This window comes from Mus caroli, chromosome 19 (genome assembly GCF_900094665.2).
Source record: "Mus caroli chromosome 19, CAROLI_EIJ_v1.1, whole genome shotgun sequence".
NCBI classification, from domain to species: domain Eukaryota; kingdom Metazoa; phylum Chordata; class Mammalia; order Rodentia; family Muridae; genus Mus; species Mus caroli.
The window spans coordinates 24,265,014-24,326,681 of NC_034588.1; the positions used below are offsets into that span (position 1 = coordinate 24,265,014).

Genomic DNA, 61,668 nt, shown 5'->3' on the forward strand with positions numbered 1-61,668 from the left:
CTCTCTCTCTCTCTCTCTCTCTCTCTCTCTCTCGCCTTGCTTAAAGCAAAGATGTCTGATACGTATCTCTATGTACTAAGACTGATCAATATGGTGAGACAAGCAAAAAGTGATAAAACCTCATAGTTTGACTCTTTAAAATATGAGTTTACTAAGAGGCTTTACTTAGACCACCAATGAGTAGTAGTGACCATTCATAAGTGAGGGCTAGGAGTCAAATCCTTGGAGGACACTTTGGATAAACTCAACATGGGCTCTAATCTAGCTCTATAAGCTCCCAAAGGGGGATTATTTTCCCAAGACTTGAGTGGGTAATGATGTCATGTTTGCTGAGTTCTTTGAACCCACACAGAAGAAAGGCAACACACAAGTCGAAGACATTCTTCTCACACTATACAAGACATAGCTATCATATTTCTGTTCTGCATATGGAAAGCTGTCCCTCTTGCTTAGCCAGCTCTATGGAGTCATTGCATAAAGGAACATAGATCCTTTGTGACTCTCCCAAATTGAGTTCTTTACATACTCTTTCCTCCTCTTCTTCATTTTCCACCCTTCTCTCCTCCCTATTCTCTGCCTTCATCCCTTTCTTTATTTCTGGGTTTTTTGTTTTGTTTTTGTTTTTTGTTTGTTTGTTTGCTTGTTTGTGTTGTGTGTGTAGTTTGTCTTGGCAAAGGGGAAAAAGAGAAAAAAGAAATACAAAGAAAACCAAGCAATAATCCACCCTCCTCATAGACACACTCATTGAAAGGGGCTGTTCTGGAATTCACAGAAAGAACCTGATTGAATGATATCTCCCATACTTTCATTTGCTATTCTACCAAACAAGGGTTTAAACCATAAGTTCTGCTCTTAACATGCACACTTCCTACACAGATAGCAAAGTAGTATGTTTTGATTGCAAGGAAATCTTTTGATGTTGTTAGGACAGTGTGGTGGAAAGAATGAAAGCAAGTGTCAGAAGCAAGGGACAACCCTTGAGAATGCTATGTAGCTCAGTCTTGCCTAGAATTCATGATCCTGCTTCTGCCTCCCAAGGGCTGGCATTGTAAGGTTGCATCACCACACCTAGGTTCTCGTTATGATTTAGCAAAATAACCACATTGCCATAATGTCAACTAAATTCATCATTTCTTTATTCTCCAAGTCATAATTTCTTTTCTATAAAACTAACTTGAAAGATCTTTAAAACTACAATGGAAACCCCAGCTCTTGCAAACAGGGCTTCCCCAGTTGTAATGAAATCCAACCCCTAACTCTTTGATCTGTCTGTCTATTTATTCCAGACTTCTGACTCTAAGAATCCTTAAGTGTTCTTTCCTTTCTCAGATGGCAAACTCTGTCATGCCTCATAATTGAGTGGGCACTCGATAAATGAATGCTATAGTGCTCTGCAAAATAATACACTTCCTATTGGCAGCAAATCCAAGGGAAACTTCCTTAGAAGAAAGGACTGTCAGTTACTACTTAACAAGCCTGAGTTGGCTCCCATAGAAAGAACAAGCAGAATAATAGCAACTTGCTCCCCAACAGCAGCCACATGGCTATATGGTTGCTGCCTCCAGTCACCTGGCACACTGCTGGTCACACAGAAAGAGCTCAACAAGTCCTTGTTGTCAGATCGATTCAGAAAGGCACAGGACTGGTGATATGTAATCCATCACCTGATAGGTGGGCGCCAGCTGGGTTTCTCACAGGCTGGCTGTGCCAGTCTTTGACCTCCTGTGGTCTTTGGCTCTCTTACAGCTGACAAATTTAGCTAGTGTGAGATGCCAGGCTAAGAGCAGGATTCCCAGAGCAGGAACTGGAAGGCTGCTCTGGAACTCTGTTGGGAGATTTGCATTTGCAAGACCCTCATCCTCTCTATGGATGATATCGCCTTCAAACTTTATCCCAAAATGTCCTCTATAAGAATCTAGGCCTGAGCTTCAGACTGGACAGGAGAGATTCAGAATTAGACCATACATCAGACTTAGCTGGGAAGCCTGAAGCTGCTGATGGGCAGACCCTGTTTATAATCACTGCTATTCTTAAGAAGGGCATCTGTGTTGACATTCCCATAAACCAACGGAAAGGGCTAGTGTGCAGCGAGGATCAAAATATCTTGCTTTATATTTTTGTAAGGTCTGTTATTCCTTTCACAACATCAGAACAACAAACATCACACTTATCGCCAATTGGAAGTTTTTAATTGACCACTTGTTATATGCTAGATGCTATTGTAAGAAATAGTTTAAATCCTTGTAGGGAAGGGCTAGTGTGCATCGAGGATCAAAATATCTTGCTTTATATTTTTGTAAGGTCTGTTATTCCTTTCACAACATCAGAACAACAAACATCACACTTATCACCAATTGGAAGTTTTTAATTGACCACTTGTAATATGCTAGATGCTATTGTAAGAAATAGTTTAAATCCTTGTAAGAAATGGGTAGGCTTGATAGCCCACTTTCAGATTTGGGGTGGAGAACTGATATAAAAGAGAGTTTAAATAATGCACTAGTTAGTTAGCATCAGAATCAGACTTAGAATCCCCAAAAGCCTGCATCCACCCTCCTATGGTTTAACAACTGACTTACACTACCTCTCCATATTCATTCAGTGCCAATGATTTTCAGATACCTAGTGGGTGGCCTCCAGATCCTGTGCAAAGAAAATCACCTTCTTGATCATATTTACAAATATGCATATCAGCTCTCATCAACTCATGACGATAAATTTTTAATGGTGTCCTAGACTCTCTGAATAAATAGAGAAGATACCAATCCCTTCCCCATCTGTATTCATCCATTTCTCTGGTCTCTCCTCTCAATTTAAATTAACCTATTTTCCTACCATTCCAAACTATATCTGCTGTTCCTAAATCAAACCAGTTTTCAGATCTTGCCTCTCCTTTAGTCCCTAGATAAGCCACTTATGTTCGTTACATGAATGCCAGTAAATAGACTTTTAAAAACAATAAAGCTGTTTGGATAACACCTTCCCAAAGAGCATGGGAGGAGGCAGGTCTGTTCTTCACAGAGCACTAGCTGTGATGCCACACAAACCATACACATAACCATGTAAAGAAACATCAGGTATGGCATGGATGCCCATGTGCAAATCTTGTAAAAGCTCACAAAATGGAGTTATCATGATCAAACCACATACAGGTTGGCACAATGACAAAAGTGGTTCTAGCCTTTGCCTACTTATCACATTAGTTAGAAGTAAACATCTCTCTAACCAAGAGAGAGCTAGAAACTAAGTTCTTAAGCCTCTGCACAATTCAAGCAGCTTGGGGAATGTGCTTAGGGCTTAAGCCTTGAATGATGCACTGGGAGAATGCTTTGGGCTAACGGGTTGAGACCCTGAACCAGCCATGTAGTTAAGGGAGGATATTCTGCAGGTGGCTTCAGGAGTGATTCTCAAAGCACTTTCCCTGACCAACTCAGGGAAAAAACTCAGAACCTTCAGCAGCACCCTGAACCTGTTGAAGCACAAACTCTCAGGACAGAGCCTGGCATACTATTGAGACTGGCTTTTCAAGTGACTCTGGTAGAAGTTGAAGTGTATAATACATTATTATAAATCATCAGGCCCCATACACACAGCCTAGAGAGAAGATGAAACCTGTGGGGTTTGCTGGCCTCTCACACAATTAAAAAAGGATAGCAGGGGAGGCCTGGGTGTGAGTACCAGAATACATCAGGAAGAGTCAGCTCTGCTCACTTCTGACTTGCTGAGGCTTCAGTGACCAGCAGGACAATTAGCCAATTGGTCAGAAGATGACTCCTGAGCCCTATATGTACCCATCTAGGCCTTTGAAGAGAGGGACATGACAGAAGAACATGAACTTTCAAGTTTTCTGTAGGCCCTGCCCTGATTTCAGAAATTGAGTAAAAAAAATTTACATAATTTTTGAAGGAGGAAAAAAAGAGTCCCACTTCTCAAACAAAATACACTGGAGCCGTTCTCTAAAAAATATTTCTTTTGTATATTTTTAGATGTAGAGTAATTTGGTTTTTTTAGAATCTCATAAGTATACATATTGAAATATGATAATTTCTGCCTCCCCGATCACTGGAATAGGGGTACATATATAGATGTCTTTTAAAGCCCTATTATAACAGGGTTTCTGAGGAAGAAGCTGGAGTCTCTGCACTGAGAACAACTTTTCTTACTGTTCTTTAATATACTCCTTCACCACCAGTGTCTCTAGGGTTTCCTTCTCTGATGTTATTCAAACCTACCTTGCATCACTGGAGAGTCATCTCTGGAAAAGAATCTGGTTGCCAGACCTCTGCTCAAATTCTATCTCCAAGCCTCCCTGTGCTCCATAGTAAACTCCAAAGCTTTAGGGTGAGTCCCTGAGCCACACTAATCCAGTTCCTGCCACTTTCTTTCTTCAGCCCTGTTTCCCACCGCTTCATCCCTGAGCCCATTCTGAATCCCTCACACTGTCTTGGACACACGGGGCTTGTGATGGTTTATATTTGCTTGGTCCAGAGAGTGGCACTATTAGGAGGTGTGGCCTTGTTCGAGTAGATATGTCACTGCAGATGTGGACTTTAAAATCCTCATCCTAGCTGCCCAGAAGCCAGTATTCTCTCAGCAGCCTTCAGATGAAGATGTAAAACTCTCAGTTCCTCCTACACCATGCCTGCCTGGATGCTGCCATGCTCCCACCTTGATGATAACAGACTGAACCTCTGAACCTGTAAGCCAGCGCCAATTAAATGTTGTCCTTATAAGAGTTTCCTTGGTCATGGTGTCTGTTCACAGCAGTAAAACCCTAACTAAGGCAGGGCTCTTATGTCTTGGTTTCCTCAACAATGTAAGCCCTTCCTTCGGTTGTCCCAGTGTAGCAGTTAAGCTAATACCAGGTTGTGTACAAACTCTCGGTAGATTAGGTCAACATGGGTTGTGTCCTTCTTCTGTGTCACTGGCTGGCAAGTCTGTCCCTCACGGGACAAAAGGTAAATACTTTGGGCTTTATGGGTAACATAGTCTCTGATACATGAGTATATGTATCCAAGCCTTTAAACTGTATTTAAAAGCTCTTTTATTCATAGACATTTTCAGGGATGTGTGTATTGCTACTCATGAGGTCGATCAGAAACCTTGGTTAATAGCACAGCCACCTCTTGAATACCTCCTGTTGCCAAGGAGACAAAAAGAGCCTCACACAAACAATGAAAAGTCATGGTCTGTAAGTGATGCCCATGCAACTTCTGTCCCTTAATTAGTAAAAGTTAATATCTTAACCCAGCCCATGATAAAGAGGCTGACGCAGGCTGTGACTTACTGAGTGAAAAATGCTGACTAGATCAGCTCAAGTCAAGCACCTGGGAAAGCCTTTTCTTACATCCTCATCCTGCGACCAAGTCAGCTGGGTTTCCCCTGTAATCCTATTCATTCATTCATTCATTCATTCATTCATTCATCATTGTGATGGTTCAGATGGAATGCACAACCTTTTGCATGCTAGGCAAGAAATCCACCAGTGAGTAACAGCCACAGCCCCATCTCTGTATTCTACAGCATCTGAAACAACTTTGGAACACAGTGCTGCATGTAAAACAGTGCTGTAATTTTCAACATGTCTCTCTTACCTTGACCAGCTCCCATGGCCTCCTCAAGTATTGACCCATGGCCATTGCCTTGCATAGCATAGAACCCAGCACTGCTCAGTGTGTGTGTTGTTTGGACACACTAATTCACTGTTGGTGGCTTGTGGAAGTAAATAGCACTACTCACATAGTTACCTGAAGGCCTCTGTTCGTTTGCCCACGTTATCTACGAGATTAATTTATTCTCTTAGTTATCAGTTACTCTCTATGTTAATCACATGCATTCCTCCTTTGGAACTTCTTTCGGCCTCTAATAGGTTGGTCTGAAAGAGAGCTGGTTCCTGAGGCCACAGATGGCTTTGAGTCTCATGTGGGTTGTTTCTGATTTCAGTTTACAGGTCAGATGGCAGGCACAGAAAAGGGAGTGGTTTGTTTTTATCCTTTGAAGTTGCACAGAGGCAGAGGCAGTCGAATGATAGACCAAAAAAAGCCACCAGGTTGCGTGTAGAGCCATAACTTGGCTTACCAACAGTTTATTTATGCTAGAAAGCATAATACATGTTTGTCAAAGTTAAGTCTTATTGTGCCATATCAATGTTTCCCTTGTGTACATTTCTCTCTCAAGTAAAACATTAAAAACAAGCTTGTGATGTCTCAGTTAACTATTGAGCCTGTTCATGTTGACTATTGGCTTCACCTATGTCCCCCACCCATTTCATCAGGTGTAAAGTGACTGTGAGCTTTTCAAGCCCCAGGGATGCGAAAGTTAGACCATCCCCCTCAAACTTGGTCTGTGGACTGGTACTGGCTGTGATCACGTGTTCACCATGCAGTTTCCGCCCATCTCCTACCCTCTGATTATACACAACCGTATCCACAGTGAGCAGCTTTGAAAGACCCCATCTGCACGTGAGATTATCCATCACAATGAGGCTAAATTACACGGATCACAATGTATCCTGGCTGAGAATTACCCCCAGGGTCTCCTGGGTACAGGAGAACATCTCTCCTAGTAGACTGCCCCCAGAGAACTACACAAGAGAACCAAGGTGACATTGCAATGCCAGAAGGAAGCTAGGACATGGAATCTGACTTCTGTCAACTTTGATTCATTCGAGGTACAGCAACTTATAAAACAGAAGCATATACACACATATTAACAGGTGAAATAATTTGGAAAAAAATCTGTGGCCTCCTCTGCTTAGACCATACCACAGAAAGCATCTCAACCAAGGCGATGTGTTCAAGAAAACTGAAGTACACTAAGAACAAACCATAGACTTAGGTCCTGTCTGGCACCCACCTCCCTCCAATCTGTCCTCTCTGGGAGGGTTCACTTTACTTCCTTCTTTCCCTCCACAATGCTTATAATTGAACGTTACAAACTATACCAAGAATAAATCTACCGGGGTCCCCTTCCTCCAACCAGAAAAAGGTTAAGCTTTTAATTACAGGCCCTCAAACTATCATTTTGTGCAATTAGCAATTAACTCTAATCGTTGATGAGAGAATGCAGAGCTGCGCTGGCAATTTCCCTCCTCCCCATCCCAGACTCGGTTATTTTAGTCTTGTTCTATTACAGAGGACAAGCCACAACCGCGGGAGCGCTCTTGTTCTTTCTCTCTCTCTCTCTTTCACACACTCTTACTTAAAGCCACATTTAATTTTTAACAAAATGGCATCTCAGCTTGCCATTGAGATGGGACTCCGAACCCCACAGCAGAACAGCGGAGCTTTCGCACCCCGCCTCTTCATCACTTTCAGGTTGGAAAGAAGAGTCCCCCGGAAGATGCTACCTACCGACCTCACAACATCAGCCCTTCTAGGGGCTCAGGAGAGGGAGGAAAAGGGTTCCTTGCTGCCCCCCAGACCCCTCAACTGCCAGCCCCATCAAGCCTGGATGCGGTGGCAAGAGCAGCAATAGTTGCATCAGCGCTCCTAGCCACGGCGCCAGGAGGGTACAGTAGCGACTGTAGGGAGCTAGGGAGCGCACAGCTGCTGCGGCCGCAGGTTCCCTGGATCAGGAAATTAGGACAGGCACCCGGGATTGGAGGTGAGGACGGTGCGCGAGCCAACCAGCGGCCGCCCCGGGTCCCCCGTGAGCCCCGGGCCAACGCGCGGATCAGTCGAGCCCCAGGAGCCATCCGGATGGCGGCGGCGACAGCCCCAGCCCCAGCCACTCACGCACGCACGCTGCCACTTGCCCCCGCACCCTCCTCACTGCGCGCGGGAGAGCGGTGCGTGCCTGAGCTGCTGGGCTGAGCTCCCCCGCTGGGGTCCCCGCGCCGCTCGGCCGCGCTCCTGCAGCCGCCCGGGTGGTTGCCCCCAAAGCGCTCACTTGAGCTGTCCTCGGTGGCGAACGGGCTCCCCGCCCCCTCCTCCCGCGCCGCTCCCTCCCCTCTCCCTCCCCTTCTCTGCAACGCCTGCATTATTTTCCGCCCGCAGGGTCCGCGCGCACACCGCGGCCGCGGCGGGGGAGGTGACCGGGTGGGTGGTTGGGTGGGTGGCTGGCGGGGAGTAGAGTGTGCAAGTTGCAGGGAAAGGGTGCCCGCTCCTTGCGTGCTCTCCGTGCTCCCGGCTCTTCACTCCTTCCCCCTCCTCCTCGCCTCCTCCCTCCCCGCCCCCACCTCCTTCCTCCTCTCCGAAGGGCTGGTAACTTGTTGTGCGGAGCGAACGGCGACAACGACGGCGCGACGGAGGCACCATCCGGGCGGGCAGCATGGGCACGTCCGCGCGCTGGGCGCTGTGGCTGCTGCTCGCGCTGTGCTGGGCGCCCCGGGACAGCGGCGCCACTGCAAGCGGTGAGTGGGGACGCGCCCCTCCGCACTCGGCCCGTAACAAGCCGAGGCGTCCGCGATCGCTGCGTTCTGGGGGACCCCGGGGCTCCTCTTGCCCATCCCCTCCTAGCAGGCGCCTCTCCACGCTCCTCTCCTGCCTCCCCTCCCCACCCGGGTGGCGCCTCTGAGCTGTCAGAGCCGAGGTTACTGGGAGCCAGGCCCGGGGGACGGTGGGGTTTAGGGTGTCCTAAAGCGTCCCTTGAACTTGTTGTCATTCTTCTGTGTCCCCCTTCTTTCCAGAACCTCTGTTTTACATGGTTTTCACCCCCCATTGACAAGGGCTAGGGGATGTGGGCTTTGGAGCCACTGAACAATGGTTCTGCCTCCTCTGCCAGGCGGGCTGTTAGGACCGTGGCAGAGCACGGGGCCTGGAAGCCCGGGTGCGCCCCTCAGACTTAAGCAGGGTTGAGAGTGCACAGTGGGTGAAGGTGGGCGTCTCCGAGGACACCGGGCGCCAGGTGCGGGCCGAGCCGGGAGTCCTCGCGCTGCCGTGAGCAAGCGCACGTTCGGTGGGCGGCAGCCTGGAGGCCGAGCCATGACAAGTACGCAGCCTGCGCCCGGGACTGCGACTCCCCAGGCGCCCGGCCGTCTCTCAGGCTCCAAGAGTGGCTTTCAACTGGACTGTCCTCCGAGTGCTTTTCTTTCTCCCATCCCCGGGGATTCCGCAGCTACTGCGGCTTTTAAAAACCTCTGGGGTCTCTGAGATAACTGAACGGGGGAGGGGAGTGGGATCAAGACTTAATCAGGTTACTTTGCCGAGCCTCATTCTGGGCAACACTTTCCCCCAGAGAAACTGAGTCCCAGTGTAGTGACTGTAATTAGCCTTTATTCTGCACAATACGACCCGAAGGTGTGGAGCTGGAGCGTGTGGCTGGAGCTTGGGGAGGGCGGGGGTGACTACTGTCGAGTCCCCGGGGGTCGGCACACTGGCTTTGGAGCCCTGTGTGTTTCCAGCACCCCATCTTGGGTCACACAACTTTCCAGAGCAGGTGATAAGATGCCTTCCTAACAAGGTCCGGTCTGATCCTTGGCGGGCCACTGAAGAGGTCTTAGAGGTCTTAAGAGGTGACACCAAAGTGCTTGCTTGCCAACCAGCTCTAGGTAATTAGGGCAGAACGCTGTCCCAGCTCTAAATAGTTCACAATCCACATCTCCTGTCGCCGGTTAGCTTAGAAGGCCCGCCTGCGTGCGGTCACGTGTGTCCTGGAGTGAGAGCGAACTTTCAAGTGTGTGGTCAAGCTGTCTGTCGAGCTATGCTGGGGTGTTTAAGTCTCCCAACGCCCCTGGGCCTTTGGTTCCGCTGTCCCGAGCGTGAGAAGCTGGGCAGGGCTTTTCTGCCCCATGCGATTGGCTGGTAGCTGGATTGCGTTTAGCTTGGTCACGTGTCTACGCGGAGTTAATTGAGCTGCCCCAGCTGGGTTACCTTTAAGATCAGCCAGGCTCAGAGGGGCCTTTCCCTCTGGCACTTTCTCCAGCTGCACTCTGAAAAGGGCCCAGGTATAGTGACGCTAGAATCCTTCCTGTGACAAACCTATGTGCCCAGAGAAGCCCTGCTTAACAGAACATTTCAGACGCGGACATTAATCATTAATGGATGAGTAATGTTAACTTATTAAACCATCTCTCAGAAGAGTGACTTGACTCGCGCTATATATTTTGTAGTATTTCAAAACACGAATGCATAAAATCCATTACTGACTGTGATCCAGGGAGTTGGGAGAAAGGAGTCTCTTTAGCTGCAGAACCTTTTGGATTCTTGGAATGTTTAAAGTGCTAACTTTCCATCAGGCGCTGTTTTTTACGGAGTGGTAGGAAAGCATCCAGTCTGCTTCAAAGAGCTAGTCAAACACCAGAAGTTGTTGAGCTGGGATCAGGAAAGTGGGGATAACCTTTGTTTCTCCTTTACTACAAGTGGGATATGGTGGTGCTGTAAAAAGTGGAAGAGAGAAGCAGGCACAAACCTAGGTAGTCAGAGTGGGAGAAGCAGTTCTTTCTGAACTGCAGCTGACTTGGAGTTGGTTGAAGCAGGTATTGACCATAAGTGAACCCAGACAGTAGTGTCCTAAGTTCAAAGTCCCAAAACATGCAGACTGATTTTTCTGCCCCAGACCTTCTGTGATTACTCTTTCTCTCCAACCCTTCCCTCGGCCCCCCCCCCAAACACACACACACACACACACACACACACACACACACACACACACACTAAACTACCTGACACAGGGGAGGCATGTGTGCATAGAGTTTCTGCAAGGAACTGAAGTGCAGGAACATTAACAAACGAGAGATCGCAAGGACTGATGGCAGAACACATGGGGGTTCTAGGACTCTTGCCTCCAGCCTGGGTAGAGATTAAGATACGATGTGTTGTACAGTCTTCAAAGCCAGAGTTCTGCAAGAGTTCTGACCAGTGACTATCACTTCTCTTCCCCTGGGACTGAGAAATACCAGAGTCCCTGCAGGTAGGAATCTGAAAGACCAGGAGAGAGAATTCCAGATAATTACCAGAGCACCAAGAAAAGGCAGAGGCCGTAGCAATCCATGCAGATGAAGGCTTTCTTTTTAAAAAAGAGAGTCACAACCCACGCTTCACGGGCAGCGCCATTTCCCAAAGCCCGAAGCAGCTTCTTGCCCAGGTTCATTCTCTTACCAGTAACTCTAGTGCTGTGTCATCTCGACACAATTCTGCTTTTAATGCTTGAGTCTCTAGAGACCTACACTGTGTATATAAAGTTCATGTTCATTAGAGCTGACATAGGTGAAGACTTCAGGCTGACCAACTGCACTTGCAAACACTACGCCATACTTGTAAAGGTGGCTCTCTCCATCTTCTAAACAGTGGCAAACCTGATCATCCCATTCCTGCTTCCTAAAATATGAGTAACCTCAGAGAGGACTTCACGGTAGAGTTTCTTGTGAAGGTTCTAGAAGAGCTAAAGAGCTGTTGTGACCCCTTTCTGTTCCCTGAACAGTGTCAGAGCCATAAAAGGTGTGCCTTAAGATGAAGAGCACAGACAGGGCCCCAGGCATATGGCTTCAGGTTTAGATCCCCAAACTCTGACAGTTACCAAATGGCATAGAAAGAGAAAACGTGTAGTAACTATTTTCTAGTCTCTCACAGAGTGTCAAGTGGTTCTCAGTGGAGGTAAGATGGAGATGGGGCTGTTCTCATTTCAGGTCCTGGTCTTGATTGGCTTAACTTGACCTTGTTTTGGAAAGCCACTGGCAGGTGCCAGCCTATGAGACATGAAGGACATCACAGAGCCCAAACAGGCCTGAAGTGGTGCTTGTCACATAAAGACCTGGCTTACAACAGAGAGTCTCACTGACTAAGACAGCTGCCCTTTTCAAGGCAGGTGATAGAGTCATCTAACTTGAGATAATCTCAAGAGATGATCACCCAGGACGATCCCCAGACCACAGCCAGCAGATGGCTTTCAAGAAAAACAGAAGCTCTTCTTGGGAGGTTATGACTGAAATGTACTTATTAAAAAGGAAGAATGTAAGACTCTATCCCCTTCTAGCTGAGGAGGGGATAATCTGAGGACTGGTAGCTTTTTCTGAGGTCTCCAAGGCATACTCTAACCCAGTTCTTGGAGAACCTACTTGTAAGTAAAACTGGCTCAATTTTACTCTATTTGTTTTTTAATACAAATCCGTATTTCTCTGCTTAGCTCCAGGGTTGGTTTGCAATCATGGCCCTAAACACGGTTAATTCCAGCTAGTTAGATATGCTAACTGTGGTGTAGCTATGTGAGAAAGCACCTTAAACTGGACCTGCTTTGCCTTCAGGTGGAGAAAGAACCCTGGATGATTTGGGCCTGTTAGTCATTTTTATGTTCTAAATTAGATCAGTGTTTGTGCAAGGGCCTTGCACTAACTTTGTCTAGTAGAGATGCTCAGCTTTGTGTGGTAGAAATGCTCGACTTTGTACGGTAGAGATGAGCTGTGTGGAGGAGAGAGGGTGTGCCTGAGCCAGCACTTAAGAAGTACATTTAGGGCAAGAAGCTACAACTTGGAAGGGTCAGGCACTCACTAGAATGGCCAATTCTGCCACCACCAACTTGGGGCATCTGGGTTGGCAATTGGCCAGTAGTCTTTGGGTGTTTAAAAAAGTCTTGCCATGGAGGGGAGGGAGTGGGGGGTGGGGTTCAGTTTGCCAGGAAGTGATGATTGACATTTGAGAGTTCATATGTTATAACCACATTTCCTGCAAAGAATTTAGTGTATACTGTCCTATTCTCTATACCTGCCTCTGATCTTGAATTGTCCTAAGAATGCTTTCTCAAGATCTAAGTTATTAACTGGCCAGGAGGTTTACCAGGCAGGATATAAAATCCCTCCTGGCTTTAGCATATTAAAGTCTAAGTTGCTAGTGAACTTGAAGTCAGTCTCCTTTGTATATCTGCTCAAGACCACGTGATAACAGGTCAGCATAGAAGCCAGAAAGCTGCCCACTTGGTGCCATGTTTTTGTAAGAAGTCAAACCAGGAAAGTCAAGATGCAAATAGAGGTGAGCATAGAAGCTGTGAGGGGAGTGAGCAGACCTGGTGCTTCGTAATCACAAAAGCCACTGACATCAGCTGAAGATGTCCCGTGAGCTCCCAAATGCTGCTTTGATCGTCACTCATAATGTTTCCCTAAAATCACCAGCAACTTAGACTTTAATACGCCAAAGCCAGAAGGGATTTTATCTCTGCCAAATGGTCTTATGAAGGTAAGGATTCAAACAACCATAGTGGCTATGGCCAGCATCCCCAAAGAGCAGTAGTATGTCAAAAGTAAGACCTGGGTCTGACACACCAACCTCCTAACTTGCCCAGATCTTTCATGGGTTTTAGAATCTCTCTTGTATGGGAATGTGGCTGACACACTCACTGTGGCAGACAGGTGTACAACATGCCTTGCTTTTTAATAACTTGCCACACAGATGGGACAAAAGTACTCTCGTGGGCTCAGAAAGCAGGAACCTTTATAACTTTACCTTTCAAAGATTCTACCAGGCAAACTTCGTGTAGCAGGTCACACTTCACTTGAAGTTTAGAAAAGCTGAGAAAATATTTTGACAAAAGTCTATAATGCAGAACAGCTTTACAGGTTAATTCATTAACCAACTGATACATTCAGGGCTATCGACTGGGACTTAGCAAGTCTTTGGATTCTGGGTGATAAATCCTCAGTGCACTGGCTCTGGGAAACATATGAGAACTTTTGGGACGTAAGCCAGATCTTCCTTGGTTCTGGGGAAAGAATTTAAAGACCCAGAGAGGCACAGAGGGCCTCCATGGAGAAGTGCAATCTGAACCTGCCCCTGGGGGGTAAGAGGATGGAATCAGATGGACAAATGTAACCAAAACATCAGTGAGGGTGGTCGAAGGCAGGGGACATAAGGAAAGCCCCTTAGAGCCGATAGCTCGTTAGCTCTGCTGTTGTAGCCAGAACAGATGGTGGGTGATCACTGAGAGGAAGAAGTCAGGGCAAGCTGGTAGGAAACTGAGACTCAATTCTAGAGGCAGTGGGAAGCCAGGAAATGATCCTATCCTCGGCCCTTCTGGATATTCTAAGTGGCTTAAATCACTCTCTTAATTTGGATAGAGACAGCGACAGCCTGGAGGCAAAGGGAAGGGTGACTTAAATTTAGACGGAGTGAGAAATGAGGGGTTACCCATGGCCAAGATTTGATGGCCCAATGGCACGGGAGAAGGATCCCGGCTCCCTCTGGGCTACTGAGTTAGAATAAGAGGCAAGCCAACTGAGGATAAGACTCAAAGAGAAGAGGGTGGGTTTTAGATCAAACTGCTTTATGTTGCATGCCTGGTAAGCCATCTAGATGAATGTTACCTATATCATGTGTTCAAAAGCTGTATTCGGGATGTCATCTACATGTCTGTTATAAAACACTTTCATTTCTCTCCTTTCTGAACCCAGTGACAGACATGAGGGCTGGCTTATGGGGGATTAACAGTGTATTTAGTGTTCAATTTCAATTACAACCTTGTAAACAAAGTCTCTTCCATGATATATGTTGCCTCTGTAACTTCTTGGTCTTCATGCTGATGCCCCTTGGGCTACTCTCCATCTCCAGGCAGATAAGGTACAAAGCCTTTACAATGACTTGGTCAATGTACCCTCATCAAGAAAATCAAGAGACTTAGTCCTTCTAGGAAAAGCTACTAGGGGAAATCTAGCAACATATTTAAAAGGCTACGATGGAAAGAGGAAAAACAGGCCCTATCTCAACTATAAAGCTATGCTGTGGAGTGTCGTTCTTGAGAAGGAAAACTACTTCATTCTTGATGGATTTAAGCAGACTGTACTAGGCAAATTCTAAGCAAATGGAATATTCTAGAATTATGCAGTCCTGTATGGGTTACTGGTTTTGGGGGTTTTTTGTTTGTTTGTTTGTTTTGTTTTGTTTGTGCTTGGTAGGTAGAATGGGATTTAGAGCCAGAGTACCTGAGTTCAGATCTTTGGTAAGCCCAGGGTAATCTTGGGCAAGTCACCATATTTTTCTTTTCCAAAACTGTGGAGAGGAAAAGGGGAAGGGTCACATAGAACCAATGAGTAAAGACATGAGAAGTCTTTAGAGCAGCAACTGGCCAACAATAAAAAGCATTTATTTGTTGTATTTAGGATTCTAAGATAATCCTTATCCAGTATAAATGGAACAACTGTGACAACTGAACTGTAAAATTCATTACTCTGCATCTCAGAGCCTCTTCCTGGGCACCTTGCTATAGACTTTGCTGCTGACAGCCTCTCATTCCTGTAGGAAAACTTTTTCTTTTTTTTGCTGACTCAGAAGTCTACTTGTCCTAAAAGGAGTTTTAGCCTATGAATAGGATTGGCATTAAACTAGCAAGCAGTAGAGACGAAAGACGAAGTAGACTAAAAATAAATGCCCTTGGTGGCCCTAGATGTGCCAAAGGGAATGGACTGAAAAAAAAAAAACAAAAAAAAAACAAAAAAAACAGTAGATGATAGCACCCTTACCATGTTAGCCAGTGAAGTGAATGCTGGGCCTGGCAGAGTGTGGCAACCTTCTACCCCTCACAGATTCAAGTTCTTGCTGAGCCTAATACTCTGATGTCTGGAATACTCAATATTCCAGACATTCAAGCAAGAGGACTCCTGCCAACATTACTCAAAGCCTACAGGGAAATCTGTGGCCCATCCTGAAAGCCAGCTAGGCTATTCACTGTAAGGCCTATGCAGTGTTTCACTGAAGCTCACATGCTGATTTTCCATGTTAACCCTTGCAGAACCAATTAGACAATGGCGAGCTGACTTCTCTGTGCACTCAAACCCTAACACCCCCCAAGGCCCATAAACAGCAGGCCGCAGGTCGCAGATCGCAGAGTGAATGTAAAGTACGTAGGTGAGCAAACCTCCTGGAACATAGATATTTTCTGAAGCCTGGTGTCACCTATTCAAGCAACAACAGAAGCATTTTGGGGAGTGTAGCTATTACTAACTCTAATAGCCACATGAGTGGATAGACACAAGCCAATCCAAATCTCTGGGCTCAAAAGGACAAAGGTATTCCTACTCAATATTAGAGGTAGAGGAAACTTAGAAAGTTTGATCTCTTCACAGAAGAGGAGCCTTTTCATATTCCTAAACTAATACCAAGAGTCTTTCTCATTGCAGTGGAGGCAGAGCTCCAGGCTCCACGCCTCTCCCCTCTAGCCTGCCCCCACCCCCATTCCTTTAGCCTCAAGCTACTTCCTAAGAACACTGAAGCTTTAAGGAATCCACTGAAAACTGTATTTTACTTCCAGCTTCCCACCTTTCAGAACAGACAGATGCAGGGGTATAGAGTCCCTAGCATTTCCACTCCCAAGGTTCTTTATGGTGTACAGGGGCTTTAGATCAGCTTAACAATTAAAAGAAACCTGGTGATGGATGATTTCATGCCAATTGTTCCCTCTATGTACTGTAAAAGTGAACTTGAGATTTAACGCCTGTGGATGAAAATAGACTACAGGTCTACAATCCTATAATCCCCAAAGCTTTGAGAACCAAAAGCTTCTTAACTCATATGGCGCTTTTGGTTCTGGACCTCTGAGCAGCAGTGGTCTCAGTGGAACATCCGAATGGAAAGGTAGAATCTTTTTGGGACCTGCGGAGAAAATCCTGTAGTATTCCAGGGTGGTAGCTGGGGTCTCTGTGTTCAATTTAGTGGCTGAGCTCTCCCTGCTGTGCATGGAACACAGAAGTGAACAGAAGCAGGGAACACTTCCTACCTAGCAGCAGCCTCTTAAAGTGCTCAGGGAACTGGAAATCTGAGCTGCACCAGTGCTGTTGATTCTCTTTAGAGGACCTTTATCAAGCCAGCTGGCTTTTCGTCCATCCTTTTCTCCATCATCTTTTAGACAAGCAGAGATGTTTCGGTAACCATTGTCTTCCTCATGTACATGTTTCCTCTTTGGCAATGGACACATGTGACATTCCATCAGGGGATTTTAACATAACCTATTTCTGTTGATAGCTTGTGTATTACAACTGGATCCAGAGTCCAGAACGACCAGGAACAGTATATTAGCTTTATCAGGTTATATGTTGGACTTTTAACTCCAAGACAGCTTGAGGGTCTACAAAATCCATCACATGAGCCTCATTTTTGAGGATGTCCTCTCCCACAAGCCTAATCCTGGGGCTAAAAAATATTTTTTCCAAGTCTCTCTGGAAGTCTGATGGCATGTTATCATTTCTCCCTGAGTCTCTCTGGAAGTCTGATGGCATGGTTATCATCCTCGCTATATAGATTTCAATGTTAATGGTTTGGGCTCATTTTGACTGGCTCTTCAAAGTAAAGCCTTAGATGTCACTCTTTTCGCCTTTCCTGTATCCTAACTGCAGGGAGCTATCCCTTCTACATTTGTTTGTTTCATTCTATGTTCTCTGAGTGTAGATCCTTTTTCCTAATGAAGTCCTCTGAGTGGATTCCTGCCATTCCTGTAGTCCTCAAAGCTGAAAGGTTATAGAGCTGTAGCAAATGGTCTCAGGAACATAGACCTCCAGCTCTGAGACCGTGGAGAACATTCCAAGGTCGCATGGTGGCAGGAGGAGGGAGGGTGGGGCGAGAGAGAGGGAGAAGGCAGCCAGGTGCCTCACACTTGGCTTCTCAGCTTTAAAACAAACAACTGATGCTCACCTCTTGTTCCCTTTGTAACTCCCTAGTATTTTTTTATTTGCTAAAATATTTGTAGAACGAATAAACATTATGAAATGGTGGTAGAAAATATCATCAAGTTATATTGCTTGGTAGCCAAGTTCTAGCTTGCTAAACGTGTAAGAGCAGAAAGCTCCATATAGATTTAAAAAGCCATACTGGGAGGTAGTCACACCTTGGTGTTAATCTTGTCCTGGGCCAATTTTAAACTCTTTGGGAATTAGCCACAAGTGCAGCATTCTTCCTGACAGCAGGGCGGAGTTGACACCAGGGAGACCAACTAGAGCATTGTGCATTTCACACAAGTGTTCCAGTCTGTGCTTGCCTCTGCCCTCTCTGTTTCTATGCCAGCATGCCCCAGCTGCAAGTGCTGAGAGGTGGTAGGAAATCGGAAGGCTTTCTGCTTGGAACCACCCTCCCCCAGCAAATCTGCATGCACCCTGGGACGAATGCTGGGTTCTGCAAGTCCAGGCAGTGTATTGAAGAGAGGCCTTTAAGGGACAAGAGCTACATCTTTTATGGCAATCTGCAATCTGGTCTTGCAGAAGGATAGAAGTGCTAATGGCTAAAGCACCTGAACAGTCACTGTCCTGGCCATGGAGTACCGCCATGAAAATCTTAGTTCACACCTCTCTAAAGGACATGTCCATAATGAGCCCAGGCAAGCAGAGTCAGCTCTATGGCTTGCTCTCCTTTTCTTTCGTGGCACCCCATTGTCTCCTAACCATGCTTTTTTGATGCTTTTGATTTGTTTTGGAGCTGGTTTGTAAATGTATGCTTTCCAACGGAGGCCTCAGTTTTTAAGATGCATGACCATTATCTGTCTGTGGTTTCTGCTTGCCACCCTCACAAGTTGTTTACTCTTAGCTGGTGATAGCAGAGTCACTCTTGAGTAAAACAGTGCCTGTGGCCAGGAAATGCTATGAAAGGATTAGGGTGGTCTGCATGTTGTTGCCCCCCCCCCACACACACAGACAGTTTATGCAAAGAAGAGTCCAGAGGCCATTCGATGGCCCCTTGTGTCTCTGACCTAGCTAGGTTCATTAATCTTGATCTGATTCCATTGGCCTAAGATCATTATTCCAGCCACCATGTCCTATTTTTTAGACATAAAAGGGATTTTTAATTACATTTATATTATATTTATTCATATATGTATTTATGTGTATATATGTGTACACATGTGCCATAGCATAGATGAGAGGTCAAAGGGCAACTTACAGGAAGCAGTTCTCTCCAACTCTGTAGGAATAAAACGTATATCTCAATCTTGGGAGCAAGTGGCATTTCCTGCTGAGCCATCTCACCTCTAGATCATGGAAGCAAAAACTAAAGGGAAGGCAAATGAACTCCCTGTTCTTTTAGAGAGACAGCCATGCATCACCTAATGATAGAGATAAGTCCTACACTCTACAGTTCATTGTACAATTCATTGTTCCTTTACTTAAACACACAGCAGTGGTTGTCTGGGTTCCTATCCTATTGCTGTGATGAGACACCATGAGCAAGGCAACTTATAAGAGAAAGTACTTCACTGAGTACTGCTTACATAGGCTTAGTCTATGGCCATCATCATGGAGAGCATAGCCACAGGTAGGCAGGCATGACACTAGAACAAAAGCTGAGAACTGAGAGAGAAGGAGAGAGAGAGAGAGAGAGAGACAGAGACAGAGACAGAGACAGAGACAGAGACAGAGAGAGACAGAGAGAGCACTTACTGTGGGCTTTTAAAACTTCCTAATCACCACACAGTTCCACCAACTGGGAAACAAACATTAAAATGTATTAGCCTATGGGAGGCCATTCTCACTCAAAACACAATGGTTTGACTTCATACCTGGGCTATAGGGTCTAGTCTATTGCTTCTAGGCTCCCTGCATACAGCATAGTACTTGCACTAAATTTTGCAGACATCCATAACGCAACGGCAGGTATGTGTGTAGCCAAATATATTAAAACATTGAAAAGGCACACGCAAATATATCTGTACAAGGTTAACATGGTATCTCTGTTCAGGATGCTTAGCGTGGGTGGACTTGGCAGAGTTGGCAGTTGCTCTGGGTGAGCCTGTGAGTGAATAAAAAGTGAGATCCAAGGCCTAAGACATTCAGAAACACTGTATCCTTAGTGGGCCTTTGATTTACAAATAAGTTTATAAAAATATTTCTGCTTTCAATAATGAATATTCGTTTTTCTTTTTTCAACATTAAAAAAATGTTTATTCAGGGTGCACAGCACCAGTGTGAAAGTTGGTAGACAAATTTCAGGAGTCATTCCACTGTAGGTTCAAGAGCTTGACCCCAGGTGATCAGACTTGGATAGCAAGTGCCTTTACCCACTGAGCTATCTACCTCACCTTAAAAAAAAATTAAACTCTAATAACAGCTTAAAACACATGGTGCACAACTATGCAAAAAATTGTCTCTACATGCTCATTCTACAAGCTTTTCTGTATTTACCTTTTTGTGTTTCAAACGTTTCCTAAGAGCAAAGCCATGGTCATACACCTTCTCCCGAGCCTATTGAGTGTCAAGCCTGTTAGTATCGCCCCCTGTGTGCTTGAAACTATCCTCTACAACAGTAAGGCCTTCTGGATTCTCTCCTAAAGGAGGTGACGGGAACTCTCGCTTATGTCCATGGTGCTTTGTATCTTCTTTTCAATCAGAAAAATCCCTATGAACATACCTCCCTGTCAGTGAACACATTTGTGTTGGGTGTCCATGTTTGCTGATACATCCCCAAGCTACTTAAAGCCCGTAATCTTCTCCTAACCCTTGAATTTTCTCAGAGGTGGTTTCTTTTCTTCTGCTAGTTCTGCTAGTTCTTCAGCTAGTTCTTCAGCTGGGTGTTCTCTAGACGCTCACAAGTATGTTGCTCCATTGCAGTTTTATGGTTACCATTGGAGATGGAGACATATTAGCCAAAATATCACCAGCCAACAAGTGTCTGGATTTCTTAGAAGCTACGTAATTCCTGTCTGCTTGTATGTCACCAGTTAGAACCTGCTATCTCAGCTGTGGCTCTCTGGGGGAAAGGATAGAACTCGAATGTTCAATTTTAGTTTGTTGCCCAGTGAAGGAGTCTGCAACTGTTTTCCACTGTCCCCAAACTCATCCCAGTCTGGCCCCCTAGAAAGATACAGCTTGCTGAGTCTGCAGCTGTTCCTATCCATCGTTCTTGGGGAACTTGTATCTCTAAATTACCATCTATGCATGCATTGATCAATGTCCCTTCCTCCTCCTAGGGAAGAAAGGCAAATGTGATAGCTCCCAGTTTCAGTGCACAAATGGCCGCTGCATTACCCTGCTGTGGAAATGTGATGGAGATGAAGACTGTGCGGATGGCAGCGATGAGAAGAACTGCGGTAAGTCTTTGGCAGTCTTGTTTGTCACCAAGCTTCAGGTCTAGATTGGACTTATGCATCTGACTTAATGTGCACATGTTCTTCTAGTTTCTGCAAATATATTGAGATTCTGTAAGTAAAACTCACTGGAGTATGACTGTAAATCAGAGTCCAATGAATCTAGACTGGTCTAGAGGAATATAATTGAATACTTGACATGAGGAAATCAACTTGAATATAGAATGTTGACTACCAAGAGGGATTTCTTTCAAATGACGAGATCTGATTAATCATACCTCAGAAAAATGTGCTATGGGAAACTGAGAAAGGACAGAGAGGACCAGACTGCATAAAGTAACTTTATAAATATACAAGTGGGGAAAATTGGTGGAGGGGTGACTTAGTGGTTAAGACTGTGTACAGCTTTTTCAGAAGGCCTGAGTTTCCTGCCATCCAGATTGGACAGCTCATAATCGCCCTGCTTTAGAGGATCTGACGCCCTTATTTGACATCCATGGGCACCCCCTGTGTATCCACGTGAGGACACACAGATGGTATACAACTATGCAGAAATTCACACGTATGCATATAAATAAAATAAATACATCGTTAAATTCACAAATGGCTCTGATCCAAGAATGTAGAAAGCTATGGACATTACAACATCCCCTAACATACCAGAGGTTAATTAACTGCTATAAAAAAATGACAAGACAGCCACAGGCATCAAAGATCAGAAAAGGATTCTATTTTTCTGTTTACAATACTTGCTTCTACAAAACCATGAGGCAGGGTAGAAACTATTCCCTTCCCAGATGAATGTGACTATAAACAGCATACCATTGATCAGAATCTATCAAAAAGGTCATGGTGAGAAAAGCCTGTGTGCATTGGCCCCATAACCTCATGCCATAAAGAATAACTAAGAACTGAATGCCAGCATCACACGGACCTGGATATTTTGTTGAAGTTTATTTATTTACTCTGTTCTGTGATGAAAAAAAAAAACAATCCCAGCACAGTGTTGCAAGGGAAGTGTGACCATTGTCGTTTGCCTTTTGAAAGATGGTGTAGACACTGCTGGAGGAGCATGTGTATCCCAGCACATGGGGAACAGAAGAAAAATAAAGGCCATGTGGGCTTTTATTGACTGTCTTGTTGATTATCCCTTTGGCGCTTCTTTATTTATCAGCATTAAATTGTCTCGGACATGATCCACTCTCAAATTGACCATAGTAGTTGTCAAGTGCCAAAATGAGCCCTCCCCAAAATTGCAGCCATGTACCTACCGGTCAAAGGTTACATGGGGAAGTTGGAAGGCGGCTTCAGAAGTTTTAGGTAAGTGTGTAGTTTTTGCGTTTCAGACACACATTCTTATCCCTTCCCTGTTTACCTCCTGGGAGCCAGCAACAAAGCTGCAGACAGATGTGTTTAATTTATCCCACCTCAAGAGATCTTGAAATGTCAAGGCAGCAAGACCCCGGGTGCTTCTGTGCCAGTGCCAGCTCTGAAAGTCCATTCTACAGCTGGGGAAACTTGTCCCCAGTCTCAAGACCAAGACTAGTTCTCCTGTGCTATCCTTCTCCATTGTGGGCTTTTAATGTAAAGATTTCACTCTGCTCCATGGAACTCTGAGTTCCCTGCTACTTCTAGGTTGTTTAAAGTCTATAGTTCTCTCAACTTATCTCTCACTAAGGGGACTTTTAGCTGTTTTGTGGTTGTAAGGTGTGAGACTACCAAAAAGTCATGTATTGAGCAAAGGACATCTTACACCTATTTTTATGCTTCCTATTATAGGAGGTTTTATCATCTAGCTCACCAGAGACACCCGGGTCATCATAGGAGCAGTGACTGGACTTTTTTAAGTCTTTTCTGCATGAATACTCTCGACCAGCCACATGGTAGAGGATTTGGGTGGTGGAAATCGGTAGACAAACAGCATAGCGAATCAAGATCTCTTGTGGTGGCATAAATTAAATATATCAATAGGTAGATTTGTTGCTGGCTCCCAGGAGGTAAACAGGAAAGGGGTAAACATTATCAAAAGCAGCCTGAAATGTGTGTCTGAAATGGAAAAACTACACACTTACTTAAAACTTCTGAAACCTCCTTCCAACTTCCCCATGTAACCTTTGACGTGACTGTAGTTGCAGTTTTCGGCAGGATCCTTTTTGCACTTGACAGCTACTATGATCAGTTTAAGTGTGGATTTCTCATGCCACTTACTTCTGCGGGCAGAGTATGTATCCGATGGCTTTCCTCCCCTGTGGAACGCTTTCTACCTGCATGTCAGTGTTAATTTGAATGGCTTTTCTTTGCCCCTACGGTGTATGCTCAGAATTGAGAAAGATGATCTCTATGAAGATGTGTCCATATTTATCTTTGCTCTAACTCTTTGTTGCACAGTTGATCTTTCATATCATGACATTTTCTACTTGCAAAATCATCTGCTTTCTTTATGCCCATTTATCCTGTTCTCACTTTTGCAACTAACAGAGCTGATCCCAGGTTGAATTATAGCATCAAGCCCCATAGCCTGGCCTTGGTTTCCATCTGGGCCCAGGAGAACACAGGCCTTGTATAGTATTTGCTGTGTTAACGTTGTATTATGATTTTTAAAATGGGTCAATTTATGAGTTGGCATGGCTTTGCATGGTTCCTTAGCTATGTTCAAGGATATGAATAAGCCCTTAGGATTCATCATAATTTATCAGCCCATGCTGAGTGTTACAAAGTGACTGTCTTCCAAGTGTATAGGCTTAACAAGAAAGGCATAAGAATAAGCCATAGCCTTCAAGGCCTCTACCCAGCTTAAACCTCTTGTGCCCAGTGATCTCTTAGAAATTTGCAAAGTATTGTTGGCTTTGGCTGATTTGCAAACACAAAAAAAATTGATGAGAGGGGTTTTTTAAATGGACTTTTGAGTAGAAAGTATAGACACAAAGGGATGGAGGAATCTAGTCTAAAAAGACAACCACAGTGTGTTGGTATCTCATCTAGCTACTTTGGCAAAACTCTTCCAGATTGTGGGACTCCTTCGTGGGTACGGTGATCAAGCTGCCTGCTTTGTTTATATTTATTTTCCTAGTCTAATTAATTGGTGGCAAGTTGTAGCGTAACTCTAAGTCTCTAGTAGTAGAATTGATATTTTGCCTTAGGCTATTTGATGGGAGCTGTGAATTATGGGACTTAGTCCTGGCAGCTCCAGTGACTTTCGGTTGGTTGATGTTAAACCAAACTTTGGCTGAAAGCCTAAAATCTCTTTGAATTCCAAGTCCTACCACTTCTTACAAGTGTTATAATTGGCTTAAGCTTGTCTGGTGTGTGAGTTCCTCTACCTCAGTAGACCAGCAAGCGTGGCAATATCCAGTTCTAGAGCATACCTCTATGCACCACTACACTAAATGCATGCATTGTGACAATTGTCTCTGAAACAGCCTTGGTTTTCACTGCTGGGACACAAATACTATAGGTAAGGAGGCTTAAATGATAGGAATTTGATTTTAGGATTCTGGGTGTTAGGAAGACCCAAAACAAAGAGACAAATAGAGTGTCTGATAAAAGCCCTCTCTTCTGAAATGCAGAAGGCTGTTTTCTTCCCGTGTCCTCCCATGGTAGGAGAGAAAGGAGAAGGAGAGATGGGAGGGTGGCAAACAAGCACTCATGTTTCTAATAAGGGCACTGATCCCATTGGAGAAGGTTCCAGCCTCGCCTCCCTCAGGTCCTCCCTCCTACCACAGAGCTGTAGGGATTTCAAGATGTGAAGTATATGAAGACACACATACTTCATAGCAAACAGTTATCCTAGGATCCGGTAGGAAATCTTTTCTATGGTTTGTCTCTTCTGGAGTTCACGTTGAAGTCTGATTTTTTAATAGTATTGCGTTGAGAGATGGTAGGGTACTTAGGAAGTGATAAGATCAGTGAGAGGGAATAAATCCTTTTTCCCTGGCCCTGATTGATCACTAAGAGAGTCGCCTAGGAAGCAAGCCACTCGCTCCAAAGCAAGCAGGTGTTAGTGGAATGCTCTAGGGATTCCCAGCTCAGAACCTTGAGCTGAAATAAGTTTCTTTCCTTTATAAATTGTCCACTCTCAAATGTTCTGTTACAGGGACAGAAAATGGTCTTGGAGGGAAAAGCACCTCAGAGTGTGTGAATGCGTTGGGAGAAATCCATGGTGCTAACATTGTACCCAGATCAGATCATTTTAAGATGACCCTGGGTCATAAGACAATGGACAACCTTTGTCTTTTCTTGACTTTCTCATCCTCTAAGTCCCTCTAATGAATAGCCCCCTCCTCTGAAACCTATGAAGAAAAGATGAGCTCCCTAGAGCTCACCCCTAGAGATGCCAACCATTTGAATATCAGTCAGTTGATTCAGCATTATTTTTAAAGGGAAATATACTTAAATATGGTTTTTACCTTAATCAGAAAACTGAGGTCTGGGGCAAATGACCTTAATTCTAACTCTGAGAATAAACGTTTATAGTAAAGAAGACGTGTGCTGAGTCTGACTTCGTGTGCAAAAATGGCCAGTGTGTTCCTAACAGATGGCAGTGTGACGGGGATCCTGATTGCGAAGATGGTTCTGATGAAAGCCCCGAACAGTGCCGTGAGTGTGCCTTGACTTGCTTTGGACTAGACCTCCTTTGTGCTGTTCTGTCTCCGTTCTAAGTGATGCTTTATCGATTGCTTGGCATTCATTTTTCTTTGCCTGCCTGAAACTTGAGGCCAACTGACTTGAAGGTCATTCCAGCTATTAACAGTTACTCCCTCTCCTTTAAAGACTGCTCTCCCTAGTCTAACAAGACTGACATTCTCTTGGGTAGCTTCCTCATTGAATACTTAAGACTGAAGCCAGCAGATTCAATTAAGAACTCCTTGACTAGGTGCATAGATCTCAAATGTCTGACAGGAACTGGATAGATGGTTCCCTGATCCTGGAAGTAAAATCGAGATGTGAAGGTTTCCTAAGAGACACACATAAGCTTTGAAATGACCAGATTTTTTTTTATATTATGAAAATATGCTATTATTAAAACAGAAAGATGATTAGTAATGGGATAATTTCGTGTTTTTTTTTAAACAAATGTGTAGCCAAAAGCAGGGGCCATAGAGTTTGTTACTGAGTAAGAAAAACTTCATAAAGGCACAAATAAATTTCTCTTCTCATAGGCTGATATTCAGGAGCAAGCTCCAAAGCCTCAGAGAAAGGTGTGTTGGAATCACACTGGGATCATTTGGATGCTAAAATGAGGGCAAGTCTGATGATTCACTGCAGTAGAGGCCTGCTCACACAAATAAATAGGATTGACATAAACCAAGCTTAGGTTTAGGGTATGATTATGAAAATACCTAAGATTGCACTTTCATTGTCTAGCAAAGAAGTGAACTAGTTTGTCAATGAGTTAGGGTCCTAGACAGAATCTTCAGCCCCATGTTTCAGTGGTGAATGACATGGTAAAATCAATAGTCAAGGCATATCCCTGCTTTATGTATACAATGAAAGATGTGAAAAGGGGACTTAGGAAGGAAACTGTTCCATAGTAGGTGTCACAGTAGTAACGCATCTGACCTTTAATGGAATCAGGATTAGGTGACAATATCTGGTATGCCCACTGATATCCAAACATAAGTAAGGGACTAGGAGTAGGCTAACAAATCAACTTAACGGTGCCAAGTAAAACAAAAGCCAGAACTAAGCGTGCGGCAGAACCTTGAAAGAATAACCCAGTCAAGGTTCTCAGGTACGCTGCCAGGTGGCCTTGCTTGGCGTAGCTTCTAAGGACGGAGCTGGCGAAGGATCTGCCTGGCTTCCACTACCCAGTGTGCCTGTGTACCTGACCACTGAGCCCCAGGTGTTGCACTTCCAGGCAGCACGGGAGCAGCAACTTTGCACTGACCAGTTTGGAGGCTCTTTTGAGACTGTATGTCATCAACAGATATGAGAACATGCCGCATAAATGAAATCAGCTGTGGCGCCCGTTCTACTCAGTGTATCCCCGTGTCCTGGAGATGCGATGGTGAAAATGATTGTGACAATGGAGAAGATGAAGAAAACTGTGGTAAGAAGACCAGTGTGCAGTGGCATACCCCAGAGACCCTTTTCCTAAAGAAAGGTGGGCAAGGGATGCTAACGTAAGCCTGAAGACCCAGTGCCGCTGGTCCACTTTGCAGTGGCTTCGCTGTCTGCTCAATATTTGTCCTTCCTAACCACCATAAAACTGTGAAAGGCCTTTTCCTGGTGATTGGCCATTGCCTGGTATGTCTTCCAGGCAGATAGAAGCAAGCAGAGAAGTCATCTTGGTGCTTACATTCAGCATAGTTCAGCATAGTACATTTAGCACAGCCTAGTAAGGTTGCAGCAATGTGGGCTTTTATCTTTTATTACAGTAACTCATGGGCCTTTCTTACAGTGGCTCAATAAAACTAGAAAGTGTTGGGACCAACAGACACATTCCTAGGTTTAGTTAGATTAGCTTCTTGGAATAAGGTACATGAGTATGAGACAAACATTTCCACCAACTAGAATCTATGGCTAAGTTATCTGAGAAACATGACCTAGCATGTTGCCAGCAAATACAAAGCCTACCCAACCTTTGTGTTCTATTACGATGCCTATCTTTGAATGCTAGCCCTGCTTCCTATTCTTTCATGCTTATATTCTTGGAAAGTCTATAATGAAGTGTTCCATGTTAAAGGTGAGGCCCTGGAGAAAATCTGCGGGTTAAATAAACATTGCCCTGACGTCTTTCAAACTACTACCCCTTTAAACCCCTCCCCCCCAACCTGAGTTTGATGAGTTTAAGGACGACAGGCTGCAGTAGTATCCAAGGGAGCTCAGGGTCCTTGCAGGTCAAACACTAGTCTGGCAGGTTCAAGTTGCTTTGTGAGTGTAATACCACTGCACCTAGTCCAAGGAGTTTCACATTCAGTCACAGACCTGAGCTTCATACTTTTCCATGGTGAGCCCTGGAGCTGCCAAACATTTCCCTCGAAAATCTACACTTTGCTTCCCAAGAGAGTCGTGGTCTCCTGTCCAATTACCACCAAATTATAACCTTGGTATGTTTGGCAGGAATTTAAATCAAAATCTAAACTGGCTACTGTGAATACCTTGTCATCAATAGCATGCGGGGTTGCTAGGCTACGATTCTAGTCCTAGCAGGAACATTTCCTAAAAAAAAAAAAAAAAAAAATTATTAAGATGGTATTCCTAATGTTTATTGAAAAGACTCAAAAGGAAGGAGCCATGTAGAGTGTTCTTTGGTTTGTTTCTTTTTGGAGAGTGCCTTAATTTCCATTATACCTTGCCCATATAGCTGATGTATATTCTCAGCTAGTGATATGACTTCAGCTGACATGCAATAGGTTGGTCTAGGTATAAACTCTGCCTTCCAAAATGAAATACCCAATACCAGCTTAAGCTTTTGAACACTGTCCCTTTAAGTGTCAGTTGTGGGTCTCATCTTGAATTAAGTTTCGAGCCTTCTACTGTTTTCTTGGTCCTTTATTTCTGCTCTTACACATAGTATGGCTGCATCTTATTTTATACTGTGAAACTTTTTTGTCATATTTCAGAAACTCGTTCTCAATATAACAGCACTGTAGCTTTACAACTAGAAAGCTAAAGTTACTCATTGAAGATGAATATATTTGATTTGGTGATGAGAGGCTTGTATGTTTTTTTTTATAAGTGCTGATGTACTTTCAATGGGCATCCTCCCTCTAACAGGCAACATAACGTGTAGTGCAGATGAGTTCACTTGCTCCAGTGGCCGCTGCGTCTCCAGAAACTTTGTGTGCAATGGCCAGGATGACTGTGACGATGGCAGTGATGAGCTGGACTGTGCTCCACCAACTTGCGGAGCCCATGAGTTCCAGTGCAGCACCTCTTCCTGCATTCCCCTCAGCTGGGTGTGTGATGATGATGCAGACTGTTCGGACCAATCAGATGAGTCTCTTGAGCAGTGTGGCCGTCAGCCTGTGATACATACCAAATGTCCTACCAGTGAGATCCAGTGTGGCTCTGGCGAGTGCATTCACAAAAAATGGAGGTGTGATGGAGACCCTGACTGCAAGGACGGCAGCGATGAGGTCAACTGCCGTAAGTAACTTCCCAGTTCTCTTTCATGCGCTGACCAGAAGCCATTTGGCTGGCGTCATTCCATCATTGTTGCCTCCTTTCGTAGCTTCTCGAACCTGCAGACCTGACCAGTTTGAATGTGAAGATGGTAGCTGTATCCATGGCAGCAGGCAATGCAATGGCATCCGAGACTGTGTTGATGGCTCTGATGAAGTCAACTGCAAAAACGGTGAGGTTCTTTCTCCATTGTGTTCGGTGAGGCCATTGGCTACTCCTGTCAGAACAACAGTGGAACTTTTCTCCTGTGTTTGGTTTTATAGTCAATCAGTGCCTGGGCCCTGGAAAATTCAAGTGCAGAAGTGGGGAATGCATAGACATGAGCAAAGTATGTGACCAGGAACAAGACTGCAGAGACTGGAGTGATGAGCCCCTGAAGGAATGCCGTAAGTGAGAGAGGCTTGCTCAGGGCCAGAGCTGAGAGGTTCCATTCAGCCCTAATGCTGTTTTGGACCCAGCTTAGTTCTCTGTTGAACTCAGAATGAGCTAATTTTTAATACTTAAGCTTGAAGATAAAGTGTTTCAAAGGGGAACTCTAGCCAGTGACAAACTAACTCAGGGTTGAGAAACCCCTTAAGATAGCTAAAAGTCATAGCAAAACTTGAGTAAATCCTTAATAACTAACTACCATCCAGCCTGAAATGTATATCTCCCAAACACATAATAAAATCTTAGAAAGGCCATCACCAATAGCCGGAGACTGAATGTGAATAAGACAACTAACAATTAAGAATAAGATGTCGCCGGGCGGTGGTGGCGCACACCTTTAACCCCAGCACTTGGGAGGCAGAGGCAGGCGGATTTCTGAGTTCGAGGCCAGTCTGGTCTACAGAGTGAGTTCCAGGACAGCCAGGGCTATACAGAGAAACCCTGTCTCAAACAAACAAACAAACAAAAACAAAACAAAGAATAAGATGTCATACTAATTTGGACTCTGGGTTTACAAAACAGAAAACAAAATGAACACTAGGAAATTGGGAGGGAGATGTTTGTGCAGCATCTTCAGAGAGTTGGGTGGAGTGTCAAGTGTTGGATATGATCAAAATACATTGTATCTGTATGTGGAAGTCTCAAAGAATAAATCTAAAGCATTATATTTAAAGCAAATAAATAAGCTATCAGATGACTCTGCTACCCTTTTATTCCAGATATCAACGAATGCTTGGTCAATAACGGTGGCTGTTCCCATATCTGCAAAGACCTACTTATAGGCTATGAGTGTGACTGTGCAGCTGGGTTTGAACTGATAGATAGGAAAACCTGTGGAGGTGAGTTGAAGCAAAGAGCCTGGCCCCTGGCGGACATGGGAAAGGGCAACATACATCTAGTGAGGCATAGGAAGAAAAAGACTAATTCTAATTTCCCTCCTAGATATTGATGAATGCCAAAACCCGGGGATCTGCAGTCAAATTTGTATCAACTTAAAAGGCGGTTACAAGTGTGAATGTAGTCGTGGCTATCAAATGGATCTTGCCACTGGCGTGTGCAAGGCAGTAGGTAAATGGACTTGGGCTGGTGTTGCTCTGGTACCTTTTCGAGTTAGTGATTCTAAAAGGTACAGTCGGTGACTGCAACAGTCAACCTACACATAAAGTCACACCCCAGAGCAATGCTATTAAACTCCTAGTGCAGCAGGAGAGCTGAAAATAAACCATCCTCCCACACATCTACCTTGGTCTTTCCTTTTGCATAGGATACTATGGATAGTCACCATAGTTTCTTCCTTTCTGCTTCTAAAACTGAGCACAAGTCAAACAAGTAACTTGTTTATCAGCCACCCTACTTTCGAATGCTGTAACCCCAAGACTGCCTTCCTAAACAGGTTGGAAATACTTGCAGGTCCTGGGGGGGGGGGCGGTGCCTGGAAATCCAGGCTGGATACTACTGAGATGTTCAGCAGTATCTTTATAAGTGGTCCGCTGTGGAGAGGAGATGACTTAGAGGATCTTGCCTTCGAGCAAAACTAAATCAACCTGGCTTATGTCTTACAGGCAAAGAGCCAAGTCTGATCTTCACTAATCGAAGAGACATCAGGAAGATTGGCCTAGAGCGAAAGGAATACATCCAACTTGTAGAACAACTAAGGAACACGGTGGCTCTCGATGCGGACATCGCAGCTCAGAAGCTGTTTTGGGCTGATCTAAGCCAGAAGGCCATCTTCAGGTAACTTCCTCTTGCACCCCATGACGTCTGGGAATCTACGTCACTGTCATTAGGTCTGTGGAAAGGATTGGAGTATGCTTGGGTTTTCTCTTGTCTCTGGCTCCTATCTACCATCTACTTAGTTGGGAGTTTTAAATTCAACACTGATTTATTTTTAGCTATTAAATGATCATTAGTGGTTACTTTGATAATCATGATGTAAAAGGTGCCTATGCCTGAATAGGACGTCAGAATTTCTCCCCTTTTGTGGTTGTGAACTGAATTGTCTTGCTACAAACAGAAATGATAGCAGCAGCAGCTTTCCCTCAGTCGACACCGTAGACCCGGGATGATGGCTACTGAGTTGAATATCTCTTTCCAAATTTTGCTGGGCTTTGAGCTCGTATCTAGAATTCATATCCACAACTAGATAAGCTAAAGTATTACTAATTTTCCATCCCCAAGCAACATGGCTGAATAATTTCTGTGCTGAGCGATGGGATTCATAGAGTCTTTTCAGAGTAAAGTCCTTGAACATTTTGTAAGCAGAAAAGTCCATTTTTCAGGGTCCAATGGTGACAACTTTTAAATCTCTTGTGACCTATTCTGTTTCAGTGCCTCAATTGATGACAAGGTTGGTAGACATTTTAAAATGATCGACAATGTCTATAATCCTGCAGCCATTGCTGTTGATTGGGTGTACAAGACCATCTACTGGACTGATGCGGCTTCTAAGACTATTTCAGTAGCTACCCTAGACGGAGCCAAGAGGAAGTTCCTGTTTAATTCTGACTTGCGAGAGCCTGCCTCCATAGCTGTGGATCCGTTGTCAGGGTTTGTATTCTATGTTTTCCTTCACTTAGCCTTTTTGGGTACAAGCCACAGAGGTCGAGAGCTTTTCTCAAAAAGAGGTCACTCATCATAAAAATTCCCAGAAACAGAATTAGCTGGTTCAAGACATCAATGACAGTGTTCAGTGCCTGGTCCCCCACTTTTCTCCTTTATACCCCCCATTAATTCTCTTTCTTCCCTGATCTCATCTCTATTCGCCTCTCTCTCTGTCTCTCTCTCTGTCTCTGTCTCTCTCTCTGTCTCTGTCTCTGTCTCTGTCCCTCTCTCTCTCTCTGTCTCTCTCTCTGTCTCTCTGTCTCTGTCTCTGTCTCTCTCTGTCTCTCTCTCTCTCTCACACACACACACACAATTTATCTTTACAAAGTCTAGGATCTATAAATAGGAGAAAAGGTATGATATTTGTTGTTGGCATCTTTCTGTGCTTAATATGATCACCTACAGTTGCCTCCATTTTCCTGAAAATTACATAATTTTCTTCTTCTTCTCTATGGCTAAAAAAAATTCCATTGTGTACCTGATGAATTTGAATGAAAATATTCTCTTGAAACCAATCATGGTACATAATGAATGTGTACTAATAAAAATAATGCTGTGAGTGACAAACTATGGAGCCTCCCTGAGCAACTCTTGTGTGTGATGGGCCCTCCCAGTCTCACTCCTTCTTAAGCCAGCTGTTTGGTAGCATTAGCAATGCTTTAGACTTCATGTAATACATAAACCTAAATCCATATCTGAACCCTTTGTCCACCCAACTTCTCTCTCTCCTCTCTCTCTCTCTCTCTCTCTCTCTCTCTCTCTCTCTCTCTCTCTGTGTGTGTGTGTGTGTAGAGTGGGGGGAGTTAGAGGGTGGAGAGACAGAGAGAGAGACACTTTACTGGGTTAGTTAGCTCTGGGTGCTCAGATCTAGGACTTGCAGGAAATGGGATTTGCATAACCCTGTCCCCTCAAAGGCTTCTATTTAAAAATGCAGATTATGTGAAAGTTCAATTAAGAGGAACAGATTTTTGTCAAAATGTTTCACTGAGGCAGGCTGCTTAGATAGTTGACTGCAGTGATCACAATTGGTCCCTATGAATATCATTAGGACATAATCCCCAAGCTCTTCTTATAGAGCTTACAGTAAAATATCTCCTTTGTGGTTCTGAAAGAATGTGCCTTTGAAAAGGAAATGGTACCTTGGGCTGATAGTTACATATCAGATCAACGCAGAATAACATGGCTATGACTTGGAAATTATATTATTGTCTCCTATAGTCCTGAGGAGTAGACCCAGAGCCTCACACATGGTGGGCCAAATGTTCTACCACTGAGCTGTGTCTCCAACACTTGTGAATTCCGACTGTTAAGTTTAATTCACTCAAAACATAATTAGAGTCTTAAGCATCAGTATTTATCTAAAGAGCCTCAAGCTTAAGAGTTTCCTGCTCATTCTTTAAGCTTTTGTTCTAAGGTAAAACTTTATTCCTTCTAATCCATTAAGACACTTCTCTGATTTCACTCTTCCCAGCTTTGTTTACTGGTCAGACTGGGGCGAGCCAGCTAAAATAGAAAAAGCAGGAATGAATGGATTTGATAGACGTCCTCTGGTGACGGAGGACATCCAATGGCCTAATGGAATTACACTCGGTATGTATGTCCTTCCCCATCACTGACTAGTTAACTACCTTCATAGTTTTTAAATGCATGCCTGATATAAATTTGAAATGATTCTTCTAGTCCCACCTATAGCAGAAATTTTAAAAGAAAGTAGCTAAACAAAAATGGCAGACTTAACAAATTATGGGTGCCAGATCGCTGGCTTGTCATCTAGTTGATGTAATATGCAACAGAAACTCAGGGAATCTTGGATCTTTGGGGCTCTCATATGGAACACTATGCCTTTGTCTTTCCTGGGTGGTAATTTGTAACTGTTTCCTTCTGAATTATCTTGGAAGAAATACACAATACAAGCCTCCTCTCTCTAATGTAGTAGATCCTGAGTGACTTTGAGAGTCTTAGAAATCCCATTGACCCCCACAGAGGGAATGCAGACACATATTCTTTTGGTGGCTTCACAAGTATTTATAGTGTCCTCATTAAGAGCTCCTGATAGAGAGGAAACCATAAAGTAGAATAGATTCTTTGGGTATTTTAAATAGAAACCAGAGCAGCAATAGCTCATATCATGTCAATTCTTTTCCTGCCTAGACCTTGTCAAAAGCCGTCTCTACTGGCTGGATTCCAAGTTGCACATGCTCTCTAGTGTGGACCTAAATGGTCAAGATCGTAGGATAGTGCTCAAGTCTCTGGAGTTCCTAGCTCATCCTCTTGCACTCACCATATTTGAGGTAAGACTTGTGCCTCATGTCTATGTGGACACTTGTGAAACAGTTCTAGAGAAAAGAGCAGTAGACAACTGAAAAACCTTTACCTAAAGCCTGGAATACATTAGACACTAAGTGCTTAAAGCCTGGTATGTACTAGATGCTAAGTCCACAAAGAACTTGCATCTCTTACCCCTTGTACGCAGTATTCCAAAGAATCATTTAGTAACCTTGCACCGTTAAATGTCAAGTAAATCATGATAATCTTAGCTTGTGATTTGTGCCAGTCTTGGGTCTACATGCTAATTTTAGGGTTCTGTTTTAGGATCGCGTCTACTGGATAGATGGAGAAAATGAAGCAGTGTATGGTGCCAATAAATTCACTGGGTCAGAGCTGGCCACTCTAGTGAACAATCTCAATGATGCCCAAGACATCATTGTCTACCATGAACTCGTCCAGCCGTCAGGTAACATGGAGGTGCCTACTCCCTAAAGACCATCCTAAAGGAGTATTATGATCCTGAACTTACTACTTACTGCCTCCTCAGCAATTCAACTCCCTTTAAAATGGAACCTTTGTCCTCTTGAACCCTAGGCCCAACTCCACACTTGATGCCTGATATCTCCTTTCAGCCATCTTAAAGAAATGGCTTGAGAGTCAGCTCTTAGCTCCTTCCAACCCCTAGTGGCATAGCTTTCATCTACATCTTTTGGGTCTTCCTTGCTGTACCTGCTGTACCAGTTTCCATGGTAACCTTCAGGCCACAGATACTCCTCAGGATTAGTTTTCTAGGTTTGCTGAAGCAAAATAACACAAATTGGATGCCTTCAACAACAGAAATTTGCTGCCTCAGGGTCTGGAAACTAAGAGTATAAAGTCAAGGTGTTGGTAATTTGGTTCCTTTTGGAGACTTGAGGGAAGGCTCTATCCCTCTCTTCTTTACTAGAAAATGGCCATTTCCCTACAGTATCCATTCACATCTCCTTTTGGTACATGTGTGTACCCATAGTTCATCTTCTGTGAAGGATACTGGGCACTTGGGGTTTAGACCTACTCTAGTGACCTCTGTCAATACCATATCTGAAACTAAGGCCACATTCTAAGATATTGTCAGTTAGGACTTCAATGTGCAAATTTTATGGAGGGACACAGCTTACTCTGTAACACCTTTTCTTCACCATGACACATCTTATATAGGATTTAACAAGTTATCAATTGTATCTAGTCATGTTTTTCTCTTGCCCAGAACACCAGCTTGTCTATCTAATGAGACCCTCACACCTCTCTGTGGCTGAGTTCCCTTACACTTTGTAGGAGTAAGTCAATATAAAGCCAGGAAATTATGATTTGTCTCCTTCTTCTGAGTCTTTGCTCTGAGCTTTGGATAAACAGTATGAGCCAGGTCTGGGTCTCTTCACACCTACTCATGGAAGACATAACTCTTTCTTACTCTACTGCCAAGAAGCCTCTTGAATCAGGTATCTTCAGAGTGTATTTCCAGTACATTGATTGATACCCATTCAACACCAGTGATACCCATTCTTCTTTGATGTTCGGCTCACTTGAAGAAATGATAGAGTAGACAAACGTAAGCTCCACAGAGACTACAGGTAGTTAACACGACAGTGCTTATTTTAAAGGACTTTTTTTTTCCCAACTAGGTAAAAATTGGTGTGAAGATGATATGGAGAATGGAGGATGTGAATATCTCTGCCTGCCAGCACCACAGATCAATGACCACTCTCCAAAATATACCTGTTCCTGTCCCAATGGGTACAATCTCGAAGAAAATGGACGAGAGTGTCAAAGTAAGGCTTTCAGCATTTCAACCACAAGCAAGATATAGAACGAGCACTGCAAGACACCAGCTACAACTTACCTGGATTTTAGAGACTCTGTTGTGGCTAACCTTTAAAATTGATTTTAAAATAAGTGATTAGGTATTACGGTTGTATAGCAGGCATTCATTCTATCTGTGCCTTGGGGCTCACTTGTGACCCATTTCAACACCAGTTGAGTTTAGAGGGGACAAAAATATCAATGTACCACATGGTAACTTGTCCCCATTGCTCTATAACACCCCCTGAGCTAGTCAATTTTTAGCTAATTAAAGTCTTCCATAGAGAGCTAAACCAGTATATGAAGGCACTTGAGTAAGGAGGCCATGGTTCCAGGATGCTACTAGCCTCAGTAGATGACACAAGTTTAAACTCACGGATAGCCTGAACTTGAATTTTAATAGTTTGTTCTCAGCTTTTGATTAAGGAGCAAACTGAACTTCCTGATTGTAAGCAAGTAGCTCACATAGTGATGTCTTAATTAGCTTCATTATGTAGTACCATAATAAGCACTTAGTGTTCTTAGAAAATAGGTACAAGACCCCCCTGGTGTGCACTGCATGCTAGAGTAATTTTGAGAAAATTTGTGGAAATTTCAGGAGCTTGGGGCTTTCTTGAGAGGAATCCATTTGTCTGAATCTTTCTGAGTTGTCAAATTCCACATGCTGACAGCCCTGCCCAACGTTTCCTACATTTCTGGATTCTTTGCACAAAGCTGGCTATTTCTGTCCATTCAGATATGTCCACTTTACCAGTTAATTCTGCAGTGGGTTGTCTTTATAACCTGGAATTAAAATAACCTTTCAGCATTACTTCTCTGGTCTACACAGTCAGCAACTCAGGAACCTTGGCCTTAACCAGGTTCTTGGTTTTTATAATCCAGGTACTTCAACTCCTGTGACTTACAGTGAGACAAAAGATATCAACACAACAGACATTCTACGAACTAGTGGACTGGTTCCTGGAGGTATTGGGTCCAGCACTGCAAACTGTTAATCTCAACTAACTGCCGCTTAAATAATTAGTGCAGCTTTTAACTACTGGTTCTGTCCCAACTGGCTACTTGTGCCTAAAGCCCAAAGATTTAGACCCTGCACATCCTGGATTTCTCTTGACTTATTTAAACCTATAGGTTTAATGTAACTCAAATAATTATAATCCTAAGTTCTTCTGATATCTAATTATAATGGATACTAGAAATCAATATTAAGTACAAAGGTATAAGGATCTTTACCTAATTAGTAGATGTCTAAGTCTTAATTCAAATCCTTATAGACTGATTACTTGTATGCCCTTGTAGGGATCAATGTGACCACAGCAGTATCAGAAGTCAGTGTTCCCCCAAAAGGGACTTCAGCTGCCTGGGCCATCCTTCCTCTCTGTAAGTAAATTTGCTTCTCATATAGATTTTTATGGACAGTTTTCGTTCATCTACAGCCACCTTCCAGTGGTCTCTTTTGCTGTCCTAACACATGAGACACTGAATTCCATTTACCTCCTCACCTACTCTTCAGTGTCATCTTTCCCTTGATGGTGAATATCCATCAGTTATCTACAAGATCTTATGGGCTGTTGAACACGTTAACCTTGCTTATCCCTACTTAGAGGAAGTATCTCTAATAAGGGTTTCCTTCTAGTCCCATTTATTGTATACAGTCATTCACAAAGAGGAGAGAAGCAAAAGGTCAAATGCCTTTTGAATGAGCTGTAGAATTCATGAAGAGTAAATTAAAAGTAGTTAAGTATTTTCAAACTCAGAGAAAAGAATCTCTAAAGCCACTGTCAAGCATGTGAATTTGAAGGCACTTTGCTTTACTGTCCTCTTTGACTGAGCTTACTGGTTGACCTAACACACCAGAACCACTTGACTAGCATGCCAAAGGCTTCTGTAATTTTTTATGTAGCTGGCCTAAGGTTGGGGCTCAGGACTCTGTACTTCCCTGGGTGTACTTCCCCCCACCCCAGTGCAAAGATTCACACAACCACTGGGCTGAATTTATTTCAAAACTTTGTCTCATCTGTATTACAACTTCTAGTTGTCCAAGCTCCCTAAACACTAACTGTTGTTAGTGTTAATTCCCATAGATCCATAAACATTAGACTCCACTTAGTCACCTCTGATTTATTTATCAGTGCTCTTAGTGATGGCAGCAGTAGGTGGCTACTTGATGTGGAGGAATTGGCAACATAAAAACATGAAAAGCATGAACTTTGACAATCCTGTGTACTTGAAGACCACTGAAGAGGACCTGTCGATAGACATTGGTAGACACAGCGCTTCTGTAGGACACACATACCCAGCAGTAAGTATACTTTGTCTGTATTCACTGGCCTGACATCAGTTGCTTCCAAGGAGACTAGAATCACTAGCTATGGCTACCTGGGCTGGGGAGAAGCATTAAATCCCAGACATTTTATCCAATGACTGCTTGTGAAATACTAAATGTCTGGTCCATGAGAGCAGTCAGTTAATAAGCATTTAACCCACAGAGGAAGGGGAGGTAAGTCCTACCTGGCCTTACTTTTGATTATAGAAATGACATATGAATAGTGTATGAACCAACTAGCTCCTTTGTAAACTTTGATTCCTTGCATACTAATACCTAAAGGTAAATCAGTGTGGACATATGAGAACTGTGGATAGAGGAGTTGACTGAAAGTCAATAGCTTGAGTAAGATTCAATTAGCCAAAAGTAATAAGTGCTTTCCTTGGAGAGGTGCTCCATCCCACCCAGAGAGACAGCTTTCTACAAGAGCAAAAACAGCAATCACTTGTTCTTCCACTAAAAACCCAAGTACATATTTGACCTCCACTTCAGGACCATGCTGACTGAACCATGATGAACATGAACAGTGTCCTTGCATGATCTCTGGTGGAACAGGGAATAAGGTTCAGTGCATATCATATATCTTTTCACATTTGTCTTTAAGATTTATAGTACGTAAACAGAATCAGTCAAAGTTTTTTTCCAACCAAGTAGGTACAGGTTAAATATCCCTTATTTAAAATACTTGGTGCTAGGAGTGTTCAGACTTGTAAATTTTTCTAAAGAGGGACATGGATTTTGAAGTTTCTGCATACATAAGAAGTTTGAACACACAATCCATTTATTTTATATATACTTTACACGATATTTTGATGTATGTTCATTTTGACCACAACCAATAATATAAGGTTAGATGTGGAATTTTTCTTTTGTAGTGTCATGGTTATACTCGGAAAATTTTAGGCTTGGAATCCCCTTTTGAATTTTAGATTTTCAGCTTGGGGACATAAAATAATAATAATAATGTTATGTTTCTGACCTCCAACTCTTTTGGTCTTTAAATGGCCTACTCAAAAGCAAAGTCCACTCCGTAGAATAACCCCCAAGCTCACCTGAACCTTTTTCTTCTCTGCAGATATCAGTTGTAAGCACAGATGATGATCTGGCTTGAGTTCTGAACAAATCTTGGTCTATGAGGTCTACACCAATAACACCCTACTCTGGAATGGTAACAGAGCCAGCTCTGAAGTCTCCTTTCTTCCTCCCATCTGGAAGAACATCAAGATATCTTTTTGTGGATCAAGTTTGAGTACTTGATCATTTTTATATTACTTTTGTAAATATTCTTGGCCACATTCTACTTCAGCTCTGGATGTGGTTACCAAGTATCTGTAACCCTTGAGCCCCTAGACAGTATTGCCATCTCTGGCCAAATATGCACTTTCCCTAGAAAGCCATATTCCAGCAATGAACCTTGTGCTATAGTGACTCCCACCTGTACATACATTGTATAGGCCACCTGTACATATCCCAGAGAACAATCACTATTCTTAAGCACTTTGAAGATATTTCTATGTAAATTATTGTAAACTTTTTCAATGGTTGGGACAATGGCAATAGGATAAAACGGGTTACTAAGATGAAATTGCCAAAAAAAAAAATTTGTAACTAATTTTGTACGTATGAATGAAATCTTTGACCTCTGTCGAGGTTTGCAAAGACTGACTTCAAACTACTGTACATTTTTTTCAAGTGCTAAAAAAATTAAACCAAGCAGTTTAACCATGGTTTTGATTATTCCTCTAAGATGAGCTTCTGGGAACAGGAGCACCAAATGTCCCAAACATTTAAGCTATAGTTAGTTCTTGATGTTGTATACCTAAGCCCATAATCGAGCTAGTATCTTGGTTGGTATACAACCAAGAACTAGCTAAACAATTAGGTACCGTTTAATATTTGTTCCCCCAAATCTATCACTTCCTTCCTTCTTTCCTTCCTTCCTTTCTTTCCTTGCTGGCCTCAAGCTTGCAATGCTCCTGCCTCAGCCTCTCAACTTCTAGAATTACATGGCTGCACCACTTCACCCAGCCTATGTACTTTTATTTTATAAATGACACTGTCTTCCAAGAATTCCTTTCTTTAACAGATTTCTTTTTCTTACTTTTTTTCCCATGATCTAGAAACACATGCCAAGATTCTCATGAGTTTTCTTACTTTGTCATCCATGTTCTTTTTTTATTTGTAGGTCAAAGACAAGTGCCTTCTATGGCATGGGAAAGGGCTTTATTCTTATAAGAGTCAGGCCTGTCTTAACTATGAAGATGGGTAGGAAGGATACTAGGTAGGCAGCGTTGCTGAACAATCTAAGTTGTGGTTCTTAGCCTGTCCCAGGAACAGCAGCATGGGAGGCTAGGAACTTAACAGAAATGAGGATTCTTGGTTCTCACCCCAAACCTACTTAATCAGAAACCCCAGTAATACAGACCAGAAACAGTTTTCACAAATTCCTCATGTACTTTGAATATAACATAAAGTTCGACAAAAGCTATTCTAATGTGGCTTTTATGGAAGGTGTAACTGTAATGTATTCAAAATTGTCAGTGTGGTGGCATCAAATATGTAGAGATGGTCTTTCTGTGGAGAATTTGTGGAACTGTAGTGTGGAGAACAAAGAAGGAGTTGGAGATGAAAAAGTGGTACTGTGTCAAGGGAAGATTTTTGTGAGTTTTCCATCATGTTGGCCATCACATCCTGACTGAAGTCTCAAGATTCCTGGAAGTGAAGGAAGACACAAAGCTTAAAACTCAGATGAGATGCTCTGACTCCATCGTGAAGTGGTCACTGAAGAAAAGTTGCTGGTTTCTTGGGATGAAAGAACTGAGCCAGCATCTGAAACAGTCAAGATCATTTCATTTAAAAACAAAAACAAAAAACCTTATCTCTTCTGTAAAAACCCAACATTAGGTAGAACTTACTGTAATTTAAAAGTCACAAAGTCATTTATAAAAAAATGAAGTGATTAAATATTGACCGAGTATTGTTGAGTATTGCTAGAGTAGCTAGTTATCTGGTGAGACTGCTAATTGATTCAGTGTATAATAGTTCACACAGAATGAGAACCCTGGCCTTTATCACCCAAACAAGAACTCTCTATGAGATTGGTTGACGTGAGTTGGTTGAGTCTCTGGAGCATCAGTTTTCAACTTCTGGACTGCAACCCCTTTGGGGGTGGGTAGGTCACATAACAGATATGCTAACAGAGATTGTCATTATGATTTATAACAATATCAAATGTATAGTTATGAAATAGTAATGAAATAATCATATGGTTGAGGGTCACCACAACCTGAGGAACTATATTAAAGACTTGTGGCATTAGGAAGGTTGAGAACCACTGCTCTAGGGCTCAATGTATTAGATAACTCATTAAGGGGTAAAATATGAAATATCAAATCCTAAAAAGGATATTTATAATTAAAACAGCCTGTCATGAGGCAACTGTGAGTGGAACATCTGGAAACTTGAGAAGTATCTGCAGAGTATAGAAAAATCAACAGATTTATGGACCCTGGTAAAGAAATTCAGCCAAGTCTCAGTGAAAAAGGTTAAGAAGTTGATGCAAGCTGCATGCTCCTTGTTAAGATGCAGGCTTTGCATATCACCAGGTCACTTAGGATATTCTACCAGTTACTCTGAAGATGTGTCATGATTTGTGAGCCTTTGGCTCTGGGTAAATAGAGGACAAAACTAATTCTTTGAGGCTTTAACTTGGGCACTTGCCTTATTCCTTTTATTATTGGAAGTCAGATATCCCCTCTCCAAAGTGAGCAGGCAGGTTTTAGATAGCTTAACTACTGACCAGTTATAAGACTCACTTTTCTGTCATGGATCCTGCAGAAATCTGAGACCCACCCATATCCTAGCTTTTAACTGTCTTCGCTCCACCCTCAAAGTTGCTAGTGGGCTTCCTGTGCATCGCATTGCTAAAGAGAACTGATTTCTAAGCATTCTTCCCTAGTAAAATCTTTCCCCAAAGAACAGTATGTTCCCTTAAACCCAAATGAACATCACACTACTTTCTTTTACCTGTGGCAAAGCAAACAAATTTTTAAAAAAATCATACACCCTTTTGCTTACCTAATTTCAAGAACAAAACAAACAACAACAACAACAAAATGCTACTCCTGGTTCAGATGTTGTGCCCTTCATTTCTAAAGCCAATGTTTTGCCCTCTTTGGAAAGACTGAGAACTGTGGCCTGATTTCGTCCATAGTGTAGACTCTTAAGCTTGTCAAATTCCAGAAATGGAAAAAACTCTGCAAGAGTGTTTTGCTTTCAAGGAGAAAGGAAAATGGCTTTGAAGATGAGACAGTCTTTGTGGGTTTTGTCGTTGGTTTTTGTTTGTTTACTTGGTTTTCTCATGTCCAGCACAGAGGTCTCCAGCTCACAAGAGCTTCCTGGGAAGGATAATAATCATGTTTGTAGGAATCTTATTCCCATCGACCTTTACCGATGGAGAGCTGATTGTAAGTCTTTTGCCCTAAGGACTAGGGAATCCTAAGTTGAGGGTTGTGATCAGAGGTCCCATCTCTTTACAGTGTCACTTCAATCTGTTTAGTGTTTCTGAGCCTGGTTCCTCCAAGACACAGGAATGAAGTGGGGCCACAGACTTAGAATCCATTTAAGTTTCCCTGTTGTGTGTATGTGTTGACCCTGGGACAAGTGTGAGACAGGAAGAGTGTGGGGAGTATGGGCTCGGTAGTAACTCTGGGATATTTCAAGGATGGCTTTCTTTTTGGCTGTGCTTGGGAGCAAAGTCAGATGGGCAGCTGGGTGTGTGTTTAGAGCTCTACGAATTGTCAATAACACATGCTTCTCTGTCCCAGGTGTCCTAGAGAGGGCAAATTACTAAGCATCTCTGTAGGATGGAGATGATAGGAATTCTCTGAGACAATGGCATGATATAGCAGTGGCATCCAAGAGCTCAGCACAGTGTCTGGCATCTGGTGTGTATGGGCAAATGTACTGACTATGACTGTCAGTGTGTGCTGTTATACAGCCCAGGAACTGGTAAGTGCCCTCACCAGCGAGCATGGCAGGTAGCTTCACTCAGTGAGTAGCAAGGGTACTCAGCTCTGAGGATCTCAATTCATACAGGTGAAAATCCTTAAAGGACTCTATGATTTAAACTCTGGAGTCATAGCTAGTGTGTGTCTGTCTTTGCTCCTGCTAAGACATGGAAACAAGTATTGGAACCTCCAGAGTGTTTAAATGGCTATTGAAATTTTTAATGGTCCTTCAATTCTTACTATATGCTTAATATTGTGCTAAATAAGTGCTTTTCTGCCTTTTATTAGAGCTTCTCAGAAACCCTAATAGGCAAGTATTATCTAGATTTTGCAGATGCGAAAGCTAAGACCATGAACCATGTGAGATTCCAAACCAAATAAGCTTGCTGCCATGGTCTAGGGAGAGGGTGCTGTCCTGTGCAAATGTTAAGTTGGATATCACATTGTATATTTGCTGAGTGTCTTTTCCTATAGGTTTGCAGAGCCTGTCTGCAGTTTCTCAGTTGTTATAGATTTCCTACCTAACCAGGATGATGATGCACAGAACTCTAAAGCCAGTAGTGTGGCATCAGAATAGCACAGTATAACTCAGTTGAGCCATGACTTCAAGACTCGAGACTTGGTAGAATCCTTTTACTTGGCCATCTGAGTAGAAATAGGAGTAGCTTTAAGAAAAAGGCAGATTCTCTAAAGGAATTTGGAGATACGGCATCACTCCTGAGCAGAGCATATTAGGAGAAAGCAAACTGTCATACAATAATCTTCAGTTTCCAAGGCAACTAAGTGGAGAACACATCACAGGAGACAGGAAATATGGCTTGTTCACAGAATGATGCTACTGTGACTTCAAAAGTGATCCCAGTATTCTAGAATCTGCTGGGACATTGGGCTGTTTCTCAACTTGTGTATACTTGGAGAGAAAAGAATGTCTTTGAAAAAAAAAATGGCTAACTTTCACAAAACTGTCTTGCCTCTTTTAAACGTTACACTTGATACTAGAAATATGGCTTAAGAACACATGATGTCTCAGAAGGCCCAGGCGCACACCAGACCGCTGTCTTAGTACTGTCACTGTTGTAAAGGCACATGTTGGAACACATCCAGTCCTGCTGACCTGTAGATAATTATTTTTCTCTAAATGAACTGTACATTTATCTTAAATAAAAATTTATTTTTGAGATAACTGTTGCAAAGTCTACTTTTTCTAGAGACCTTCTTGGGGAAACATTGGCTCAAATCTTCCATCTTTTCTCAGCTGAATAACTAAAGATGACACAGTTGGCCTTTAAAGAAAACAACAAGAATCGTCCAGATCTGAGCTGGTCAGGCTAAGATGACCCCTGTCTTGCCACCCTAAAAAGGACAGTTAGGGTCTCACCATGAGAAACAGTGTCTTATTCACCTCCTCACAATCCCCCATCCCTATTCCTCTTCCCTTGAATGAAACAAAGTCAGTGCTGTCTTCCAGAAAGACTGTTAGACCAGCTCTTCCTCACAGATCAGACCACACTCGACTGAAGGGATGATGCTCCGAGATGAGAGATAAAACAGACATTGAGAAGCAGGGAATTGCTCTTGAATTCTGAGCTTTCATCAGTTCTCCCAAGGTCTATTGGAATTGGTTCGTGATAAAGCTAAATCCACATGGGACATTTCTAAGAAATGGGCCTTGAGTGTTTGAATTATCCTGGGTGTAAACTGAGTTCAGAAGGAGCTAATTGGAAGATAGGGAAACTCAAAAACAGAAGACAGGAAAGGAGGAAGAAAGGGAAGGGGACACAGCTGGGGAAGGGAGGGAAGAAAATGAAAAAGAGGAGGGAAGGACTCTTTGAAATTTTGAAGTTCACTCACTCTGGTGAGTTCGTAATGAATGCAGAGGCACAACACATGGGACCGCCCTCCCACCACATGACTACCTTTGGTCACGGTCATACTAATACATTCTTCTGAAAAGTATCACAGCCACCACCATGCGTGTCTCAGATAGAGGCAAGTAGATCTAGACTGATCTGATAATGACTATAGCTTTTCTTACAGCATTCCCTACATCATCATCATTGTCGTTGTCCGGTTTTGGTTTGGTTTGGGGGTGGGGCTTGATGTTGTTTTGGTTGGTTAGCTGGTGTTTTGTTTGTTTGCTTGTTTTTCAGTAAAGTTAAAATCTTTTACTCATGTTCACCTGGGGACCTGGTTTCTGATCTGCCTCTTTGAATTAATCACCCATATGAGTGTGCCTTCCTAATTCTGTCCTTGAAACACTAGCATTAGTGACCTTTACTAAAAAAAAACCAAGAAGATTAATTGTCCTGTACTTATTGGCTTTGCAGAAGGTCTCACATGTGACATTGTGCTGATTAAAAAATGCAAGTGCCTGGCTAGAGTTCACCAGTTATACAGCAAGGTCTTTTTAATCAGTTGGGAAAGGTAGCTTATACCTTAACACCACTTGGGAAGGAGAACTTAACACACTCTCTGGAGTGACTATGCTCAGTAGACAAGTCTGGTCCTCAGGGTAAGAAAAAGAGAGTTAAGTCTGGATAACTAAGGCTGGGATGTTGAATTCTGGGGCAGAATGTGTTTTAAGCCTTCAGTCCTTATATTTGTTTTCTTTATTTTAAAAGATGATGTTCAATTATGAGTAGGTGTGTATGTCTATGTGTGAGTATGTCCGTGGAAGTACAGGTACCCATCAAAGCCAGTGGTGTTAGATTCCACTGGAGCTGGAGTTATAGGCAGTTGTGAGCCACCCGGCATGGGTGATAGGAAGCAAGGTTGGGTCCTCTGCAATAGCAGTTTGTGCTTTTGTTTGCTGAGTCATCACTCTAGCCCCCTGTGTGATGTTTTCTGAGGTCTAGTTCTTTAAATGAATAGGACTGTGGTTTTCAGAGAAAAAATTCTCAGTGGAGGATAGTGTAAGGTAGTTAGACAGCACAGTGTTTCTCCCTCGGGCCTCAGGGGAATAGTAGTGACAGTCTTTCAGAGGTTCTAGGACAGTTTCAAGATGGGCAGATTCTGGATGGAACATAAATTAGGACAAAATGCAAAACTTGAAATTAAGCTAAGATGTACAGACCTACACCTCATAAGTTACTTATTCTCATCTACACACACACACACACACACACACACACACACACACACTCACACACCACATCACATGCATTATCCTTATTTCATTTGCTCAGCATGTCCTATGGGTCAGGCACTGTTCTTGATGCTGGGGACCCAATAAGACCATGGCAGACAAAGCCACACCCTTCATGGTGCTCATTCTAGTTGGGAGCCAGGAACTGATCCAACACAGGTGGAGACAAGAACTATGAAGGAAAATAAAATAAACCATGGAACACAGAGTGATCTAATTTAGATAACATTTCTAGGACACGCTCCAGGGAGGTGACTGGAGCAAAAAAAAAAAAAAAAAAAAAAAAAAAACAAAAAACAAAAAACAAAAAGCAAAAAACAAAAACAGATGAAGTGTGGGGCAAGTCTATTAGGGTAAGGGCCAGGTTCTGAGTGAAAAGCATGCATGACTTATCACAGACAAAGCAAGGTGGCTTTGTTGCCACAGAGGCAAAGGCAGAGGATGGGAGGAGAGAGAGCAACAGGGACCAAGTGTTGTCAACTTCAAGGATGGTGGTTAGAACTCAGGAATGTCTAAGCGATGGAATAACGCGAGATGGGATGACACAGCAGAAACACACCCAATTTTAAAACGTTTCCACCGAATGCTTCGTTTAGGAAGCAAACACACAAACAGGGTGTGAGTTAGAGGACTATGACAATAGATCTGGACCAAGTTCATAGGTTGGGTGGGGCTGGTAGAAAGCTACTCTTCACGTTTATTACATGAGGAAGATATATGTACTGGATACCTCCCTGAATGGATGATGGAGTGTAACACGCCCCTGCATGCAGGCTCCTAGCTCAGCTGTGTCCTCTGCCTGAAGATACCAACCTGACTCCCCTAACTGTCTACAATGCATAAACCACATCCATGGAAAAGCTAGCAATTCTGCAGGCAGTGTGGGAAGAACATGAATGGCGCTGCTCCTGAGCCAAGGATGTTGGAATCTAGAAGAATCTAGTTGCACTAGGAGCAGAGATCATTGCCTGCAGCTCAGAGGCCTCAACATGTCAGTCTGTCCTTTTCTATCTTCCAGGTGAAGTCGTTCTAGGGACACATTTGGATGAGGTTTTTTTTGGAGAACAGAGCCATAGCCGAGCTCCTGGGCACCCACCTGTATATGGGCAATTTTTTCTCTTTAATAACACAGTAGCTTTAGACACTCTTTTCTCTACACCAGCTGCTTTTCATGTCTCTGCTAGCCACTTCGGTTTTTAAAAGCTTCAGAGAACCATCGGAACTATTTCCTTGATGAAATGTTAGAATCCTTGCTCTTCTGAGTTAAGGAGGACCCTAAGTCACTGAGCCTTATACCTGATAAAGGAGGACGTGACAGAGCCCTGGTAGAGCAAAGAACCCACTCGGCAGACTGGCTTCTAGCCACCCACAATGTAACAATTCTTATCATAAGCCACAAAGTCACTGACAGCTCATGCCCTTGTGATACAAAAAAAAAAAAAAAAAAAAAAAAAAAAGGGGGGGGGGGAAAAGAGTCAGAGACAGAGAGAAAGAAAGAAATGCAAGAAAGGAAGAAGGAGGAAGACAGAAACAAAAAGAAAGACAGAAACAGAAAGAGAGTATAATTGTCTCAGAAAATAAGGCCTTCCTAAGATCTAAGATTTGAAGGATTTTATTTAAATATGCTAATATAGGAACTGAGTTTCCAAACTGCCCCTCTGCTAGAATCCAAGTGTTAACAGCTTATGAAAGAGAAGGCCACTTTCCACACATCAGTCCAGTACCAGTCTCACTCAGAAAAGCAAGCCTGCCTCGCAGTATCTCTGGATCTGGTGACCTCCAGGAAGAAAGTGCAGGACTGAGAATAGAGACTTCGTGCAGTTCTCCTCGAAGCCTCTCCCCAGCAGCAGACACGATGTTCCCAACACTCTGAACTGTTTCCATTAGGAAACAGATAAAGATTTCAATGCCTAATTAATAGCATCAATTCATCAGAAGTGGCATACTAGTTTGTGTGCAATCTCAGACTCTTGGAAACCCAGTAAAATTGGGGTGGAACTGTATCTGCTCTTGCCTTGGCAGAAGGCCTGGGAACATAATGTCCCTGGGAAAGGAGATTTCTATATTGCTGTAGAGATGGGAAATCTTAATACTTACTGGAGAATGTCCCTGAGTTGAGTCAGGGGATTGGGCTAATCCATTGATCCAAAAATCTATTTTAAAAAAAAATCAGGCAGAGAGTAAGGTGGAACCAAAGTGTAGGTAGTAGAAATTTGTGCCTTGAATAAACAATAAGAATGTGAAATACACAGGTTTGAGTGTGTGTGTGTGTGTGTGTGTGTGTGTGTGTGTTCCTTCATTAAAATTTACTTTAATGGCTTTTGATGAAAAGTACAAGAAAACAGCAGTCCTAGAGCTGGGCACATGTGTCAGCACATCAAGGGATGTGCTGTTCCCAGGCAACACATTAACTGAACAACTTTCATCTATAGAGAAGCATAGAGCCCAAGAGAGCGTGCAGTCCAAGAAGGTTTGTTCATTTATGGTTCAAGAGCCCTTATACATGTAGCTTGAAGGTGATGTCACACAAAGAGTTCAATCATGTTATATATGAAGCAAGGTTCGTGATGTGAAGTGTTCTTCTTCTGGTATCATGTTAGAGATCAAGATGTTTCTATTTCGTGTTTGTGAGTTATGGGTGCGCAACCTGCAATCTTGACATGATGAAGTACATGGGAGGAAAGGCAGAGGTTGTGTGCAAGTACCACCATTCAAGGAAACATAGGAGAAACTCTGGCGTCCATGAAATTTGGTTGACAGGTGACCAAGCCAGCTCAGTCAGTCAACAGGGTCTCAAGGGAGGGAGTGAGGATTGAAAAAGAAGGAAAACAATTAGACGACACTAGAACATGGCTCCAGCCAGTGCTGAGGCAGGAACAGCTCTATGTCTCTCTAGCCTGCTTTTATATCATTCTAGGTACATCCAAAAAACCACGGTCAGTTCTTAGAGCAAAGACAAGGTAGTCAAGCAAAGTAGAAATCAAGGCGATCACCCAAGATAGTAATTAAGCAAAGTAGAAAGCCAAAGAGTCACACAAGGTCATAATTAAGTAAAGTGGTAAGCAAAGAGATCACATAAATAGTAAGCAAAATAGTAAGCAAAGCCCCATGGACACTGCTTCTAATATTCTTATCTGAGCCTACTTCCTGTCCAAGCCCTGTGACAAATGCCAAATTCCTAGAAACAGCACCAAAAGCCCTCAACAGACAGGGATCCTGGGACATATGCTTGGTGTATACTGAGGGATGACTGAAACACAAATTCTCACATTTAATGTCAGTGACTTGGGATCTCCTGCTGTCTCCCTATGAAGTCTAAGGATGTGCACACCTCAGGCTAGAATGAATATATGAGTTGGGATTCATCCATCTCAATACCTCCATATTTTCTTTTAGTGTTTCCATACTCCTAAGATACAATATATAAGTCCTGAGATGGCCAAAATGGATAGAGCCAACCATAGAATCAGTACCTTTTGTGACGCATACTGTGTGTGTGTGTGGGGGGGTCCTGTATATAGGTGTAACAATTGAAGATTTCACAAAACCTCCAATTCTACATTGACAAAACAACATACTTTCGTTAAAGGACACAGAAATCAGGGTGGAGCTGAGCTGTTAAGCATCCTCCGTGGCGATCATTGTCCATAGAATCAGAAGGGGCTGTGCAGGATGCTGGAGGAGAATCTTCGCATCTTATTCAGCTTTGAAGCTTTTGTGCAATAGCATTAACGTACCAGCAAGATATGCCTACCGTGCCATTGGTGGTATGAGTGCTTTGCAGGCGGGGGTTGGGGGAAAGGTCACTAACTGCCTTCTGATTGGATTTGAGGACCATTCCACAGGAGGGGACACATCCCTGCTACAGGAAACCCACCCAGATCCCTCTGGCTGGTGAGAGAAATTAACAAATCTAGCTCCAGCAGTGAAATGTTGGCTTTCACTGTGGCTTAGGGGTTGGGGTGTATTTTGATCTTTCAAACTGAACCCTTAACTATAATGTCTGTTTTCATTGTGAAGAAATTACCACACTGGTACGACCATGAGAGTCTGGGCTGAAAGCTGCGAGTTTTGATCTTAGCTGCTTCCTACTTGCCTTACAATTCTGGTAAATTCCTTTCGCTTACTGACTCTCCATTTCTCCACCTTCAAACAAGCCAATGATAAACTCTGACTCAGTCACTGCACACAGTTGTTATGAGAACCAGATGGGAAAACAGATGCGCACTATCCAAATGTGAGCTCTCTTTCCCCCCAGAGCTGTTTGAATAAAACACATTTGCCATGTGCACATTTGGCAGGCTCACATCCCAGATAGAGACTGTACTGAAGTTTGATGCCACAGACCTTCGGTTTACAATAAGAATCACAGTGCAGGGTGTTCTGTGGTTAAAATAATGCCACCCACACTGTCAAAGCCAAGTCTTTCACACGGGTGCCAGTGAGCCCTATTCTGTAATCCAATAAGTCTTCTAGAGATGTTGACTGTGGCTTCCTCCTGGCAACAGTTCTTAGCAGTAGCAAGGAATGTGTTCTTTACTAACACACAGGTTTTGTTGGACTCAAAGGGCAGAAGAAAATCCAAAAAGATACTCTTAGAAAACTTGTTTCTTAGGAGGTATTTTCAAGAGCTATTACAGATTTACAGGATGCTGTAGTTTTGATCTTCAAATAAGCCCACGTCACTATTCTTACAATTGGCCTTACTAAGCTTTTTATTTGGCCCTGTCCTATGCTGGCAGCTGATGCAATGCAGGGCAACTTGGTGAGAGCAGCCGTAGCAATCAATCACATATTGCTGTATTATTCCCTTCAATACAATGAACACTGTGGAAGGAATTTCCCTGGACACCATGTCTAGAACAGAAGACCAAGTCCAGATTGTACTTGGTTATATGACAAATCTTCGGAGTTGTAGGCAGCCAGCAACTTTGCAGAGTGGTGTTATGAATAGGTCCTTTGGATTTCTCAACATCTATGGTTGTTTAAACATACAAAGAAAAGGAAATCCAAGATAGTCTTTGAAAATCCGACTTCTTTAAAAATGTTCTGGCCTGATTTCATTCTTGGCACTTCATAGAGCACGCGTGAAGCCAGGCTAGATTTGTTCAGTTTCACGAGAAGCTCCAAGCAGGAGGTGCCACTCCTCAGTGTCCATGGTGACAGCCTTCTTATAGCCTTCCCATGAAGAAAACATTCCTTTCAGTTTCCATCAGAGAGAGTCGCTTTCCCTCCTATGTTCATAAATCTCCCCAAGCCTTCCAAAGTTAGCCAAAAGCTTTATCTTCAGGAACACTGGCAATTAGAAAATGTTTTCTTCAGTGTCTAGGCTCTCTCCCTACCTACAAGTGCTAGATTCAGTTTCTCAAGCAAATTGCGTAGACATTATCGTTTTTTACACCATGGGTCTGCTCATGAGACTGGTGTTCAAAGACATCCCCAACAAATACTTAAGAAAACAGTAGCATGGTGCTTACCTAATATCTTCCAGAAAATTGAAAGCTATAGAATATTACTCAAATTATTTCAAGATGCAAACAGTATTTTGATACAAAATTAGATGAAATATTATAAGAAAATAGGCCTATGCACCCCATGATCAAAGACATAAAAATTCTTCAGGTATACATCTCTACTTATTTAATGAGTTATTAAGAAATAAACAATGCAGTCTCTTATTATAATTATGGATTATCTACTATATTTTACTTAGAGTGGAAATAATCTTGTCCTGCTTCTAACACTGATATATTGCTTGCTTCCATATCCTTGCTTACACGAATTTATAGGTTTTCATCATTTATGAAGGCAAATGAAAAGAATTCCCAAAGAACATGCTGGCAAATAAAAAAAAAAAATCAAAGGTATAGAGTACATAATCTGCCATGACCAAATCATAATTCCCAAGCTAGTCCAGGAATGCTAAATATTAAGCATTCTAATACGGCATATCAATGGATTGAGGAAGGAAGAGCTTAGAGAAGGCTTTCTGTAAAAGTCAACTAAGTAAAAGCCCTTTGAAATCCAAGATTGTAAGGAAACTTCATTAAAATGGTAAAGAGCAGGAAGGAAAGAGAATGGCAGGGAGAGCACACAATCTTACAGGGCCAACATGCCATTTTTCAAACTTACTGCCATGTGCTTGACATTTCTGTTTTCTAAGACCCTCAATACAATGGAAGTTTAATGCTTACCAAGGAGGCCTGTGGCTCGTTCACACTCGCTCTTCATGCTAACCACCTCCTGGGCTCAGGCCCCTTGAGTGTCTCTAGTCTGCACCACACAGAGTGGCCTTGGGCTGTTGGGTCACTTGGTGCCCATTCCTCTTCATGTCAGAGGAGAGAGAGAGAGAGAGAGAGAGAGAGAGAGAGAGAGAGAGAGAGAGAGAGAGAGAGAGAGAGAATGAATTGTGGGAGCTATCCAGAAATTGGTTCCAGGAACAAATGGGCTGCCCACTCAAGTCCAGGCTGATATTGATGTAGCCTTTCCTTTGACTTGACATGACTGGGATTTTTACACTGCTGAGAGTAGGGAAAGTCTCTGGGTCCACCATCAGATTCTGATGGGGGACCTCTGAGAGGCTGCCAGGTGACCCACAAATTTATCTAAGGTCAGCCAGGTGATACAGGGAAAGAATGAGAGCCAGAGGGAACATCTAGAAAGACTTTTTGAAGCCTATAGGACCTACACTCCTTTTGACCCAGAAGCTAGAGCACACCAATCAGCTGTGAGCATGGCTTTTATTAACCAAGCTGTCTCTGGCATCTGTTGGAAGCTTCAGCCACTGAATGGCTTTGCAGCCTGCCTCTGGCACCTAAAAGCCAGCCTCTATTTGCCTTTGAATGGAAAGATTTGGAGAAAGGCTTCAATGGACAACTGAGTTGGACATGCCTGATGCAAGGATTCAAGAACTCACCCACTATCTTTGACAAGGCACTGCATGAGGACTTGGGTGAATACTGGAAGGCCCACGCCCAAATAACTGTGTTCCAGTTCGAAGATGGCATCCTGATTGTGGGGCACCTGACCTGGAGACATGCCAGGAGGACACACGAGACCTGCTACAGGAACTGAGTCAACTTGGCTACTGAGTGTCTGCTAAGAAGGTCCAGCTTCATCAATTTGAGGTCACCTATCTGAGGTACATATTCAAGGGAGGGGGGGAAGCCAACAAATGCTGTTAGATGGCAGGAAGCAACCATCCTTAGAATCCTAGTTCCATCAACCCAAGGAAAGTACAGTAATTTCTGGGATCTGCCAGGTCTTATAGACTTTGGGTGTCAGGGTTTACTGAGATAACCAAACTGTTATATGAGGCCACTGGGGCAAAAAAGACAAAATAGAATGGACCCCTGAGATGGACACGGCTTTTAAGACTCTAAGAAGAGCCTTATTGGAGGAGCCACCCTTGGCTCTCCCTGACATTCACAAATCTTTCTACCTGTAGGTGGATCAGAGAAAGGGGGTAGCAAAGGGGGTATTAACCTAAACTTTGGGACCTTGGAAAAGACCTGTGGCTTGTTTAAGCAGCCATACCTGGTGGCCCAAGGATGATCAGCCTGCTTCTGGATCATAGCTGTCCTGCTAGTCAAGGATACTGACAAAATAACCATAGATTAGGAACATATCATCACACACACACACACACATACACACACACACACCATGCTATTGAGGGGACTGTCAAGAATTCACACAGCTAGTGGCTGTCCAACACAGACTGGTGCACTTTCAGGCTCTACTTTTGAATCCCCCTCACATAAGATATAACCCATCATCTACTCTAAACCCAGCCACCCTGCGACCTGACCCTTCCTCAGATGGGCAGCATGATTGCTGTAGTTCTGGGGCATGAACAGAATAGCCAGACTTGACTGACAGACCCTGGTCAGAAGCAGAATGTGTCTACTTCATGGATGAGAGCAGCTTCATCTAGAATGGAATCAGGTATGCATGGACAGCGGTAGTAGACTTGGACTCTGTTATCTGGGGAACTGCCTTGCCACCAGGAACTTACGCCCAGAAAGCTGAACTAACAGCTCTAATCCATGTTTTAAAACTGACAAAAGGGGTCACAGCTCATCTCTACACTGACATAGTATACATGGCTCATGTACATGGGTCCATCTACCAAGAGAGGGGATTATTGACTGCTGAAGGAAAACCCATCAAAAACAAGGAAAGAATACTTGCTTTATTGGAGGCATTATGGCTTCCTTTCAAAGTGCCCACAATTCATTGCCCCAGGCATCAGAAAGGGACATCAGAAATAGCCCAAGGGAACAGGCTAGCTGATAAAGCCAAAAGGGAGGCCACTCAAGCTTCCACTGCCAACATCCTGGTAGATTTGCCGCCCCCTGCACTCCCAGTCATCCCTGAATATACTTCTGAAGACAAATGACTTCAGGCAAAATGCCAAGTAGATCTCAGAAGAGACAGATGGTTGCTGACCTCTGAAGGCTGCACCACTCTACTGAAGAAGTTTGCTAAGCAACTCCTTCATCAGATTCATCAAGCTTCCCACCTGGTCACTGAAAACTGAAGGAATTTTGTGCAAAATATTTAACTTAGGACACTTGGTTGATCAGGTAATCTCAGATTGTGTCACCTGCCAGGCTGTGAACTCCTCAGGCCCCATCTAGGAGCCTCTCCAGGAACCAGAATCAGGGGTCAATGGTCAGTGGCTAATTGGGAAAGAGATTATACATAAATAAAACCAGGAACTTATGGGTATAAGTATTTGCTAGGGTTTTGTTTGTTTGTTTGTTTGGTTGGTTGGTTGGTTGTTTTGGTTGTTTGGTTGGTTGGTTGGTTTGGTTTGGTTTTTGGTTTTTTGAGACAGTTTCTCTGTGTAGCCCTGGCTGTCCTGGAACTCACTTTGTAGACCAGTTTGGCCTCAAACTCAGAAATCTGCCTGCCTCTGCCTCCCGAGTGCTGGGATTAAAGGCGTGCGCCACCATGCCTGGCTTATTTACTAGTTTTTATAGATACCTTTTCAGGATGGGTCGATGCCTACCTTCAAAGGAGGAGACTGACTGCCAACATAGTGGCAAAGAAGCTTCTGAAAGACATCATACCTAGGTATTTATGTATGGTTTGCCGACCCTGCTTGGGTCTGACAATGGACCAGCATTGACCAACTTAACTCTTGAAACTGGCAGTGACTGGGCATTCTTTCTACTTTATGCCTTATACAGGGCTAGAAATACCCCCTATACTTTAGGTCTCACCTCCTTTGAGATCCTATATGGAAGGCCCCCTCCCATGCTGCCTAACATCCAATCTGATATCTTAGCTGAATATCACCAAAATAAGATTTTAAAATCCTTGGAAGCCCTCCATAGGGTCCAGAAGCAACTCTGGCCTGCCATCTGCCAGGTTTATGAGTCTGCCCCTCCCCCTAACTCCCACTGCTTTGAATCAGGTGACAGGAGTCTGGATAAAGAGACATAACCATAAGACTCTGGAACCTCCCTGGAAAGGACCTCACACCATGATCCTAGCCATGCCTACAGATGTTAAGATATGCAGGATCAGAGCGTGAATAAACCACTCCCACAATAATACTGCAATGGTGGATAAACTGGGAGCCCCCTTAGTATGTGGGTACCTCCAGGGGGTGATGCAACAACCTTGTCATCAAGTTCATAGTGGGCGTCAAGCAGACCGATTGGATTTCCAATTCTTAACTCCTCTCGCCCAGGACTTAATGCAGAACTGTTGGTTATCAGACAGGGACTCTACATTGAAAATAAGGTACCCATAGTCTATTCCCACCTCTGCAACCGCACTATAACTCCTATTGTTGCAGGATACATGTTGCCCCCAGAGAATCTTTGGTGGACTTGCCCCTCAGGGCTTACTCCATGCATTTATGGCCTGGTTGTAAATGTGACTAAGGATTTTTATATTCTAGTATAGTTGGTACACAGAGTGACTTATTACTCAGGGGAGGATGTCTTCAACCAGCTAGCACCTCCAAACAATGGGTTAAAAGGGTGACCATTTCCGCTGGGCTACTAGGTTCTCTCCTTGGCTTAGAGATGGCCAGAGCTGCTAGTGTAGGGCCCTCAGCCCTAATACTCCGAGATAAAATGTACAAGGTCCAATGGATGGTGATGGATACAGATATACAGATGGAAAAGTCCATCACAGCCCTGCAGGATTCCCTATCCTCCATGGCAGAAGTAGTCTTATAGAAGAGGCCTAGATTTGCTATTCCCCAAGCAGGGAGGACTCTGTGCAGACTTAGGTAAGGAATGTTATTTCTATGTTGATCACTTAGAGGTGGTCAAAGACTCTATGGCCTTGGTCAGAAAGAGACCACAAGACAGAAGAATGGAAAGAGAATAGGCTCAGGGTTGGTATAAGTCCCTCATCAACTGGTCTCTTTGCCTGACCACCCTTGTCTAGGCCCTGACTCATCCTCTTATCCTATTGATGTGGGCTTTGACTTATGGTCCTTGCATAATCAATTCTTTAGTTAGGTCTGTTAAGGAACAGATTTCCACAGTTCCATTGATGATTCTCAAACAATACCAGCCAATAGAAAAATACCTCAAAGATTCTCGATGACCCAAAACTGAAGAGGGGGAGGGGATGAGAAAGGCTAAGCTGACTCCATGACAGGATTCAAATTGGCAGTTCAGGAGACTAGGCTTAAGTCTCTGTTTCCAAGAACTGGACAAGTCCAGGCAAGTCCAAATCCTGCCATCTGGCCTGAGGCAAAGACAATGGGTCAGCAGCAGTTTCCAGACTTCCTCATCAACAGTTCCAGGGGGAGCACACCCCAGCAATGGTTCTGGAATTTCCCTAGAAATGGAGCCAACAGACTAAGATAGAGATCACCAACTCAGCCCCAAATCCCCCAAATGTACTTTAAATCAGGTCTGTGAGTTCACTGGGGCGCCTCCATCTTGGACGATGGTAGACCCCAGCATGCTGGACTTCTGCAGAATAAAATGCTCTTTGCTTTTGCATACTAATTGAGTCTGGGATATCATTCTTTGGCAAATGATGTACCCATATATTATTTTGCTGTAATTTTGCTATTGTTAGAAATCATACTGTATATATCTGTTTTCCTATGGTCTTGAATCATAATGTAAATATCTGTGTTTTCCTATGGTCTTAGGTGACCCCTGTGAAGGAGTCATTCGACACCCAGGTTGAGCACACTTGCTCTAAGCTACTCTTCTGCATCTACAAATGTTATGGAAACAACCCTGACTTTGTCAGCATTGAAAGCATTTTAGGATAATCAGCACCCTTGAAAGGTAGAACATCAGGTTTTTCTTTTTCTTTTTTTAAGGCATTTTTATTAGCTATTTTCTTCATTTACATTTCAAATGCTATCCCCAAAGCCCCCTATACCCTACCCCTGCCCTGCTCCCCAACCCACCCACTCCTGCTACCTGGCCCTGGCATTCCCCTGTACTGGAGCATATGATCTTCGCCATACCAAAGGCCTCTCCTCCCATTGATGGGTGACTAGGCCATCCTCTGCTACATATGCAACTAGACACACAGCTCTAGGGGTACTGGTTAGTTCATATTGTTGTTCCTCCTATAAGGTTGCAGACCCCTTTAGCTCCTTGGGTACATTCTCTAGCTCTTTCATTAGGGGCCCTGTGTTCCATCCAATAGATGACTGTGAGCATCCACTTCTGTATTTGCCACAATTAGCCTCACAAGAGAGAGCTATGTCAGGGTCCTGTCAGTAAAATCCTGCTGGCTTATGCAATAGTGTCCCCGGTTTGGTGGTTGTATATGGGATGGATTCCTGGGTGAGGCAGTCTCTGAATGGTCTTTCCTTCTGTCTCAGCTCCGAACTTTGTAACTCTTTCCATGGGTATTTTGTTCCCCATTCTAAGAAGGAGAGAAGTATCCACACTTTGGTGGATTTGGGTTCTAGCACCAGCTAAAACTTAGAGCCAAACAGGCGTGCTTTTGTTTTCCCAGGTCAAAATGAAGATTTCAGATTGGGATTGCCAAGCAATCTTAAAGAAGTATGCTTTTCTAGTTTGGGCAAGAGGGGCTAGGGGAACAAAGAACTGATAACATTCAGTGACACACATGCCAGTGGTAATCCCTCTACCAAAGCCAACCAGGCTGTCAGAGAGAGCAAGAACACTGTGTTATTCTAATGCTCTACCAACTTGACCAGAAACCAAACACGGCAAAGCAAACAGAGACAGACTTGTCAATACAATACTGCCCACAAATGAAGCCCAGCAACAGCTGGGACAAGGGGGGGGGGGTTGGTTCCTATTTCTTTCTTTGTGTGTTCTTTAGCTCACCTAACTCCCCTACATACAAATTTTATCTAGCCTGATTTTTTTTTCTAGGACAGTAATGCTCTTTAGGATGGTAAGTGTGATGTCCTCGGGCAGGTGAGTTTCCATAAATGACTCTTCAAATTAATTTTAAACCCTGGACTATTCTCAAGAGAATACTTTTAAGTAAATGTTGAAATGACTCTTTCCCTTTGGAGGGACTAAAGAAGTGACAGTTCTCTGGGAGGAAGATCAGCAAGGAAGACAGTAGAAAGACTACACAATGATCGAGAAGGTATTGTACAGAAAAGCAGTCTCAGTTGCATGGAAGAAGGCCAAGTGTAGTTTGCTCTTTGTGTCAGCACTGTGCTTCTAATGAAGGTAGCTGTGGTGGTCTGAATGAGAATGGCCCCACAGGCTCTCATATTTGACTGCTTGGTCACAGTTGGTATGGAAAGGATTAGGAGGTGCTGGGGGAGGGGGTGCTATTGGAGATACATCACTGCAGACATGCTTGAGCTTTCAAATCCCTCTTGCCATTCCCAGTGGGTGCTTAGCTCCTGCCCTCAGTTCCAGATGTGAGTTCTCTGCTCTTCCTTCCATCATGCCTTAGTTTCACCACCATGGATTCTCAGGCTCCAGAACTGAAAGCACAGTGTAATGTTTTCTTTTGTAAGTTGCCTTGGTCTTGATGTTTTATCATACCAACAGGACACTAAGTAGTAACCAGTAGCAGAACATGCCAGTGCTAGTGAAGAAGAGGGTCCTGAAGACCCCTTCTGATGTGTTTTATATATTTTATAGAGCACAGTATGATGTGGTGGGAGAAGGTATATCAGCAGGCCCATGCTGAGGTATCCTCCCCTGCACCGCCAAGGTACCAACCATACAACAGGTATAGTATAGAATGGAGTTTATTTGGGGGCATGGGAAGGGGAGTTGAGAAGGGAGTAGAGATAGAGAAAGAGAAGAGAGGGAGAGAGAGAGAGAGAGAGAGAGAGAGAGAGAGAGAGACAGAGAGACAGAGAGACAGAGAGACAGAGAGGCCAAACAATCCCTTTTTACAGCAAGCCAGGCCCACCTAGCTGTTGTTAGGTAACTCTTGGGCAGAGTGTAGAAGGAATGCCAACATTCCTCCATTTTAATTTAATTTTTAAAAAAGGAGAAACTAGAAAGAAGTGGTGGTGAAGCAGGAGTAGGGTCATTGTGATCTTTAAGTGCTTCCTGCTGACTTTCAGGTCACATGTCTCTGGGAAACCTAGGAAAATGGGATGGGGATGTTGGTCCAGTCTTAGGAGAGTTGCCTGTTTCCTTGCTGTCCAGGGTCTATGGAACCATCTGTAGATAGGAAGGAGCAGGTCCAGTAGAAGTGTCTGTGTCTGTGTCTGTGAGAGTAGACTGGAACATCTGTGAGCTGCTTCTCTGAAACTGTCGTGGGTGTCAATTTTGAGTAAATGTCTGGACTTGGCAAGATGCTGAAGCACAGACACTATATATATAAAAGACATAGAATAAAGTTAAGTAGATTTGGGAGAAAAACTTTTCTCGGGTGTATATTTGAAACCCCTTGGTCTTGGTGGTAACTATGATAACTGATAGTGTAGATTTAGCATGAGAAACACTTTAAGTCTATAGTTAGAAGACAAAGGAAACTTAAAATTTGAACTTGTGATTATAAAAGTTGGACTGTACACTGGGATGTTTATAGTGGCATGGCAAGGAGAGGAAACATGAGGCATTTAGTAACTGGAAATTGAGTTTAGATAAGGAAGTAGCTGAAGGCTACACCTGCGAAGGGTTATACCTGAATGTGTGCATCCTATATCATGAAGCCTATGAGCAAGGCAAACCTGTTTGTCCTTTCAATAACAGATCTGATAGTCTTTGCTAATTAATGAATTGACTAATGAGCTAATACAGTGGTGGATTACCTTGGGGTAAGAAGCTAGTTGTCTGTTTTCTAGCTGTCAAGCTGCAGTTAGCTTGGCTGTCAACGTAATCAAATATCTGGGAAAAATAATCTAGATGTTATATATTAATTAAAATGACATAGGATGGTCTATAGTCCACTACATAGACAATTTTCTCAGGTCCCTGTGGTCTCCATCACAACTCAGGCAGAGGTAGTCTGACCATCAGGCCCAGATGATGAGAGACTATTTTCTGGGGAGGAGGAATGTGGGAGAAATGACTCACTTTGTCTTAGGCAATATGAGACATTTAACTCTCTGAGTGCCCTCTGTTTGTCCACAGTTTAAGCTAAGCCTTGGTAGCAGGCAAGGCAATGAAACAGTGTTTTTTCAGTAGTTATTATAACATAATCTAGGTGCAATTTTGAGTTTTGTGGTTATATTATTATTCCTCTGGGAGAGAGGTTGAGTTAAAAGTTTTTCTGGTTACTGGCTCAGGGGCATGTTATTTTAGGAGAAAGTCTTTATTTTTGTGTTCACAGAAAAGGACACTAAGCTATGGATCCCTTGCAGAGATATATGGATCAGATATGACAGAAGAGACCCCCCCCCCGAAGAACTAGAAAAATTCAAGAGGATCAAACAGGACAGGTAAAGATTCCTTGTGCCATCCTTCACATGGCATAAAGGAAGACTTTTGATTGGTTATTATTAAAACTGGCTCATAAGCCGGGTGTGGTGGCGCACGCCTTTAATCCCAGCACTCGGGAGGCAGAGGCAGGCAGATTTCTGAGTTCGAGGCCAGCCTGGTCTA

The 61,668-nt window shown here is 43.4% G+C and overlaps 1 protein-coding gene across 2 annotated transcripts; it reads left to right on the forward strand.

Moving 5' to 3' along the window:
* The first annotated feature begins 7,681 nt into the window (after nucleotides 1-7,681).
* Vldlr (very low density lipoprotein receptor) lies at nucleotides 7,682-44,712 on the forward strand. Of its 2 annotated transcripts, XM_021151320.2 has the most exons (19): nucleotides 7,682-8,353; nucleotides 20,809-20,928; nucleotides 25,399-25,521; nucleotides 26,852-26,974; nucleotides 28,645-29,016; nucleotides 29,102-29,224; nucleotides 29,316-29,438; nucleotides 30,201-30,320; nucleotides 30,424-30,549; nucleotides 31,044-31,215; nucleotides 31,810-32,028; nucleotides 33,554-33,672; nucleotides 34,234-34,373; nucleotides 34,675-34,816; nucleotides 36,012-36,158; nucleotides 37,072-37,155; nucleotides 37,489-37,569; nucleotides 38,322-38,491; nucleotides 39,591-44,712. In XM_021151320.2, exons 1-19 carry the CDS (start codon nucleotides 8,272-8,274, stop codon nucleotides 39,624-39,626), a joined length of 2,622 nt encoding a protein of 873 aa, XP_021006979.1. In that variant the 5' UTR covers nucleotides 7,682-8,271; the 3' UTR covers nucleotides 39,627-44,712. The 2 variants fall into 2 exon arrangements, with proteins under 2 accessions (XP_021006979.1, XP_021006980.1); XM_021151321.2 differs by lacking the exon at nucleotides 37,072-37,155.
* Nucleotides 44,713-61,668: the final 16,956 nt, after the last annotated feature.

Excerpts from the sequence above, each read along its gene's own strand:
- Vldlr (XM_021151320.2), top strand. The coding sequence starts at position 8,272 with ATGGGCACGTCCGCGCGCTGGGCGCTGTGGCTGCTGCTCGCGCTGTGC. Across the intron at positions 33,673-34,233 it reads GCCTAATGGAATTACACTCG|ACCTTGTCAAAAGCCGTCTC; the intron begins GTATGTATGTCC and ends TTTCCTGCCTAG. Across the intron at positions 37,570-38,321 it reads CTGGGCCATCCTTCCTCTCT|TGCTCTTAGTGATGGCAGCA; the intron begins GTAAGTAAATTT and ends TTTATTTATCAG.